Source organism: Rhinolophus ferrumequinum, chromosome 20 (genome assembly GCF_004115265.2).
Source record: "Rhinolophus ferrumequinum isolate MPI-CBG mRhiFer1 chromosome 20, mRhiFer1_v1.p, whole genome shotgun sequence".
NCBI classification, from domain to species: domain Eukaryota; kingdom Metazoa; phylum Chordata; class Mammalia; order Chiroptera; family Rhinolophidae; genus Rhinolophus; species Rhinolophus ferrumequinum.
The window spans coordinates 15,212,010-15,282,969 of record NC_046303.1 but is presented as its reverse complement, the minus strand read 5'-3'; the positions used below and the strand labels follow the sequence as shown (position 1 = coordinate 15,282,969).

The window sequence follows — 70,960 nt, the reverse complement described above, 5'->3', positions numbered from 1 at the left end:
CTTTCTTTTCTTTCTTTTCTTTTTCTTCTTTCCTTTCTTCTTCCTTTCTTCTTTCTTTCTCCTTCTTTCTTTTTTTTTCTTCTTTCTTCTTTCTTTCTTTCTTTTCTTTTTCTTGCTTCTTTCTTCTTTTGCTTTCTTTCTTTCTTTCTTCTTTCTCCCGTTCTTTTTTCTTCCTCTTCTCCTTTCCTTTCTTTTCTTCTTTCTTTCTTTCTTCTCTCTCTCTCTCTCTCTCTCTCTCTCTCTCTCTCTCCTCTCTCTCCTCCTCCTTCCTTCCTTCCTTCCTTCTTTTTCTTTCTTTTATTTTTCTCCCTCCCTCCCTTCCTTAGCCTTTATTATCTCTCAACAAATTATTTGTTTACTGTCTGTCTCCCCCAAATGGAATGCAAACTCCATTAGACCTGGGGCTTTGCTTTAGTCACAGAAAAATGTTCTCAGAACAATTTCTGACACATAATAGGTGTTCATTAGATCCTTATTGAATAAATGAATGAATGTAGTCCAGACCAAAAACCTTTTAGGTAAACATGCCGTTTTAGCCTAACTTTGGAGGCTAAAATATGTGTTTCCATGGGGGTCAAAACATTCCTGAATTAGCTAGATCTCATTAAGGTGGGCCAAGATGTCCATGGAGCAGCCACATGCCTTGCAATGAGAGAAGGGCTGCACTCCTAGTCCATTCCAATCTATGAAAGGGACAGCTGGAGGAGATGGAGAGGAGACAGCAGAGCCCCGTTGAGTCTGGGATGACTGTTCTTTTCCAGAGAAGAGCAAGGTTAGAGGATAGGGGTAGTGACATCTGTTGTAAGTAAATTTGGAAGAAATGACACAGCTGGATGGAGTGTTTTGGGGTCACAATAATGATGTGAGGTAAGACGCTACAGATGGTCAAATGAATTTGTTTTCAGGGGAGAGCTGGACAATACACAGATGGATTAGAAATTCTGACTGGCAAACATCCCACCGAGTAATACTCTATAGGAGAACTGGGCCCTGAAAGCTGCTAAATGTCTTTTAAACAATTTCACTCCTACCCAAGATGACCTCTTGGATTACTCTTCAGGTTGCTCTTCAAAGGAATCTGTGTTTTCTCCAAAGGAATTCAGGCACCTAAGCCCCTCCTTTGGAACTCAGGTTAGGCAACTGACCATATGTCAGAAGGTGGGCTGTGTGTCACACCTCCACCCTCACACTGCAACAGCACTGTTTCCTTATGTGGTGGAAGAAAGCAGTGTGCTTATTTGCTTAAGAAAGAGCATAGTTGAAATCATGGAAGTATAGGAGAGGAATCGTGTCTCATTCTATCAGTTACTCAGTTCCTAAAAGGCTGAGTGACAAAATAACTTGTTAGTGATCTGAATATTTAAATCAACTAGGTGATCCTGCTGATTAAAAGATTCCTGTGGGAAATACTTTGGAAAAGTAAACAATCCCTAGTCTAACAATTTCAAAAACAAAACACATTTCTATGCTTCTAGTTTTCACACGGCAAAGTATCTCTTTCCATCAGCCAGTTTCTGACCTATAAGCTACCTTGCTGAATTTCAGTGTCAGTCATGCCAAATGATCATCTCTTGGCTGTGGAAAGATTTTCTGGCAGGCTCTCAATGACAAGGACAGATGGCATCCCACTGGGGGTACTCCCGGCTCTTTGTTTTAGCAAATATTGACAGCTTTGTAGGAAACAGATCCAGATTCTGTCTGTTTCTTCCTAACTCATCTTGGCAATCCTGAAGGTTTAGAGAGATAGTTCCATAGAATTGGGAAAATGCACTTGCCACTGAATTAAAAAAACACATCAAGGAGAATAATGTTCATGGTTAATTGATGCTTGTAAAAGTCACAAAGCACTAAATAATGCACTGTGATCACAAAGCACTTTCAAACAGAAATGAGATAGGATAGAAAGGGAGAGAGGAGACAGCTGAAGAAAAGGGCTCTCCAAAAAAATTTAAATGACTGCATGAAACTTTTTTAAAGATCCTTTCTAATCTAGCTGTTAGTACCAGCAAGGTTACATGAATGTTACTCAGAAAAATCAGGGTCTATTTACTGAAATTCAAAATTAGGATATACTGGTAAAAAAAAAACAAAACACAAAAAACAAACACTGAATGTCACTATATACAGTCCTTGCTGGAGATCAATGGGCTGAATATATCTTACCCTCCCCCAAAGTTTATATTCTTTGACTCAGATTTGGGGGAATTATACTATGTAAATAATCAGTATGTACTGAAAAGTACGTATGCGTTTACCCCACAGATGCTTACAGTGGTGAAAATTGGACAACAACCTAAACATTTATCAGTAGCAAACTGTTTCACTAAATCAAGTTACATCCATATTATGGGATATTTTGCAGCCTATAAAGATGACGACGTGGAACTCTATTTGTTTATATGGAAGATGTCATCAGTATAAGTGGTTTTTAAAAAGCAGCTACAAAACCAATTTGTTACCAAACCAAATTATTTTTATAAAAATTATTAAATAATCTATGTGTCACATAGATTACTGTAAAATCATTTTTATAAACATAGTATATACATGTGTATTACGTTTTTAAAAGCAGTAATCTTTGGATGGTGGACTTATAGGTGACTCTAAGTTCTTGTTTGCTTCCTGTATTATCTGTTGGTGCTGTTTTGCAATGAGCATATGTTATTTCTATCTTTAGTACGAAAACCAAAAGTTATTTCCAGTTTGTAAAAGGAATTCACGATAACTTTTAATCCACTTCTCTTACAAAAGCCTGAGGCAGTGTTTTGTGGGGGAAAGAGAAGGGACAAAATAAGGGTGGCAGCAGCTGGAGCCGTGAAGGGAAGATCCAGGGATTAGGTCAGGGTTCAGGTGGCCTCCAAGCCAAGCCACCCGCCCACCTGCCACCCTTATCTGAACAGGCTTCGTGAGAATCAACATTAACTCCCCTCCGACCCCCTGGCGCTGAGGTTGCCCACAAGCTCAGAGTACCCAGTCTTTACTCAGGAAAGAAAGAATTCTTACATAATAACAATACAAAACCAAAATGGAAGGAAAATCTGTGTGAGTTTCCTTGGAACTCCAGAACAAATGATCACTGCAAAAACATGGTGGTGGCTTGAACAACAGAACTGTATCTCTCACACGTGGTTCCAGAGGCGAGAAGTCTGAAATCAAGGTGCGGGCAGGCCAAGCTCCCTCTGGAGGCTCTAGGGGGCACATCTTCCTGCCTTTTCCAGCTTCTGGAGGTTTCTTGTGTTCCTTGGCTCACAGTAGCGTCACTCCCATCTCTGCCTGTCTTCGCATCGCTTCCCTCCGCATGTCTGTGAGTTCTTTGCTGCCTCTCATAAGGACACTCCATTAGACGTAGGGTTTACCATAATCCAGTATGATCTCATCTCAATCCTTACCTTAGTTACCCCTGTAAAGACCCTGTTTCCAGTTAAAGTCACATTCTGAGGTTTGGGGTGGGTGTGAATTTTGGGAAGACACTATTTAAGCCACTACAATACTACAGACATTTGTTCAGCAAGCAATAACTCTGACTAGTGTTTACCTTTTTATAAGGTAAACAGGGGTTGGCAGGGGGCTCAGAAGTAGATCTATGTGGCCCTGGATTCCCTGCCTTCTGTCTTATACAAGTAGTTCGGCAATCAGAAAGCTGGCGCTGAGTTACGGTCAGATAGAGATTCTGGAGTGCAGGAAAATAAAACTAGGAATTAGAGAAAACCAGCAAGGACAAAAGAAACAGTTAAGCAGGAATTGGTTAATGATGTGAAGTTGTAAAGAGAACATTATAGCTGCTATCAAAAATACAAATATCCTTGAGGGAGATGATTAAACAAATGAGAGAATTCAGGTGCTAAACTAATCGTCAGTTTAGGTAATAAAAAACCCCATCAAATTTATTAAATAACGATCAGGGTCGTTGGCCTCGAAATGAGTTTTTTATAGCAGAGGAGCAATAAATCAGTCCTCTGCAAACTGTAGTCGTATTAATTCCCAATTATGGATGCTTGACTCTTCTATTTTGTGGACGATCAGTGACTTTCTCCACAACCTACTTAGGTGCTGTTTTCCTGTCATCAAATACTGTGAAGATGAAGAGTGAAGATCAATGTGAGTGTGTGAGTGTCAGACTTTCAAACTATCAAGCAGGTTCATGTGCTAACAAAAAAAAGATGCATCACAAGTTGGGGAGAGATGCCTTTTAGATTCTTTTTCCAGCTGGAGATTTCATCAAGGGTAGAAAGTATTTTTTGCTTTCTTTTCCGAAGCAAAGTGGTAGTGCTTTTAGGACTGACAGTCTCATAGTTAAGTGAGAAGACTGAAGCTTGGTAGTAATAGAACGTAATCCTCATTCGTGGCCAAGACTTGGAGACGATGAAAGCAAGAAGGGGAACACAGAAACCTGGCCAGTTCAAATTCTCACTGTGCAGATGAGAAACCTAAGGTCCAGAGATGCAGGTACCCTTTCCAAATGACTTGCTTGGGCCAAGCTAGGATTAGACCCAGGAATCCCAGGCTCTTTCTGTGATGGGCACCACCTGCTTGGGCAGCATCTTAAACTCCTACACTTGTCAAGTTTGAACAAGCTGCTCTGAGTTTGCATGAGTGTGTTAATTCACTATGAGTGGCTAACAATACATTTTTCATCGAAAGAGCTAGATATCCAGTAGGTGCTGAATAAGTGGATTCTGAATGAATGGAATGCAGAATAAGACCAAGGGACAGTGGCTCACCAGATGTGCCAGAGACAGATACACCTGCTCTCCTATTGGTCTTGGGAACATGGCTGGGCTCCACCTTCCAGCCTCCCTTGCAGTGAGGTGTGGCCGTGTGGCCGAGTTCTTGCCAACGGATTGTGGATGGAAGTCATGGGGGCCACTTCCAGGCCCAGCCCATAATCCTCCCATGCTTCGTTGTCACTCTTTTTCCCTATCACTAGCTGAATGAGAAGAAGCTGAGGCCCTAGAGGACGACAACGGACTATAAGGAAAGAGCCTATGTCCCCAAATGACCCCAAAGAGCAGACTCCCCTTATTCCAAACCTTCTTTTGAGCTGTGAAATGAGAAAAAAGTACGTTTTGGGGGGTAAGTCCCTGAGATTTGGGGGTTGTTTATTGTAGCGGTTAGCCACCCTGACTAGGTTTGCTTGGGTGGCTAGAGAGAACCAGGCTCAGGACAGGTTAGGGGTCCCTCGCTTTGGATCTGATGGACAGGACAAGGTTGGCAATGGTAGCTTCCCTTTGCTCCCAAGTGTGTATATGCCGCAAACGTGTTGTAGACTTCTCATTCCCTCCTGATCAGCCTCATTCTAATGTCCCCTCCACCTCTCCACCTTGCTTCCTAAATCCCTGTTTGTCCTTCGCAATCCCCTTGCACACACACACACACACACACACACACACCCCAACTGTACACTCTGGAACCTTACCCTAACCTGATTGTAAGAATTCCAATTCACACTACAGAGAGTAGGTGGGAGGTGGCAAAGCTACTTAGCTTGTGAGTTCCCTGGCAGAGGCCAGGCCTTAAACACACATATTTCTCACATGAGGAATCTTAGGCTCCCAAAGCCGTGGTGTGTGTTTCACCCTCTGCACACCCTGCTTCCCTACTAAGACGGCAAGCGCTTGTCGGGAAAGTCTTTCTATCCCAATGACTGCCACCAATCGGGTGCTTCCTATGTGTGGTTGATAGAAATGAGGCTGGCTAAAGGGGATCAAATATATGGTGATGGAAGGAGAACTGACTCTGGGTGCTGAACACACAATGGGATAGATAGATGATGTAATACAGAATTGTACACCTGAAATCTATGCAACTTTACTAACAATTGTCATCCCAATAAACTTTAATTAAACAAAAAAAGAAAAGAAATGAGGCTGGCATAGATCAATAGGAATCAAAACCACGCAAGAGTCACCAAAGAGTCAAACACGAGACGATGCCTTCAATACAGGGTTGGTTATTTTTGTGTAAAAGATCAAGAAGAAGGAGCAGCAGATGAAGGGGCAAAACCAATACTTCATTTCCCCCTGAAACTCTGCAGAGAAGATAAGATTTTAGCGGATTTTCACACTGTCAAAAGTCATGGGAAGAATGCATTGATTGAAAAAGGGCATTTTCCTCCCACAGGAAGAGGAGGATTAGTAATGAATAAACAAGCAAAACAGCACCGAGGAGGGCGGGACGACAGTGGAAAGTGGAGAGACTGTGCGTTTGAATTCTGACTGCCATTTACCAAAGGCGTCCGTGTCCTTGGGCACAGGGTGTCATGTCCCTGAGCTTCCGCGTCCTTATCTAGACAATATAAAATGGAAATAATACCTGCTTCTGAGAGCTGCTGCGAGGCGTAAATGAGATTATGCATGAAAAGGGCCCAGTACAGACCAGGGTGCATCAGAGTTCCCAGTGCAAATGCCATGTGTAAGGGGGGTATTATCACCTTAATGTCCAAAAAACAACTTTATAGTCAAACTTTCAGAAGATTACAGACTAACAGGAGAAGAAGGAGAAACTCTTCCTCTTCCTCAAGTATCAGCTGATCCACCACCACCAAGACTGGTACAAGATAGCAAATTAGGCCCTTCCTAAATCTATTTTGCAAAAAAAGCCTTTGGCAAAACATCTCAACAATCGCAGACATTTAATTCTAGTGACTATGCCTGTTTTGAAACTACCTATGCTTAATTCTTCCTCCTAGATAATATGACTTGTATCTTAATTTATATCTTGGACTTTGAATAGGCTATTTTGCTTAATCCTGGAATTTCTACCACAAATTTAAATTTCCTGTGGCTAATATTAGCAGAAACTTTCTAAAAGAGGGATGCCAAGCTTCACACCTGTTTTCTTTCTGAGTTTGGATACTTACAAGAAACTGCCATGGAAGAAAGCCCTTGCTGCTCCCGTTGCATCAGCCGACAGTGGCTGTATTTTAGTGGTAACTATCTTTCATGCCAAATTACAGTCTTACTCTTAAAAAGGTAAGTGCATCTAGGGACCAGAATGTACTACTTACTGGTACTTCATAGTTACAAAGTATGAGTTGACTATATCATTAACCAGATAGCACAACTGCGGTAGCATTTGTAGTTTTTCCTTTTGTCGGATATCCACTTCTGAAACAGAGTATGCTAGTTATCTAGTCTGCATAACAAATGACCCCAAAATTTAGTGGCTTGAAACATTTATTATCTTGGAGTTATTTCTGGGTCAGGAATCCATGTATGATGTAGATACATGCCTTGGTTTCCTCAGGGAGTTGGCTAGAGCTGCAGTCACCTCAAACCTCAACTGGGGAAGGATCTGCTTCTCAGCTCACTCAAATGGCTGTTGGCAGGCCTCAGATTCTCAGTGGCTACTGGCTGAAGACACTCGTACCTTGCCATATGAGCTTATATAGAGCTGCTCACAGTATGGCATCCTCTCCGAGAGATGGAAAGAGAAGTGCTATGGACTGACTATGTTCCGCCCCCCCCAAATTCATGGTATTAAAACTAACCCCTCCCCCATCAGGGGTCGGCCTGTTGGCTCAGGTTGTTGGAGCGCCAAGCTCCTAACGCGGAGGTCGCGGGTTTGATTCCCACATGGGGCAGTGAGCTGCACCCTCTACAGCCAAGATTGTAAACAACAGCTCTCCTGCCCTGAGCAACCGGTGAGCAGCCCGAGGTCGGTGTGAGCTGCCTTGTGCTGCCAGGAGCAGCCTGTGGCCAGTGGTCCCCAGATGATCCTATTAGGAGGTAGGGCCTTTGGGAAGTGAGAAGTTGATGGACGGAAACACCATGGATGCAATTAGGACTCTTGAAAGTCACTGAGAATGCTCCCTTGCTTTTTCTACCATATGAGGATAAAACAAGAAGTCAGCAGTCTGCAACCCAGAAGAGGCACCTCATTAGAACCTGACCATGCTGGCTCTCTGATCTTGGACTTCCAGCCTCCAGAACTGTGAGCAATAAATTTCTGTTGTTTTAAGCCACCCAGCACTACGGTATTTTTGTTAAAGCAGCCCGAACAGACTAAGACAATAAGCAAAACAGAAGCCACTCCTTTCATAACTTAATCTTGGAAATGACATCCCATCACTTTTATCCAATATTCTATTTGTTAGAAGCAAGTCACTAGATTTAGCCCACACTCCAGGAAAGGAGAGAACTGGAAGTCATCTCAGACCCTGCCTACCTCACAGGAGTTCCATTTTAATGGAATCCTTCTCAAACTAATCCTGGTGAAGGACCAGCTTCTTCTTCTTCTTCTTCTTCTTTTTTTTTTTTTCATTTCCAGTCTGTTGTGGGTCACTACTTTGGTAAAATAAAAATTAATTTCTAGAAAAATAAAATAACAAAGACACAAACACACACACAAAAACCACTGATAACGTGTTGGATGTGGCAACAATGTAAAGTTGTTATAAAAATTTCTAAACACTCTCAATTCCATTACTTAACCTCATCTGGACCAGATGCAAATGGTTTGTGGATTGACATCTTTTAAGTGGCACTGATTTAAGGATTTTAATAAACATAGATGACTTTTCAAGGCTTTTTATATGACAATGGTTTGTACTATTCACTTGGGTATTCCTGGATGGAGGGATTCTAGAAACAAAACAAAACAAAACAAAACAAAACAAAACCTTAAGTAGATGTCATTCCTTCTAATCTCACTCCAATCTTTTCTGTAGTCTTAAAAATGGGACCTTTTGTTACGATCAAAGTCAAGGGTATATGGGATTAATTATGAGTCTCCTGTTTAATATTTTATCTCAAAGTCCTTTGTGTGTCCTCCTTTTCACCAGTCTGGTCTGTAAGCCAGAATTAAGCCACACTTTTGAATGGAGCAGTCTGACAGATACTATGATTGTTGATTCATATTTTAAAAGGTAAGAGGTCAGCCTCCTTCCCAACTAATGTTAGCAGGAAGTTTGAATGCCCTTTCTAGGCTATTCAGATGCCTCAAAACACACCTCAAGTGTAAACTCCTCAATTCAATTGAAAAAAATGTTTTTTGAGCACCCACTCTATGCAAGATTCTGGAAGATACCGTTTTGAAGAAGGCACCATCTCTGTTTTCACCTGATTTACAGCACTTCCTTTATAGTCGTTTACATCTCCTCAACATTTTGACATCTGAGAACCTTCTTTCCCTTGTTTCTAGGGAAATCTCTTTAATGAAATAGTAAACTTATCCAGCAAACGTATCCATTTCATATCCTTCACAGCCTCCAACACAGCATCAGACAATTTAGTAGGGCCTCAGTAAAAAGCTGAATTCAGCTGACACTTACTGAGCCCAGAACCTGAATCCCCTATCCAGGAACTCAGTGGTGCAAACAGGGCTTCTGTCTAAAATCTTGCTGACCTGGCTAGCATCTCTCTTCATCCCTCTTCCAGCCTTTTCACCACCCGCTAACCCATCTACCAAGGCTTAAAGCAGAAGCAGACTCTGCTGCCCTGTCCAGGTTCTCACTGGACAAATTAAAATCTCATATGAAGTTATCACACTAGCCCCAAAAGAGAAGAGAAACTCAGGCAGAGGAAGGGGCCTTTAAAACAAGTCTTGCTCAACTCCTACACAACTGCCAGCCCTCAGTTGGGCACCCAAGGAAGGGAATGAGGTTTAGTAAAACCTACATTTGCAAGCCCAGGGCTAGGTACCATGCAGGCACAAAGGTGAGCCAAACAGGTTTCTTTGTGTTTTTTTTTTTTTTGGCTTTCAAGAATGTACAGTGGGCAAATCGCTCCAATCCTCAACTAGAATACAAAGTGGAAAGTGCCAAGTGTTGCACTGTTGGCATATGGAAAAAGCACTGTGAAAGAATAGATGGGGCAAGTGATTAGTTTCAAATGGTGAAAACTCACAGGTCGTATCTTTGGATTAAGCCTTGCAGGATGGGTAATACAAATAATGGGTAACACTCAGAGCACATCCTACCTACCAAGTGCTGTGGTTGGCGGTCGACACGCATCTCATTTGGGGCTCACAACAGGTCTGCTGGGGAGGTGCTATTTAGTTCCATTTTACAAGTGAGGAAACAGGCACACAGTGAGCAATTTGTCCAAGGTCCAGGTGGAGGGGGTATGTGAACTCATGCAAGGTAACTCTAGAGCTAGTGCGCTTTGCCCCTTATTAAGGAGCAAAGGAGACCATGAAGGAAGGGCTAGCATTGTCTGGGGCACAAACAGGGAAAGGTGATGAGTCTGTGAGGCTGGAACACATGACGGGGAGGGCGAACAGGGGTTTGGAAAAGTGCTCTTTGATCCTAATGGCAGCTGTGGAATCTGTCTGTCAAACTCTAGGCTTTACATATAATAGTTCATCTGACCTCACCACATCCCTATTGGACAGGCACTGTTATCCTCCTTTTACAGATAAGAGAACTGAGGCACAGAGAAGTAACTTACTCGAGGTCACACCACTGGCAGACAGTGGGGTTGGAATCGGATTCCAGGGATCAGATTCCTGAACCCAGTGCGGCAGCCCAGTGTTCTCACGTAGGTGGAAGCCCTTTGCAAGCTGCCAGTACCTCAACTTTCTCCCCCAATCTACACATGCGGTCCCTTCCCACCCATCCATATCCCTAATCCCTGGCCCCTTACTCCCACCCTCGCGTTCAGCTACGACAGCCCAGCCCACCCGCACAAGGCTGAGGGCCACTTCGCGCCCACAACTCCGGCTCCCAAAAAGCTTTGCGTTCCCCGGAATAAAGAGCCTTTGAGCTGGGGAGCCCCGCCCCTCCCGCGCGGCCCCTCCTACGGGCGCGGGCCTCGGGCGGCAGTGGGCGTGTCCCCGGCGGCTGCGCCCGCGGCCGGGGGCGGGGCCTGGCCGCCGCGCGGAGCTGCTAGGCGGCCGGGCAGGCTAGCTCTGCGCGCAGGTGGCTCCTCCTCCGCCTCTCCGGAGCTCCGGGCACGGTGCAGGCTGGCTTGGGATCGCCTTTGTGCCGGGCTCCGGAAACCCGGGACGGCTGCTGCGCTCCTGGATCCATTGTTTCGCTTTTCTGCCTCTTCCGGGCAGGTGCCGGCGGCGCGAGGGGCCCTCACGTGCCACAGCGGCCGCTGGAGCGCTGGAACCCTCGGGCGCCGGCAGGGGCGTCCCCGGGCGCGCGGCGTGAGATGAAGTACCTGAAGCCGTGGTGGTCCGACGGCGGCGGCCTCCTGCACCTCACTATCCTGCTGAGCTTGGCGGGGCTCCACCTGGATGTGGAACTGGACCTCTACCTGCTGCTCCCGACGCCAACCCTGCTCCAGGATGAACTGCTGGTCGCGGGCGGCCGGACGAATCCCGCATACGCGCTCAGCCCCTTCCCGGGCTCGGGAGGGTGGGGGCGCGCGGACCACCTTCACCCCAAAGGCCGGGAGCCGGACCCCGAGGCGGAGCCCGAGGGCCAGCTGCTCCGGGAAGTACGCGCGCTGGGGGTCCCATTCATCCCCCGTACACGCGTGGATGCGTGGCTGGTGCACAGCGTGGCGGCCGGGGACGCCGACGGGGCCCACGGGCTGCTCGGCGCCGCCGCTGCCTCGTCGGCCGAAGGAGTCGGCGCCAGTGCCGACGGCGGCGGCCAGGCTGCGCCGGAGAGTGGCGGGGACCCCCGAGCGGCTCCGAGTAGCCCTTTGGCCGCTGGGGAGGAGGAGAAGACACCGGCGGAACCGACGGCTCAAGTGCCGAACGCCAGCGGAGGCGCGAGCGAGGTAACGAAAGCGGGGACGCGAGCGCGATGCTGGGAGAGCTGGCCAGGAGCCCACTAGGGTGTGAGGGACCTGTGGAGGGAAGCACACCCTCTGTCCTTCCACCTTCGGTCCCTGGGTTGCTGTAGGTTCGCAGACGGCTCTGCGCCTTCCTTTTTGTGAGTCGGAACGAAGGCTGTTAGTGCTGGAGCTGTGGCTTTTAGGTTTTTGAGAAATCATCCGTTTGGTTGTAGGGGACACCTTTCTTGTGTAGGGGACACCTTTCTTGTGTTTGGTGGCTGTCCAGGATAATTCGGGGGTGGGAGGGGAAGGGAGAAGGGATGCTGGTAGTTTCCTTGCCCACGGCCTTCGTTCAGTGCCTCGTGCACGCTGATAACTTTCTGGAACCCGTGCCGGACCTGCAAGATCCGAAGGAGCCCTTGGCCTCGGTGAGGTCGCACGTTTCTCTTTAAGAACCACGTTTCGGGCCTAACGCGATGGCTCCCACCCGGATTTTAACCCAATTGCAGTTTTTGCGGCCTCCCTGGGTTAAGGAGCCATGGTCAGTGTTCTGTGTGAGGCCAGCTGGCAGACTGTCCCGCTGTGACCCAACCATCCCCGGCGCTAAAATGCGTAACCGCTTGGCATAAAAGAGGTATGCCGACAATCACCTAGGGACTAACAGGTTCCCTGTGACTCATAGGTTCAGACCCTTTGGTTTAACTTCCTTTTGAAACAGTTCACCAAGATCTGTTGATTGACGTGTCTGTTGCCCCTAATGGCCCCTTCCAGTCCAAGGACGCTTAATCCCAATTTCCCCAAAACCGCCTTACCCAAAGTTCCTTCAGAGGGACTTTTAAAATTCTTTCTTGGCCCAAACCTGAGTGTTATCCATTGATATCGATCAACAAGTGTTCCTCGGACGTTGTTTTTGTGGAGTGCAATCTTATGCAAAATGGAAATTGGGGCTAGACAGGTTTGTTTGCTGCTCTTCAGAATTGCCCTTTGTGTAGGCAGTTGTGAGACGTTTTTGTAGGCAGTTTGTGTAGGCAGTTGTCAGACGACTTCACCCTCTCCTGGAGGGGTCATTGTGCCAAAGTGCTTGGTGATTCACTGTTATGCAGATTTGATCCCTTCCTCTTCCTGGGGCCAGAACTAATGGGGTGGGGGTTTGCGAGAGTCTTGGTGGGCTCTTGTCTGCTCTCAACCAACTGGGAAGGTTCTTCCCACACATTCAATCTGGTCGCTCACCAGAATCCTCTGCCTCCTTAACGGAGGTGCGTGCTGCCCTGTACCTTTCCTGATTCTGTAACATACGGAATGAAACCCAATGCTGGATGCTGTACCAGATGGCACCCTGCCCCCCTCACAGCTGAATACCAACTGGTTTGCAAAGTATACAGAGACCGGGAGGGAGGCGAGGCTCATACTCTGCAAGGACTCCCCTCCTCCTCTCAGCATCACCTGGTTGGTACCTATTTAGACAAGCGAGACAGGCTCGGGGGGAGCTCCGGGGCCTAGACCAGCCAGACCTGGGTGGCTCTGAGGCCAGCTTTCCTAGGGCAGAGGGTGAAGTTCATAGGCCATTCTGGAGTTGCCTTTCCCGGCTAGCATGTGTGGACCTGCTGTACTGTGGTAGCTGGTTATGTGCATACTGGCGATGGTCAGCTGTAGAGCACCTTAAACAGTTTGCATGGCCAGTTCACCTTTATTGGTAATGCCATCAACCAACTAATACTGGTACCTCAACCTTGTGAGTGAGGTACACAGGCCGGGCAACCTTATATCCAATTTGTACTTGAAAATAGAAGCCCAGCGAGGTTAGAGGATTTGGCTAAAAGCACACAGTTAATTAGTGCCAGAAGTGGGGCTAGAACCTGTTTCCTGACTCCCAGACTGGCACATTAATTAAGCACCTGCAGTATACTCGGGTTCTCTGGACAGACATGCAGCTGGAATGGGGTAACACCCATCACTACTCATTCCTGGCCCACTGTCTTCAGTGCTGGATTGACTTTGAAAAGCATATTGTACCATCTGTAATGCTGAGGTTACGATATGAAACCATGACTCTGGGAGAAAATGGGCTGAGAAAACACCGGTTTTTGGAATTCACAAATCTGGGTTTGGAGGCATCACTTTACTAATGTGCCCTCTTATAGGTTACTTTAATCACCCCAAGCTTCAGTGGTTCATCAGTCAAGTGGGAGAATAATGCTTACCTCTGAAGTGTTGTGCCAATTAAGTGGGAAAAGCATATGAAGTGCCAGCCCAGAGCGTGGAATGCAATTTATGTTCTCTTCTTTCGCCTCCATCCTCAATCCACCCTCCTTAACCTGTTCCCACTCACTTTATTTTGTTTTGTCTTGTTTGCCTATTTGTCTGGGTTGGTTGTTAGTTAAGGGTGTGGGTGTGTGTTGTTGCCTGGTTTTGAATCCCAGCTCTACCATTTACAGCTCTGTGACCTTCGGCCAGTTTCTTAACCGATCTGTGCTGCCTTCTCACCTGCACAATGAGAATAATAAAGGTGCCTACCACGTAGGTTTATTGTGAGAAACAACTCATTCCACATAGCAGACTTAGAACTATGCCTGTTGTGTCTTAAGTGCTTAATAAATGTTAGTTATTGTTACTGTTACTTCAAAAAGGGGAGTGCTTTGCCTCACGGGAACATCACAGGTTTGTTCTGTTTTTAAACAGATCATTCTGGTGGCTTACATTTGAGTTGCAGGAGACTCCGGTTTTATAGTACAATTTTTCCATAATTTTTGTGCAAAAACATTTTGGCAGAGGGGATTTTTCCCAGTATCAAAAGAAGTACTGCTTTGGTTTCACTTCTGAGTGGGGCCAATCGCTATCTGAAAACAGAACCCGGAATTCCCCAGGGCAGACATGCTTCCCTGCGTGACCACAGCCATTCACTCACAACCGAGGAAGCACGTGTTCCTCAAAATAATGCTCGGGGGAAACAAAGAAGTGAACGGTTTTTGCAGAATTGAATGTGTGAGCATATTTGAAGATGGGGTGAAGGCGTACAGCCAGCATCAGTATTTCAGGGAGCTGTTGCCACTTCGAAACTGAGAGGGCTTGTGGTCGTCTTGATATGGTTTCATGACCTGGGACAGGCACCCTCTGCTGGCGGAGGGGTCCAAGAGGACCTCTTGATTTATTGCTGGTTGGACTGGGTGGGTTTCTTCAGGTCACAGGCAGAATCTGATACAGTCAATACTTGTTTCTAATAGGAAAGGGAAGAGAAAAGTCCTGGATTATTAAAGTAAAAAGTGTTTTTCCTTCAAAATCAAAGAATGTCCCTGATGCTTGGGCAATTGGAGATAGATGAAATTTCGAACACTTGCCTATTTTTAACTCACAGCTCGGATACAGAAGTAGTCCGATAATTACATACATTGCAGCACCACAAAGTTTCCCAGTAGGCTCTTCCTTTTGCTTACTTACTACAGGACAACGTAAACACGCCCCTGTGGTTGTGATGGGACAGGATGGCATAGGTCACTGTATTAGTGTCCAGAACAAAGTACTACAAACTGGGCGGTTTAAACAGGAGACATGCATTGTCTCACAGTTCTGGAGACGAAAAGTTGGAGACCAAGGTGTCGGCAGGGCTGGGAGAGAGAATCTGTTGCAGGCCCTCGTGTCTGGTAGTTTGCTGGAAGTCTTTGGCGACCCTTGGTTTTACTGCTCTGCCTCCATCTTCACATGGCATTCTCCTTGTGCGTATGTCTGTATCCAAATTTCCCTTTTTAAAAGGATACCAGTCAGACTGGATTGGAAGCCCACCTATTCATCTTAACTGATTACATCTCTGATGCTCCAATTTCCAAATAAGGTCACATTCTGAGGTACTGAGGCTTAGGACTTCAACATGAATTTTGAGGGATGCGATTCAATTTGTGACACAGTCACCGCCTCCCTTTTCCTGGCAACTCTTGGGGTGTTCAGCTTGCTTAGCAAATAGGAAGCTGTGTGAAACTAAGCTGTTTCTGGAAGAAGCTGGTTTGTGTGTGATCGTTTGCAGCAGGACTTGGTATATGCTCGTGAGCAAATCTGGGGTGTTTTGCTGGCTCGATATGCAGGAACCATGGGGAACCTATTTCCGACTTTTTGCAGTCACCTCAATTGGTAGCTTACGAAGACATCATCTTTGCAGTTACCTTGCATCGATCTCCTCTTCATTCCCCCTACTTCTCAGCTCAACTCAGAAATCAGAATGCAGAGCCCAGGCTCCCGTCCGAGGCAGGCGTGCCTGGTGGTCAGGCGCTCCGGCACTGGAGTCAGGCCAGCTGGGGGAGCCGTAGGTCTGGGCTCCACTGCTGGCTGACTGTATGATCTGGACACACTTCTTACCCTCTCTGTGCCTTGGTTCCCTGATCCTTAAAATGCGATGGTAAGAGTATCATGCACGTGCAGCAGGGTTGGTACATGGGAAGCCCTCGATGACGTCCGCTACGGCTATTAATTCAGCTGGGGCTCTGTAATGCCCCTTCCCCCATTTATTTCTGTTTGTCCTACTGCCAGTGCTCGTTTCCAGAGCACGCCTTGGTATTCTCCACTCTCCTTTGGGGAGCCTCCACTAGGTCATTACCTACCAATTTAATATTTTGTCATTCAAGGCTCCTTATTTGGCCAAATGTGACCCAATTCCCTAACTGCCTTAGCTGAACTCCTTTCCCATGATCCTCCGCTTGTAGCCTACTTTCCAGCCAAATTTTTCTCCCTTCTTTTCCCCAGACAGCCCCATGCTTTTCCTGCCTCGTACTTTGTTACCTTTGGCCAGAATACCTCCTTTCATTCCTCCCAAGTCTTTTCCTGTTAAATTCTCATTCATCTCAACTGTCACCTCATCTGCAAGCATTTCCTGTTCTTTTCCTTCAAGCCCTATTATAGAAATATCTGTAATATTTCTCTTGTGGGGCTTTGCATTCTCTGCTTTGAACCGCACTGTCTTGAGTGTGGAAAATGCCTCTTTAACCTGCAAGCAGCACCCTTGACAGGGTGAGACGTCGGCCAGTTCCACCAGCATCTGTTGAGCACTCATCCATTCCTTCATGTTGGCTTGATACCATGAGCTTGAATGTGTCTTGGGTCCTTCAAGGCCAGAGTCCAACTAGAAAGTAGGTCAGATCTGAAATCCTGATGGGGCATCTGACCATTTAATGCCAATTTGAGTGGATGGGGGCAGTGGAAAGCAGGCTTTCAGGTTGGCATTATAATTAATCAGGTGGTGAAACAGGATTACCTAAAGTTACATACGTAGCAAGTTAGCAACCTTGCCCGGAATAGAACAAGTCACTGTTCTTTGCAACCAGGTAAAGCATGCCTTCCACCCACTACAAGTCTACAGGTGTACAAACAAGCTTCTCCTATTCATATCGTGGCAGGCTTTCGATAAGAGTAGTGTATTCTCAAAATCTAGTTGCTAAGGATCTCTATTAATATACAGACACATTTCTGGGCAGTTGAGACTGGCGAGGCTTGGGTACACACCTGCTGGTTTTGGGTTAAGTTGCAGACAGTGGTTGGTGGAGTCTGGACAGTGGCATAGATGCCGGACCTGTGGTCATAGAGTCGCAACCTTTTGAGACAGGATACGACTCAGTATCAGTCAGGTTTCTCCAGAAAACAGAACACACGCACACACACACAACTTCTAAGAGATTTATTTCAAGGAACTGGCTGCCAATCGTGGAGGCTGGCAAACTCTAGCGTAGCTGGAAACTCAGCAGGAGCTGCTGCTGCAGGCTTGAGGCAGAATTTCTTCCTCGGGAAAACCTCAGTTTTGCTTTTGAGACTCTTCAGCTGATTGGATGATGTCTTAAAGTACCAGGTTGGTTGTAGCTGTTCGCCAGGTCTATCAAATACCTTCACAGCAACACCTGGGTTCGCGTGTAATTGAATAACCGAGTACGATAGGCTAGCCACATTGAGCCCTAAAAGGAGTCGTCACACCGTCCCAGATCGTCTCTTCCCAGGCAGTCTTTGCGAGAGGAGAATATTAACCTCTTTCTGGGAGAGTGCTGGTGAGGATTAAGTAACAAACACTGCATGTGAGTAGATGTTTGGCAGATGATTTGTTCTTATTGCACCAGAGCTGGGGGTCGAATCTCCAGGAAACTCCTGTCCCACTGGGTCATGCTGGGACCTGCCTTGGCGAGAAAGGAACCTTTCTCTCCGGCAAGGGAGAAATCATGCCGAAGTGGTTGAACAGCCTGGGGGTGTTCCCTGCTGAGAAGCTCAGACCAAGAAATAAACAAGATCGTCAACTCAAATATTGGAAGAACTGTTATGTGAAGGAGGCAGAACTATTTCAGTGTCTTTCCTTGAAATACAAGGCCTTTTGTGAACATAACCATCATGCCATTAGTACACCTAAAAAATCAATTCTTTGACATCATCAAATATCCAATCAGTATTCCAATTCCTGAATTATCTCACCAGCAGTTTTCCATGTTTGGTTTTTGGTGGGACCCACGAGCCAAACAAGAGTCAGACCTTGCATTGAGCCAGCTGTTTTGCATGATAAAGGGATATTAAGACAGGAGCTTCATTTTTGCAGGTGGAGTCAGCTCTTCCCACCACTGCTGTTCTCATCTTTGTGATACAGTGTGAAGCAAGTGGGAGCCGTGGGGGTAGTGGTGGTGCAGTCGGGCTTCCGGTGGGAAGTAGCATTCACCGCATATGGCTCGTATGAAGGGACTTAATGAATGACTTCTTACAGGAGCGGACAGGGCTGGGGGCACCCAGAGACCTGGGTGAAGAGTGTTCACAGGGCCAGGGAGGGTGAGCAGGAGCTGTTGTCACATGCAGATCAAGAGGGAGAAATGCCTTGGCCTCTCCTATGCTCGCCCTCCTGTCTCCTGCTCCTGCCTCCCACTGATAGACCCAGCCGGAAGCCAGCCAGCACGGGAGCCCCAGAGTTTGCAGGGGACAGCTTCTAGAGGACACACGTGCCTTTGCAGGGACAAACAAGTACCAGGACAGTGTCTAAGAGATGGCTGGTTCTGACGTTAAAAATGCCTGCAGCCAAGTCCAGGTTCTGTTACTTACTTGCTGTGTGACTTTAAGGCAAGTTGCTTAACCTCTCTGTGCCTCAGTTTCCTCCTGTAAGAGGGATGCTGAGCAACTGAAATGAGATCATGTATGTGGTGCCTGGCCCATAGCGAGTGCTCAATAAATGGGAGCTCTAATTATAAGAAACTGCTGTTACAAACCATGCGGGCCAAACAGGACACAGTCTCTCTTTATCTGGCTCCTTGTTTCTCTCTAGACCTGATGACTCCAGCTGGCCTCCAGCCTAGAGGTGGACTTCAGAATCCACTGGCTTTCCCCCCTCTCTCTCTGATGTCGTCCTTCTCATAGGTACCCCACTGTTCTTAGTCTCTGAAGATTCATCCAGTCCTCAAGGTTAGCGCAGGTCTGTCCTTCCTCCCACCGATGAATGAAGGAAAGGCCCCGCTAAGCCCGCTGGGACTGTTCACAAAGGTTTTTCAGGGTCACACTCTCCATCACATTTTCCAGGTCCCAATACAGGATGATGAGCAGGCTTAGAAGTCACGTTTCCAGTTATCAGAACTTCAGAGACTGGGCAAGAAGAGACAAGCCCAGGTTTGCTCATGTCTTCTTCCCATTGCACGGACTCAGAAAACCTTCAGTGGTGGCCAGGGTGAATTGACAGCTGAAGGACAGATATCATAAGTTTCCAGGCCAGTAGGAAAGATCCAAATAGTTGTAATTCTAGAGAGAATCGGATCAGTGTCATAAGAGAAAACCTGGAGGCCATGGGATTTTAGAGCCAGGAGAACCTGTGTTAGCTAAGGGGCCCACACTGAGAGGGTTCTGGATCCGGGCATCGTCTGAGAGGGGTTGCTTCCCAGAGGACTGTGGTGGGCGGGGGGGGGGGGGGGGCCTTTCTCGCAGGGGCCAGTTCAGTGTAAATCACTGGATTTGGGGTTGTAATTAGACACCCCAGCTCCCAGGTTTACGATGGCTTCCTATGTGGAGCGTGGAAACTTGCTTTTTTTTTTTTTTTTTATTGCGGCCCAGCCCCACAAGAGTAAAATACCACCTACACACAAATAAAAAGTCCCTTAATGATGGGGTTAGCTTACCCATTCTTTGACTTACGAGCATGGACCATGAATCTCCAGTATGTGCAGTAGTACTTGTAAAGCACACGTGCTCTGCACCTCAAATCCATGTCAGAGTTGAGAAAAACAGGAAAAGAGCAAAGAGTAATTACCGGCCACCAGGGGCTGGCACTGCTTTCTCTTCACATCCTGATTGAGTTGCCAGCGGTCGGTTGGTCGTTAATGGCAGCTCCTCCGAATCAAGAAGCAGTAGAAGGCAGTAGTAATTGATGTCTATATAGCCTCTTAAAAATGTATGAAATGCTTTTTCTCAACTAATTTCTTAACATGGAAATACAAAAATGTCTTTTCACAGACGAGGAAATGGGGGAGGGGTCAGAGTGGCCCACGGTCCCACAGCTGGTAGGACGATGGGCCTTGTTCCTCAGTAGTTTGGGGACCTGAGCCCTCTTGGCCCCAAAGCTTTTGTGGGGCCTCGTGGACTGTGCAAGGTACATTACACGTGCGAGAGGCCTTTTTCCCTTTGTCAATGGAAATATTATAATAACATTGAATCCTCCACCGCTCCCTGCCTTGCGACTCTGGTCTCTCCTCTCTCCCGTCAGGATAGAATTGTTAACTGTCACGAATTGGGTTCTCTGGGAAGGGGACTCCGAGGCTTGACTTGGTGTGCAGAATGTTTATGAGGGAGGACCCTGCCAGCTACAGCTGTGGAAGGGAGGACACGAAACCAGTATGACTGGCCAGAAGCAGGAGCCACGCTGTGGTGCAGGCCACGGGAGCTCTGGGGCTTACTTGGCGAAGGTGCATCACAGTGGTCCCACACTGGGCCGAGGTGCTCAGGCCTTCGTCCCCTCCCGGCTCAGTTGTGGGAGGCGGGTGCCCTGAGAAGGCTGTGACCTTGGCCAAAGTCGCTCTTAGCAGCTGAGGCGGTCTGTAAAGGCACAGCTGGATGCCGTCTGCCCACTGGTCCCCAGCAGCTGCCACAGCCCTTCCTGGAGGGGATTTGGGTTACACAGCTCCATGGGCAGTTGCACTAACCTGGGGACAATTCTCATTCATCCCTTCTTTTTTTTCCATTTTGTACCACTTTATTCCAGCCTGAGCACCACCCCAATATAAAACTAAACACTGGTGAACCGTTTTCCTTACTAATTCTGAATTACTGTAAATGTACAAGTTATACTAGCAGTTCAACGCTTAACTAGATTAAATCATCTTTGACACATTGTAGGTTTCATATAATGAAAATACCTAAAACAATTAGTGCAATATACTGAACTGATAGAAATAAAGTGAATTTTGGAAAACAGGGCTACAAGATTGTTACTAACATACTGTAGTACTTGTGTTAACAAATTATTGGTACGTTGTTTATTATGGTTCTAGCCATGTAGGAACAACAGAAGCCCCTTCCCTCCAAAGAGGGCAAAAAGGAAATAATCGGCTTTTTAAAAAAACAACTACATTTTGTTTATTTTTTAAGCAACTCTTAAAATATTACAGAAAAGTAATAAACATGGAGACTACAATGCAGTACCCTATTTACAGCTGAAGATCGAATTTAAAATAATCAAGTTTGAATGTACATAATTGTTAGTGCATTGACTGTATTATGTCCAAAAGGAACAAAAGCTCCCTCCTGCCCCCAAACAACAAAACCTGTGTAATGGCCAGCAGTGTCATTCATCACTTCTTACAACACACGTTTCTGTTAGCTTTACTCGTATAAGTGATAGTTGAATGACTAAGTGTCGGACTAGCTACTTAGTCGATAGTAGCTAGTAGTAGATAAAGACGATATTTATTGAATAGCTAAGGCTGTACAAGTTTAAGTATCTTTTTCCCCCAGGTCTGCGGAATTCAGTCAACACTTTGCAGTCTGCCATCAAGATTCTTGATTGTTATGCAGTCCTTTTTCCCTGTGGCCTTATAGATAGAGTGACCATTTGGGACAGTCTTGGGGTATGCCTGTTGTCCACCCTAATTGTTAATAGCACCCCCTTGCCCTCTCAAAAAATGGACTGTCTGAGGTGATAAATGATACAGCAGTTGTTCATAGACCGCTGGAGTGTCAAAACGGGAACGTGCCATCTCAGGAAACCAGATGTTCAACACTGAAATGACTTGCCCCAGGTCTCACCTTCTTCTTCTCCTGCCTCTCTCTGTGGCCAAAGAGGAAGAGGAAATACTACAGGCAGCAAAGCTCAGACTCCTGCTCTGACTCCTACTTTCCTCCCGGGCTCCTCTGGCTCCTCATGCCTCCTGTCTTTAAGATACTTAGGCATACTCTTCCCTTCAGCTCTGTCCCCAACTTTGGTCTAGAGCCCCGCCCCGCCGTCTTCATGGTCACCACTTGTTTCACATGGACGTTGATACCGCCAAAGATTATAGCCGCTAATGAGCTGCATTTGTAGCCTTCTAAGTAGCGAAATATTGAGAAACAAACCCAGAGTGGGTGGGGTGTGAGGAAATAGATGTGCTCGGACACCACCGATGACAGTGTAAATGAGAACTGCCCTTTTTGAGGGCTGTTTGGCAAACCCCAACAAAGAATTTGAAACCACCGTCAGTATAATTTCTTTACAAACAAACAAACAAACAAAAATTGGTGCTGGCAGAATTCAAGAATTCTTTCACACTTTCCAACAAGGAATTCCGTTATATAAAACTTCGCAATTCTTTTTCAAAACTGGCATGCCAGTGATACCAAGATCTTAAAAACAACAAAACAAAAGCACACATACATCAAAGACATTCAGGAATCACTCTTAGGCATATTCATGTGAAACAGTAAAATATTAGCAAGGCATACAAAAAAATACAGATGCGAAAAGCACTTTTTTCATGTTTATGTTCTCCATTGCCGCCTAAAAACATGTCCCAAAACATAATGGCTTAATACAACCAACATTTATTATCCCACAGTATCTGTGGGTCAGAAATTCTGCAGCAGCTTAGCTGGGTGGTTCTCGCTCAGAGTCTCATGAGGTTGTAATCAAGATGTTGGTTGGGTTACATTTATCTGAAGGCTTGATTGGGGCTGGAGGATCCACTTCCACGATGGATCACACCTGGCTGTTGGCCAGGAGGCCTCCATTCTTTGCCAAGTGGGCCTCTCCATAGAGAGCTTGGATGTCCTTACAATGTGAGCACTGGCTGTTGTTACAGAGAGGGCAAGGAGGAAGCCACCGTGCTGTGCACCATCGCTTCCGCCTTATTCTGTTTGTGAGAAGCAATTCACAAAGTCCAGCCCCCACTCAAGGGGGCCATAATAGTTTGTGGACGTAGTTTCAATATCCATTTCTCCTTTTCAAAAATACCCTTAAAAGTAAGAATAGATAGATCTTCCTACTACCAAATCCTTAAATATATTCTTGCATCCACTTTCTACTGCTTATGTTGAAATAAAAGCTGTATTTATTTTTCCTTTCAAAATCCATCCTGCCACTTGTGCTTCGGAGTCCATCCTCTGTTGCCTTCTGGCAGACCTTGCTGTGCCATTACTTTTTCTCCTAAGTCATGCCCTTACAAACATACTTTAGTGTCTCTCATCTTCCAAACAAAACAAAACACTGCTCTGACCCGTTTCTCCATTCCATAGCCAGAATTCTTGAGTGAATCATCTGTACACTGTTTCCAATTTGTCACCTCCCATTTACTCTTCCACATAGTGTGGCTTCCACACTAAATTGATTTTTCAAAGGCCACTAACAGCTTTCTTATTGTCAAATCCAGTGGATACTTTTCTGTCCCTGTGCAACCTCCAAGCAGCATGCAAAAACATAATCAACCACTCCATTCTTCTTGAAACCCTTGGATTCCTAGATGTTGCTGTCCCCTGCTTTTCCCCCAGCCCCACTCCACTTCCCTTCCTTAGTGTCTATGCTGGCTTCCCTGCCTGACCTCTGAATGGACGTTGCTGTACCAGTGTTCAGCCCCTTCTCTGCTTTGTACCCTCTCGCAAGAATCTCATTAGTTCCTGTGTTTTGTTTTTCTATGTTGATGTGTTCCCAATTTGTACCTCCAGTTCAAATCTTTGCTCAAAATTCCAGATTCTTGTCTCACCACCGTAATAAATATTTCAACTTGACTTTTCACATCTCAAATTTAACATCCAAAATGGAAGAACTCTCTGTTTCCCTTTTACACCGTTCTCTTCATAACCATCTACCAAATTATTCAAGCCAGAAATCTAGGAGTCATTGTTAACTCTTCTCTATCTTTTATCTCCCATTACTAGTGCATCCACAAGCCCTTTCCTTTCCCACAATATATCAGGGATTCTTCCAGTTCTCTATCGGTTACCAGCACCTTTTCCCAGACAGTCATCTACTCTCACATAGATGATTGCAATGGACTTGTAACTGGTCTCTCCACTTCCGCTCTTGCATTGCTGCAGAGACTGACTGGATGGGAGGGGGTGAGTAAAAATGATCTGATGCTACTACTGACCAATGAAAAAAGGACTAACAGAAAAAGGGGCAAAGTCCTCAGACAATTCACAGAAAAGGAAAGAAATGCTTTTGAAGTTGTGAAAGATGTTCAGCCTCACTCTAATAAGAGAAAGATAAATTAAAACTACAATGAGAAACCAGTTTTCATCTACAAATTGTTGACCGAAAAATAGTATCGACCAGGTGTTTCGTCACCAAAAAGGATTTATTTTGGACAAAGAAAGGATTGCAACCCAGTGCGTGCAGACACATGCACACTCCGGCCTGCTTGCCAAGGTGGAGGGAAAAGGAAGTTAAGGGAAGGGTAAGTTAGAACTGTAGTGCTTTATTATAAACAGAGTTATTCCTGTGGGATTCTCACGTGTAGAGTTCTAGCCATTAGTAGAGCCTGAGAACTTCTGTGAGCCCTAACTCTTCCCATAGACCCTCCCAGCTGGTTATGGTTGCTTAAAGTTCCAGTTCGTTTTTCCTGAAATTGACCCTTTTATCCATTGTTGGTAGGAATTTAAATCATAAACATCTTTGAAGGGCTACTGGGTAGAATCCATTAAACAAAAAATGCACACATCTGTTGACCCAGCATAAATCCTAGGAATTTGTCCTACTTCCACATGTGTGCAAAGAAGTATATATGAGAACGTTTTAAATGTTGTGTTTTAAGAAAAGATTGGAAATAACTAAACATACATCAGTAAGAAGCTAATTACATTCTGGAAACAGGCAGATGAGTAGTTTGGACATTATGCTTTTTTCACACAGCTCTTTCTATTTCTTTAGATCTCAGCGGAAATGTCACCTCCCTGAGAGGCCTTCCCTAAACACTCTTTTTAAAATAGGTCCCCTCTTTCTCCATTCACTTGCTGTAAAATTTGCAGTTACAGTGGGACCTCGGTTTTCAAACATAATCCACGAGTTCTGAAACGTTCGAAAACAGCCGACAGCTAGGCCGCAGGATCTTGCACTCAGCGGAAGCCGTGTGACATGTTCGACTTCTGAGTCGTGTTCGAAAACCGAAGCATTTATTTCCAGGTTTATGGCGTTCATAAACCAAAATGTTCGTCAACGGAGACGTTCGAAAACCGAGGTACTACTGTATTTTGTTAGTTCACTTGTATTTTTGGTTCCCTTTACTTTTAGAATGTGAGCTCTGAAGGGGCAGTCTAAACGTATTTTTTTCACTATTGTGTCCCCAGCATCTAGTGTGGTATTTGGCACTCAACGGATAGGTGCATTTTTTATTTGATGGATTATACCCAGTAGCCCTTCAAAGATGTTTGTGGTGATTTAAATTCCTACCAACTCAAAGCATTCCCATTAAATTTCATGAGCAAGAGAAGACTGTTAGGTGGGATGATGTGATTTAAATATATATTTGGTCTTCATCCTCCTTTCAGGCCCAGAGCTCTTCGAGCCCTTGGAATCGCCTAAAAGTTAAGAGCAATGAGAGCGTCTTTTGTTATAGTGTTTGGTCTTTTGTCCTCAGTTTCTGAATTAGAAACTGAGCCCTAAAGGTAAAAGGAGTGTCTTGTTATTCGTAACCAGCCCCTTTCAGCCACACCTGATTTACATTAATGTGATGACTTTTGGAAAGCCCCTGAGGATGGGTGCGGGTTGCCATGGGAACCAACTCTGATTTGGAGGTTGGAACTTCCAGCCCCAGACCTCTGGGGAAGTGAGAGCAACTGGAGATGGAGTTCAATCACCAAGGCCAATGGTTTAATCAATCGTGCCCTTGTAATAACAGGTTGGCTACCTATGGAAAAGGCCAGGGGTGGAGAGCTTCTGGGTTAGGGAATACGTCTGTGGAGGTGCTGGAAGAGTGACGCCCTGGAGAGGGCACATCTCTCTGTCCTTTCCCACATACCTTGCACCTGGCTGTTCCTGCGTTGTGAGGAACAGTTTCTTCCCTTCTAGGTTCTTTGGTCTGGTAATTAAATTCCAGTAAGACAGATTAACAGGAGAAAAAGTTTAGTAACATATATACCTCCTGTATACATGGGAGAGTCTCAGGAAAACAACTCACTCAGAAATGGCTGAAGTCATCAACTTAAATACCATCCTCAGCTGAAGACAGATGATGGGGGAGGTTACCAGGAAAAGCACAGTGAAGGAAGGTGAGGTGGTGGTTCATATTTCAGTCGTTACCCTCTCCATGGATTAGTTTCTGGAGATTGAGTCACCCCCTCTTCCTGGAATGCCCGTACAGATGGAGATTTCCCTTATACATATAAATGCCTCTGAAAAAAAAGGGTCACTTCTACTGTTTTCCGAGCGCCTCTCAAGTCCATTGTTTCTTAAAAGTAACCTGCCTAAAATCATCCTTACACCAAAAAGACATTTTGAGGTGGCCAATTCTGCTCTCCTGGTGTCACAGAATTGCGTGGTGTGTGGAAAACCGACACATCTGGTATCAAAAGTGAGGTCGTGTAGTACAATATTGAGAGGCGAGACAGTGCTTTCCTTTACATCGGGTATCAGCACCATTCTTGTTGAACATTATGCCAGCTGCATAACCAAAACAGTTACACAAGAAAATTAAATTTAAATGTTGGAAAGAAAGGTGAAAATAATTATTAAAGCAATTGATAAGACTAAGCACTTTGGCAGGGGGTGTAGATTAACTGAAATTTTAATGGAAGAATAGTTCTGGGGCAACCCTTTGCAATTGCCTTGGCCAAATTGATTTTGCTATGTAGGGATTTTTAGGATAACTTTTTAATTAAAGAAAAAAAACTTGCAAGAATAGTATATAGGTCCTTTATTCAGATTTACCAATTGTTAACATTTTGCCCCATTTGACTTACTATTTTTCTAATTATATCTTTCTCTGTATACACATACAGCACATAATTCTTTTTGTTCTGAAACATTTAAGAGTGAGTGAATCGAAGCCATTGGGTCCCTGACGACCCAGATACTTCCATGTATATTTCCTAAGAACAATGATTTTTCTCTGTAACCAATGATCAAAATTAGGAAATTTAGCATGAATCTAAGACTATTATCTAATCTGTTGATATTCCAATTTTATCTGTTGCTCCAGTAGTGTCATGTATAACTATTAATAAACCTTTTTCTCCTAGGTCAGTCAGCATCTAACCCAGGGTCACCCATTGCATTTAGCTGTCAAGTATCTTAGTCACCTTTAACCTGGAAATTTTTCTTCTGTCTTGGTATATCTTGACCTTTAAATTTTGGGAGATTATCAGTCAGTTACTTTGTAAAATGTCCCCAATTTTTACATGTCTGATGTTTCATCATGATTACATTAAGATGATGAATTTTTGGCAGGAATACACCAGAAGTGGTAATGTGTTCTCCATATCGTATCAGGAGGCACATGATATTTGTTGGTTTATCTCCATATTGTGGTGATAGATTTGACCATGTGGTTTATTTAGATGGTGTTTGTCAGGTTTCTCCTTTATCTGTGGAGTGATGCTTTGAGACTAAATATCTTGTTTCTCATCAAATGTGTACTCCCTAGTTTTAGCATCCATTGATGATTTTCTAACTCCATCATCCTTCTATATTTATTAGTTGCATTCCACTGTAAGGAAGAGATTTCCCTTTTTCCTAATTTACTTGTTTGTTTATATTCCAATGGGTTAATTGATTCTTTTTAACTCATTTAATGAGTTATATATGATCCATTATTATATGATAGGCCTTTTAACCTAATTTTTTATTCTTGCAATGTGAGTTGTGGTCATACAGAATTTCTCTACCTTCAGTTCTTCTCTCCCCAAGTTTTTAGGCAGGCCATCCTACATACTTATGTTACCAAACTCTCACACACGCTAAAATAAAGTTTCCTCCACAAAAACGTCTTCCCAGACTTAAGTGGACTTGATCAGTTTCCTTATGGGCTTTATCTAGTCCTGTATTAGTTCCCTCTGTTATTGTTTATTAATGTTTGCAAGTCCATGTGTGTGACCACATTTGTTGTATTAACTCACACGTTACAGATTAACCAAGGGTACCTTGCTTCATGGTTCCCAAATACATTGTGTGATGTAGAGATTAGACACTCCTATGCCCACCAACAGCAAAATTGTAAACAAAGCCAACTGCCTCAGGAATGCAGAATTTTGCATTTTACTATGTTCAGGCTTAACAAAAGAAACCTTGCCTTGGCAAAAGATAGAGGATAAAAGAGTGATGACTGTTTCCTCCCTTCCCCAAATGTAAATTAGAGTCAGCATTGTAATTGCATGAAAGAGCAAGACTGACATCTCACCCATCAGAAGTCGGATCCCTACCAGGCTCTTACTGCGTTGTGTCTAGGAGTTTGTCTGTTCATCACATACCTATTAAGGGTCTAGTGTGTGTCATAGAGCAGGAACGAGGCCGGTGGCGTCCCTGCCCTCAAGGCTGGCATTCTAGTGGGACAGATAGACACCAAACAAATGTGGTAACATATCAGATGGTGCTAAATGAATGCTATGGGAAAAGTAAAGCAAGGTAAGAGTTACATAGAAGGAAAAGTGAGCTGGTAATATCTGAATAGGGACCTAAAGGGGAAGCCATGGGGTGGAGGGGGAAGCAAGCAGAGCTGGAGCCCTACAGGCCATCGCCTTGTGCAGAGATAGTAAATAAAGATGAAATATCAACAAAGTAGTTGGTGAGGTAGGAGAATAAAGAGAGAAGGTACTTGGACGTGGTGAAGAGCCTGTTTCCAGGAGGGAGTAACTAAGTGAAGGTTGCCGATGGGCCAGGTAAGCTGAGGATGGAGAACTAGCTGACTAAGAGGCTCTGATGAGCTGATTCAGTAGAGTGGTGGGGGCGCCGTTCTCCTTGGAATAGATTCCAGAGAGAATGCACGGAGTCCGGTCTTGCTTCTAGGATTTTGCTCTAAAAGGGAGCAGAGAAACGGGATGGCATCTAAAGAGTAATGTAAGACCAAGGGGTAGGGGGCTTTAATGATGGGAGGTGGGGTTGTAAGTCAATAGGCTGATGGGACTTATCCAATAGACAGGAAACGATTGTGGGGGCAGAAAAGAGGGCAGAGGAGCAGAAAGATGTTCCTGATCCCAAGAGCTCCTTGCAAACAGGTGTCAAACGCGCGCCAAGGGACAGGTTGATTGAGGTAGAGGTGGGAACAAGGCGGATGTCTTGTGTCCAGAGCGGGCTGAGTGTGTCATGGAGTTAGGGACAGTGAACAGAGAAGCAAGTAAAAACCAAGTGGGCCACCAGCACACTCGCTTCTACTTTCTGCTCTTGCTTTGATTTCTCTCCTTGCTCCTGGCATCTGGATTTCCATTTCTTTGACTTTCACACATTCGTTTTTTAAGATAATTATTTCTGTGGTTGGGGCGGGCAGTGGTGGTGTCCTTTGCGGTAGTTCAGTGTGCTACGTTGTTGGAAAAGATAAATTAAAAACAGATCCTTTGAATGACTTTGGGAAACCTTGGTGGTATGTTAGAGGGGAAGAACTATACAGAGAGCTTTTAATATCATAATTGGAAGTATCAGTATATACAGTATGCTAAATGGTAACTATTTGACTGTTTAGATAGAAGAACTCTCTAGCCTTTTAGTATTTACATCTCCCCGGTTAAAATAAATTAAAAGGTGGAATGACTCATCTGGGTAAATAAGCATAGTTGATAATATCTATGGAGATGTTAGTTTAAGCTTTGTTACCTTTATTTTCTCAAAAGAAAAATACATTTCCCTTTTTCCTGATTGTAAAAGAAATACCTGTTTGTTGCAAAATATTCGAACAGTACAGCAATGTATAAAGCGAACTCTTTCTAACCACCGTGCCCCAACCCATCCCACTTTGCAGACAGACCCACAATACCTTCTAGTAAAACTTTCCAGATTTTTCTATGTATATTGGATCAGTGCTTGCCTCTAACATAGCTGTTTGATCTATTTTCAACAGAAAACTGAATAAAAACTGCCTGCTGGCAACAGTGCTTTCCAAATCTAATAAAATTTGCAAATATGTTAAAGTCAGGGGCTTGCTAGTCACACATAATTTACATTACGCAGATTAGAAGAGCCTGTCTCACCCTGAGATCTTAAGGACAGACTTCAAAACTGAGGTTTGTTTCAGAATTACATGTTTCTTTGATACTGAAATAATGAAATGCCAGTCTTAGCTTTTGACTTGTGGTTTTTCATGATCACTGAGCAGTAAGTATGATGCAGTTGTAAAGATTGTTTGACCTATTTGATGAAAGATGGATTTCTACTTAGCCCATTTTGGGGTACTTTTATAGGAGAATGAGGTACTAAGAGCTATGGGGCACAGTTCCCAGCATGAGGAAAATGAGCAAAGAGTGTCAGCCCCGAAGGAAAAATCATTACAGAAGAACGAAGATGAAAATAAAATAGCAGATAAACCTGAGTGGGAGGCAGAAAAGACCACTGAATCTAGAAATGAGGTAAGCATGTGAGAATATCGCAGCCTTACCATTTGGGTTTTAAAGTAGATTTTATAAGGCTTTGATAATTTGTGTTGAGAATGAACTTTGTATGTAGGTGTGAGTTACTGTGAGCAAATCTGATGTCTGAAAATACGTATTTTTTAATTATGGGAGTGGTTATTTGATTTACAAAGGAATCAGCCCATAGAATTATCCATGGTTAAACTCAAGATACTGTGTGACTCTGTGTGTGTGTGTGTGTGTTGTAACGTACCCCCCTCCAGGAACTTGCTAGCAGCAGGTTTTATGAGTTGTTTGCCATGGCAAGGGATAAAAAGATGGCTGGCATCCAGAATCCAGGAATCCTCACCAGCCACTGGCTGAGGCAAGGCAGCCAGGCTGGCCAGGTCTGGGACAGCAAACCAGAGGACCCTGCAAGCACAACAAGGGCACCCTGGTAGGACTTGTCCTGATGGGACTCTGAACCATGACTCACCCCAGGTGGAGTTTTGGGCTTGTGCCTTGAGCACCCTTGGAGGATGGAGAAGGTACGTGACTTAGCCCTTCTCAGCCCGTCCATCATCACTGCCGCCTTGACTGTGGAACAGCGCATCGAACATTACATGATTAACGGAGTAAAATCAGAAAACAGCTTTGCTCTTTTTGCTCACCTACCATTACCGCCCCTCCAGCCTCTTCTGCCTATCCTAGGCGACTTAGGTCTTTCCTTCACCTTGGGTGAAATCCAGGGCAGTCACCATGACTTCTAAATAATTAGATCAAAATCTCTCCAGTCATTTCAGTGCACCTGATCAATATAATCCAGTGAGTCTCAAAAACTGCACTGAAATTCAGCTTCTCCACTGCCCGACTCATCTGCTGCAGCCCCACAGGCTCGCCTGTGTGCGGCCTGTTTGTTTCCCCAGTTCCGCGCTCTTGCTCACTAGGCTGTCTTCTCTGGGGTGTGGTGGGTAGTAAGGGCTCAGGAAAGGTGTTGCTTGACTGGCATCATCCTGACACTGGTTTCTCTTCACCAGAGGCTAGATTTAACAGTTTTTGTTGTTTGGGCACTTTCATTCCGTAGGTTCGAGACCCCTCCCCCCACACCTGCCCTTCTGTTGCCAAGGACAACAGCATCGTGTCCACCTCCAGATGACCTTTGGGAGTCCTTCCTGCATTTTCAGTGGCATTCACCTCCTCTCCAGGTGGCCCTCAACCACAGGCTGCTGCCCGGCAGCTGGTGCAGTCACCTCCCTTGCCTGTTTCTCAGGCATGCTCTGAGCACTCCTATACTGTGTTCCCCAAACTGCAGGGAACACAGGACGTTTCTCAGTGGTCTCCTGGAGTCCCTTTTTGCTTGTCTTCAGGTGAGAGGGCAGAGGAGCTCACCCCAGGGAACAGTCCCATTTTCACTCCCTAACCTCTTAGGCTTCATACAACCCTTTTTAGAACCTTCAATGAGGGAGGGTCCCACTGCAGCCTTCCTTGCATTTCTCTTTGAAATGCGGGCCTTCTATTTCCTCCCAGTTCAGATACCCTTGGTGTGGTTTTACACACACATCCCCACACAGCATTATTGTCACATCGATGCCAGTGAACTTGAACAAAATACTGAACAGTTCCTTATAAGGAGACATTTCAGCCCCCTTTCCTGAGTGCCTCACGGTCTTTTTTGAGGGATATTTCTGTCACAGGCTGTCACTTCATTGTATATAGATACAAGCTGTCAGTTCATTTTTCTCCTGGGTATGCCACTGCCTTTACTTACTACCTTGAAAAAGCCAGAACTGTGCTTTCTACTTCTTTGAATTACCTGAAGTAACTCACTGCTAGGTAGGTCCATAGTCGGCATTCACTAAGTCCTAATGAAGAGACACGTGAAGTGGGGAGCCTCCTTAGAGAATTTAAAATATAATTTGAATTGCAGCAAATACCAATTTGGATAAAACTGTCCAGTAACACATTAACCACTCAAAACAAGGCATCTGTGCCTTACTCCTCATTAAGTAGCAGGCTTGCCTCCTCGGTTTGTACCTCCGTGCTCCTGGCCTGTACGTCTTGGGGCGTTAGCATTTACACCACACCTTTTGTACTGTGACTCACACATTTCTCGTAGGAGCTCCTGACAATACCTGCGTCTCCTCTTTTACTGAGATGTTCCTTACTAGGTGCTCTTAGTTTGTTGAAATAAAACGGTAGTGAGTTGTCTGATCAAGTAAATCACTGGCATTTATTTATTTCCATTCTTTCAGGTGACGAACCTGGGTGGTAACTAGGATTGACTGACGTAATTTGCTACTTCATAGTGACTTCTTTCTTGCCCCATTGCAGGTCCAGACTTAGCTGGCTATTAAATGAGAAGTAGGTTAACTGGTCTGAAGAGATTTTCTTCTCACTAAAGACAAGTTGTTTATATTAATGTTTCATCTTTTAAAAGATATGTCTTATAAAGTTAAATGTGTGTCCTCCATATTCTCTGAATACTCCTGGTGATCTCAGTCAAAATGCAGTGGATTCTTCACCCAAACTAGAACTGTGTATTGGTATTTCATGTTGAGATTTTGGAAGGAGAATTATGAGTCCGACTTAAGGAAAAAACATTGACCATTTCCTCACCATCTAAATTGAACTTACTGTAAGAATGTATTGGTTAATTTTTGTGCAAGATCTGTACCCAGCTGAACAGAAAAAAAATTAAGCAATTAGATTTAGAAAGATTAACCAAGATCTATGAAACCAAATGTCTCAAAGATTGTTCTGTATAATTTCTTAACTGTGAGAGACATTAGAACTCAGTTGCATAGTGATTTCAAACAGAACACTGTTCAGTTAAGGCCCTCAAACAGAAGGCACGTGTCAATGAGGTTCTGACGTAAACGAGGGTAAACAGCGGTGAGAGCAGTAAGGCAAACCCCCAGGAACACGGGGGCTCCCAGGGGCTAGCAATTACCGTCAGGAAAGAAGGTGCGGTACCTGGGGAAGCGAGGCTCAGTGAGCGCGGGGACTGACGCTGCCTGGAAGTTCTGACTAGCCTGAAGGGATCACAGTCCATAATTCATTTTAAGCAGAATGATCCTCATACTGTTACTTCTATATTCTAAACATTAAGCGTTTATTTTCTGCAAATAACGTTTTTTACCTCTCATTAAGGATTGTTTTTGCAGGAAATCCTTAAACATCCTTAAACAATCCTTAAACATCAGATTTGTGCTGATGTTAATCCACGGTCACACACTTGTGACCATGAGCAATTTTTGGTCAGTGGTTGGCTAGGACTAAATAATCAGTCAAGTTTTGGGTCATTAACAGAATAGAATACTTCTGAAATTTCTTCAGAAATTACGAATCATCTTAAGTAACAATCCAACTGGCGAAGAAGTCTGCCATCCACTAAAAATGCGTAATTTGCCAATTAAAAGAGCACGGAATCCTATTCACCGATTTAGCATACATAGTCGTATAGCATCCATAGAAATAGACTCAGAAAGCCTCATATTCCTTGTATTACGATGCAATATCTTGAAAAAATGGCTTCACAGAACCCAAGGTATTTTGGTGGAAAAGGAAACCAAGTATTTGTACACGACACCTCAGTCCAGCTGGTAAGCAATCTTCAAAAAACAAAACCCTGAATAAAGTTAGGGGTGGGACTGACGCACAGCACAAGTCAGGAATGTGCACTTGCTAACATGTAAAGATAACCCCCATGACATGACACCAAAAACAGTAATCCTGGATGAAATAGAATGGATAGTATGTTTCAGTGCATAGCAGAACACAAAAGAAAGGGAAACTACAGATAAACAAGAACTCAAATCCACAATTTAAGGTAATTAGGCAGCAAAGCTGAAAGCCCCAAGGAGCAATTGTATCCAGATGCCATGATGGAGACTGGGGTTGAATGGATAGGAACGAGGTCTCAAGCCCAAACCTGTTTAACGGCTCTTCGGTTCAGGAAATGGGAACTAGAACAGGTCTAGCCACCAGACTGGAGACAAAGCAAGGAAGCTAGCTGTCTATCCTTTAGGAAACAGAACCCCAAATGGGCCCCCAAACCAGACATAAACTCAATCCACACTACCATTACCATAAGAAGTCCTGAGCCAAGATGTAGAAAATGATACAAAAACTGGTCCTTGCAGAGAAAAACACAAAATTATCTTAGTAGGTAACTCTTGGTTTGTGGGATACCTACACTGATAGCTCTCAACAAAGACGATTTCACCTTTAAATATAAATGAAACATTGACTGAGAAAATTTAAATTATTTCTAATAGTCCCAGGAGAGACTAGAAAGTATGAAGCGGTATTCAAAAGGTTTGTGTCAAAATTATTTCCAAAATTAGAATGATCTTGTGACTCAAATGAAAGGAACATAGATTCCCAGCCTGACTAAATACAAAGTCCCAAATATATCAAAGTGACATGGTAAGACAACAAAGATTAAGAAAAAAATCTTTTAAAATTACTTGAGGAAAAAAAGATTGGCTATAAAACGACTGCAAACACATCAACAGTAATAAATGCCATAGGACAAAGTACTGAGGGGAAACGAAACATTAAACCTGATCATCTTACCAGATAAACTATCATTTAAACGTGAAGGCAAAATAATTCTAGGCTATTAAAAACTAAGAGTTTACTACTTGAATTATCAAAGGAGTTATTTCAAGAAAGGGACTAATCCCTAAGGCAGATGAAGCGCCATGAGTAAAAAAATTGATAACACATTTCGGTAAATCTAAATACGATTTCGAACTGTAAAATTACATCATTTTGTATGAAGTTTGGGGGGGTTGGCTGTGGAGGGACAAAATAAGGTGGAACTAACAATACTAGCCAAAATTCATATGAAGAGCAGGATATCAGTAAGATCTAGGCAACCACGTCAGTGTTAAATTGTTATTTTTCTTTAAGAGACATCTAAATGGGACCGACACATCTTTCTCTCTGGAAGACGTTTTTCACCTGCTTTCATCACAGCCTGAAAATTCACTGGAGGTAACTGGAACCTTGGCTTCTATTCTTGCAGGAAAATATCTGCACTGACCTCTGTAAATAATCTTTCTACCTGGATGACATACCGTGTTTTCCCCAAAATAAAACCTAACTGGAGAATAAGCCATAGCATGGCTTTTCAGGATGCTCCTAAGCCCTAATGCGTCTTTTGGAGCAAATACAAGACCCATTCTTATTTTCGGGGTAATATGGTAGGGCTTATTTTATATTACGAGCATTGTGAAAAATCATGCTACGGTTTATTCTCCGGTTAGGTCTTATTTTCGGGGAAACACAGTATTTAAATAATTAACATCTACATTATTTAAATACACACTTAGGATTACTCTCTACAGATGCACTTCAACTTTCGACAATTAAGCAAATGTGTACAGTTCCTCCCAGTAATAACCAGAAAGATATAATCTATGTAATTCATAGACTCTAAATGGCAGTAAATATTTGACAAACTAGGGCATAACTTTCTGGTATAACTTGCGTTTTCATCCTATTTGGTCTGATTTACTTTAGAATCCCGCTCCCGCCCAACACTACTTCACTATACTGTTTCCCTGAAAGTAAGACCTCGAGGGAAAACAAGCCCTAGTATTTTCAGGATTACATCCCCTGAATGTAAGTCCTAATGTGTCTTTTGGAGCAAAAATTAATATAAGACCCGTTCTTATTTTCTGGGGAACACGGTAGTAAAATACAGTAAAACATTAGAATGATTAACAAGACCAGCTTTTTACTAAATCAAGTTTCCTAAATCGCCTATTAGAACAAATCTTCAAGTATAGCATACTCTGACTTGGGCTTACCACATATTGTGTTGCCTGTATTTAACTGAGGAAAGCTATTCATAGCTAACGTATCATTGTTTAAAAGAATTCACAAAAGCAAATGCTGTATTAGGTGTTAGAATTGCTGTTGAGACTGGGTTGTGTATTAAAGTGTTTTTTCCCCTTCCTTTTTCAGGGCATCTCACTGGGAGATCTTCCTTTTCCAGGAAGTATCAATGATGGCATGAATTCTTCACATTATAATGTAAATTTTAGCCAGGCTATCAGTCATGATGTCAATCTCCATGAGGCCATGTTGCTGTGTCCTGACAATACATTTAGAAGAGATTCAGTAGCAAGGACTTTGCAGCCTCAAGAACCGTTTCTGCAGTTCAGTTCTCAGACCACCAATCTTGAACAGACCCTTCCTGGAACTAATCTGACAGGATTTCTTCCACTTCCTGACCATCAGATGAGGAATCTAACAAGCCAAGACCTGTATGACCTTGATATAAATATATTTGACGAGATTAACTTAATGTCTTTAGCTACAGAAGAAGGTTTTGATCCAATGGAGGTTTCTCGCTTTTTTGAAGAACCAGATTCTGATTCTGGACTTTCCTTGAATTCAAGCCATGATAGCAGCTCTATCACCAAGTCTAATTCTGTGTGTGCAGGTGCTATAGGTTCCAGTAGTCATCTTGAATCGCTTTCCCACCATGTCTTAGAAGGCGCTGTAGGCGGCTACTGCCCAGAGACCAGTATACTTTGTCACGTGGACCACAGGAGTGCTTCTGGTTTCCATGGCGACCTTGCATTTCAACACCTACTCCATAACCACACTTACCACTTACAACCAAGTACACCAGAATCCACTCCTGAATCTTTTTCATGGCCTGGGAAATCACAAAAAGTAAAAAGTAGGTACCTGAATGACACAGACAGAAACTTAAGCCGTGATGAACGCCGTGCTCAAGCTCTGCACATCCCTTTTTCTGTAAATGAAATTGTCTGCATGCCTGTTGATTCTTTCAACAGTATGCTAAGCAGGTACTACCTAACAGATTTACAGGTGTCACTCATCCGTGACATCCGACGAAGAGGGAAAAATAAAGTTGCTGCTCAGAACTGTCGTAAGCGCAAACTGGACATCATTTTGAATCTGGAAGATGAGGTATGTAACTTGCAAGCAAAGAAGGAAACCCTCAAGAGAGAGCGAGCCCAGTGTAACAAAGCTATTAACGTAATGAAACAGAAATTGCATGACCTTTATCATGATATTTTTAGTAGGTTAAGAGATGAGGACGGTAGGCCAGTCAATCCAAACCAATATGCTCTTCAGTGCAGCCACGATGGAAGTGTTTGGGTTGTACCTAAGGAACTGGTCACCTCAGGCCACAAAAAGGAAAACCAAAAGGGAAAGAGAAAAGGTGAGAGAAGAAACTGAAGATGGGACCCATTAGTATGTATAAAGTGATGTTCAGAAGATAATATGATCAGTTTCATAGTTCAAGTGTTACCAAGTAACTGCAAAATCAGACTTGTGGGAAATCTGGGGAAAGCCACTTTTCATGAAGTCCTACATTATATACACAATTCATCAATTATGTACAAATAGAGTGACATGAAAATTTGGTATGGTAACTTCAAAGAGCAAACAATGTATTTTAAAATGTATTTCAGTTGACTTTAAATGCAAAATAACTAACATTCATTTAGTACTGAAGTATATATTGAGCTTTTCAAAAGCTATTTTAATTTTTATGAATAAATTATACCTTTTTCTGTGAAAATAAATTTTGTATTCAATTTATAAAAATTCTAAGCTTATTTACCTTGGATGTTTTTCCTCCAAAATACCCATTCAGGAATATAGGCTATCTAGCAAATAGGGCAGCATGTTAGACCCAAGCCAAATTGAACTTAATGTGTTAAAAAAGTGATACAGGAGCTGAGAGAAAATACTGAGACTAAAATATTACATAAACTATACATGGCCAAGCTCTAAACCAATATTCAGCTTTAATGGCTGAGGACATCAGGTTTTAGAGACAGGACAGAGCTAGCCTGTGTATAGTAGCAAAGTAGAACTCCCTGGCAGGTAAAGCCAGCCTATATGTCTCACAAAATGTCACATGGCTTAATGTAGTAACATTACAAGCCATACAAAAACCAACAAGGGAAGTGCCAGTAGATAAGTATAGACTCTACATAACCAAAGAACTGGAAATGCTGAAACTCTAACGAATAGTATTGAAATGAAAATGTTAACATGAATATATTAACTTCAAAACAAGGAAAATCAAGATTGTCAGACATTTCTACACTAGAATCATTTGCCTGACAATGTAGAAATCAGAGAACTGCAGTGTATTGAGTGGATTTTTATAATACACTTGCCATTTTAAATTGAGCCTACGCATTTCTTTCAAGCCCTAGATTTTGCCACCAAATGCTTCTAGATACAATCACTCTTCTGACCAGTTTTGTACAATGATCACTTAAGATAGGCTTTTTACAAGTGCATACCCCATATGCCTTCACCTTTGGTAGATTACAGCTTTACGGCACATTACCAAAAATTATTTCAAGTCTACATATGTAAACTTACACAGCACAACTTACTTGGTTTCCAAACTACTGGAAGCCTTACTCGTCAATTTTCCCAAGACCACAATGAAATAGGTCAACATCATGTCAAGAAAACGGAAGTTTAACGTTTGAGTTTGAAAGGTGTTTGGTGTTGTAACCAAGTCGGTCGCCTAATCAAACTTCATTTCCTGACACCGGCCCACAATCACAATGGATTCAGGGCGGGTAAACTGAAGCTGCGTACTCTCCCATCATTCCATCATTGATAATCCAGTTTGGCAGTGGAAACCTTCAAGTACTTTAGACAGACTCCCTATTTAAGAAACTGGTACACAAAGGTTGACTAAACTGTTTTGCTAGTTTTATCCTGGAATTCAGGAACAGACGGGTGTGATGAGAAAAAGTAATCTATTCTGTTTGGTTCCTAACCAAACTCTAATAGAAGCTGTTGAACTGAAAAACAATTCTGGGCAAGTAACCACAATGCCCCAAAACGTATTCCCAAATATTTGCTATGAGGTTAAAAAAACAAACCTCAAGGCGACTATCAAGAACTGTTAGAATTAGTAGTTGACTTGTGTACATCTTGTAGTTAGTGCTTGGCCTCCCTGAAGTACATCTTCTACAGAAAATTTGTTCCTGAAATCATTCCTCCAGTATCATCAAATGTGTTAAAAAAACTAAGTGAAATCTGAATAGCCATATGCTATCTCCTTTGTCCTTTTTCCCACTGATCTTAAGAGTACAGAAACATCAGCGTATGGTGCCTATATTAGGTGCATTTATAAATGGCTGGATCAGCCTTGCACAGCACTCCCACCCATATTCCAATGGAATTTGCTTTTCTTGGCTAATCTAATCAACTGCGTTCATTCAACTATTTCACGAAAAAAACCCATTACAGCTAAGCTTTAGTTGCAGTACTAGTGGTATGCCATTCAATTTTTAAGGGGTTTGTCAACCACCTGGGAGCATGATAAATCAATGATCTTTAAAGGCATGCATCAAAACATTTTAGGGTATTACAAGATAAAGCTTTTTTCCACCTCCTGCGAAGATACCCACTTTTTAACTATTAGTAACTAACATCCTTTTAAAGAACCCCTCAATTACTGGATTTGCTCAGTAATTGAAGTATTTAGTACAAGTAGCAATTGTTAAATCACTTACAGGCCAACCACCTTAACTTGTATTCCTACACCAAACAGGGTTTGAAATATTTTCATAAGCCAATACTCCCAAGTGGCAGCCAGCCGAATAATGCTTGCCTCTTGGTAATTATGAGATTAAAACCCTCTATGTGAGCATCAAAATATGCAAGTTCCAAACACTGGTCATATTTTGAAGATTCTCTCTTGGATAGATCATTATGGGGGAAACAGCCAAAAACTTGCCACCCATCTTGAGCTTCAGACAGAATCACACAGCTAAACTGCTTTCTAACTGTTGACCCACATACTGTGAGAGCACAATTTTATTGTTGGTTGAAACTGCTCTTAAATACAGAGGTGATGTGTTATGCAGCAATTAAGGGTTAAGCCTGAGGTGAAATGTTCAACAGCATTCTGTTATTTCCTTTTACAATAGTGTAGGGTCATACAAAAACTACCTTAAGTCAAAACGAAAATGAACAGCTCAATACACACGTAAAATGCCTCAACATTACCTACTGCAAACTTGCAGTTCATTTCGTTTTATTACGTGTCGTCAAAAGTTTCCACATTTGTGCTGGTTAAGGGTCGGGGATTTTAAGATAATACCAACTTGATTTTACCTTCTTCAAAGTTCAACTTCTTTGTAGAGCTGAATACTTAAAATCTTCAATTACTTTCCTAATTTGAAGCCAAGTATTTCGTGAGTTGATGAATACAGCTAGGATATTAACCGCTCATCTTGTTAGTCTTCATTTATGTGACTTACCTCATTATGAAAACCTAAAGAAACTGTAGTTAAGTCAACCTTATTGTTTTTGTTATTTTTTTTCCATTTCAGGTAAATGTCCAAGTAAGAAAATCATTGTTAAATTTTATCCACCATGCTTATTAACCCTTAAAAGACAGCCAGCTGCTGATACTGGGTGTAAAATGCAACATAACTGACATTTGAGCAACTAGAATGGCAGATTGTATGTCTTACGCTTTCGCATATAGCCACTTAATTTGGAACCCCTTTCACTGGTTAAAATCTGTAATATATTTAAAAACGTCACCAGCAATGTTCAACATAGAAAAGCCAGAAAACTACAGCAGTATAGCAGTATTCAAACGCTGAATATAGTGTATCAAGGATGGCATTTTTATTAGGGACAGCCAATCATGTCCACAATGCTTTCCTCACGTCTGAATATTGAAATGGCAATATGCACAGCTTTGTGAAACTGCTTTAAAAATCTAGGGGATGGCAACCCTTTAGACAACGGAATGTTTATAGAACAAGATTCACACATCTTATGTGTAAACATTACACCAAGTATTTCAATACAAAAGTATTTATTTTATAAACTTTGTATTTAAAATAGAATTTTCATCTGTCTACTCACAAAACCTAATTTAAAACATGACACATTTCTCTCTAGCCATAGCCGATTTGATGTTACTTTTACAAACAATACTCAACTTGTAATTGTTTATATTAAGAACCTGTACTAAATGAAGTTTGTATTTTATCAGAAAACATTTCCCTTTAATCTTAAAGTGCTTTTTAAATGAAGGCACCAACAAGAACTACTTTCAGATGGTACAGAATTTCTTATTTCTTGAAGACTCTGTGGTTGACCACTTCTTCATTAGTTACCTGCAGCAAGACACCTTCCTGCCAAAGGAAAAAAAAAGTATCTGAAGAAGTTTATCATGTTTGTCCGAAGAACCTAAATAACTTCAGTGGTGGTCTTAGGATCAAAGAGGACTCACTGGTGCATACAGTAGAATATGCCCTGATTATCACATTCTTGAAAAGGCAATAAAGCCAGGCAATCAAACTGATGACATTTAAGAAATGAATTTCAGCAGCCAACCTAAAGCTCACCTATAAGATAGGGAAATTGGGAAAGAATTACATTTATACACAAGTATTTAGTACTGGATTCATACAGGATTTATAATGTAGACAGACACTTTATTCATAAGCATAAACTATTATATGGAAATATTCAACCGTTTTGCCCTACCTTAGCCTGATCCTGATAAGCCATGTAAACCTACAACAACCGTATCAAATAAAACAAAATGTCTTTATTTTTAATAAAAACCCCCAGTTCACTCAAAATGCTTGATCCAAGAAATGTGAATACACAAGGATGTAACGATGGGAAATTTCATGATTGAACTTGCAGCCTAACTTTTACCTACCATTTTACTACCAACACCACTGAAGGAACCAAGAAAAGCTTTATTAATGATCACTTGGCTTGCCTCAGCTGTTGAAATGAAGCACTTTAGTCTTTGTGGCAGCAGAATATACTTGTCCATGGTTCATATCAATGCTAAAATTCCAGCAGGGAAAAAAATGATATGTTAAGCACCTGAATCTTCGTGGGAAGGGGGGGAGGGGATGGGAAAGGAGGAAAAAGGGGAAGGGGAAAACAACCGAAATAATTTAAATAAATGACAGATTGGAAAATAGGGTTGATAAAATTATTCTCTTGAGTTTATGAATTGTTAAACTCAATTTATAGCTATGTTAAACTACGTAAGAACCACTATACTGAAAGACCATTGAAGAGTATTATTAGTTTATCTTTTGGGGAGGGAAATTAAGAAAGGAAAAGTAAATAAGATCTTACCTAAGAAGTTTAACTGAAGCTTAGAACTATTTTGCTCTACACCCTCAGCTTTCGTTGGCATCCTTATAAACTACTGTAGTTAAAGCTTTGTAGAAACAGCAGTTTTTTAAGACTGGCTGAACTTAGTAGCCGTCAAGAGTTTTCTTGTACTAGACCTGCATCCCTGAAGAGTACCTCGCTGGGGTTATTTCCTTTCCTTGCATTGAAGAAGCAGCATCTAAAAGATCTAAAAAGGTGTTTCTCCTTGCAGAGATATCCCTTAAGTTATCTATATAATTTAATCCTGAGGAATTGCAGACAACACACTTATATCTGACCAGCATTTATCTTACACAAATATTAACAACAGCTTTGCAATGGACCTTAATTATACTACCCACTCCTTAACTTATTTAAAATAAAAAGTCTATAATTACACAATTTCCTTTAGAATTATTTTATTAAATCATAAATGTACAACAGCTTCTTAACTCTACACACGCACTTAAATTTTTTAAAGGAAAAACGTTATGTCTTATTACACCATGATCCTGGCTAATAGCTTTTCAAAACTTTGAGAAAAATCTTAAAAAAGGTTTCACATGTCACCTGAAACTTACAAATTTAACATTATCAAAGAAGGAATGCTTCTACACTCTTACAAAGACCACTAGAAAGAAACAACAATTAAAAAGCTAAGAAACTGTCTCAAAGGCATTTTTTTTTTACAATCCTTCCTCCACAGTAAGGTAATGTTATTAAATAATCCAATCCATTCACAAAATGGCTCTCTGCATCTGCTCTGGTGTCTTCTGCCATATCACTGCATACTTATGCATGACTGAGATAAGAGTTTCCTTAACATTGTTATTTCGATAACCTGAAGCTGTTCTGTTACCTCTGGGCTCTCATCCTCTCCTATTTATACAGTGAAGCCTGTTTCAACAGAAGTAAAGAGTAAAAAAAAAAATAGGTTATGAAATTATCCATCTACCCAGACTTTTAGGAAAGATAACATGATCCTAAAAAGCTTTTACTCCTGGCAGCTAGGTCTCCCCAAGAAATAATAATGTAAACTCAAAAGCTACTTACCCATGGCAAATAGGAAGAAGCTCAATATCGGCTTCTCCCTCCATAACCCCCACTTCCTCCACTTCCTCCAGGACCATAGTTTCCTACAATTGATAGAACAAAAAGAGAGCAAACTTATATCAACCTCCATTGATTAGCCCAATACTATGGTTTATCATACTTTATAACTACTCACTAAAACAAGCAGATCATAACCCAATGTTTCAAATTATCCTAAGTACTTGGGAGGTAAATTATCCAGATTCATACATCATTTTTCCTTCTTTATTTGGAAACATTTTACTGATGCTCTTCTTTGGTTGTCAACCATGATCATTAAGTCACAGTTAAGGGCTTTAAAATAAGTATACCTAGAGGAATAAGGAATCTATTTTGGTCCTATCAACTTTCTCAAGAACAAATAATGGTTTGAGTCAAGATATGTTATTTTTTACTAAATTTAACTTTCAGAGAGATGACTCATACTAATTTATACCACTTTGCAATGTACTTAGCCCTTTATTTGGCTGAGAAATAATCAAGGGCGGAAAAAAAAGAATCCCTATACGAAATATCTAACCTGTTTTCCTGACTCAAATATTTTCTACCACTGAACATCCCACATCCATCACACCAAACCTTCAAGATAATGTTACAATTGTTTTAAGTTATTTGTGCAAAGGTTATTTCAGTAACCCTATATATAATGAAAGTGTTACCCAAATTAGCATGCAATTTGAAAAATTTAAAAATTACCTCCACCATATGGTCCCCCCATGTTCCTGCTACCACCAAAATTTCCACTCTTCATTGGACCATAGTTAGAAGGTTGCTGGTTATAATTTCCAAAATCATTGTAATTTCCACTTCCATAATTTCCTGTAAAAAATTGAAATAGAAGTTTTGCATGATGAACCTCAGAATACATTAAACCAGTGATACATTCTAAATATTTAGAACAAATCTCCCACAAAAACAAATCACCAGAATAAATGCAAACACCTATCTAAAATTCTACAATTTTTAAGGCAACTATTGACATTAAAATGAAAGACTTATTGTGTTAAGTCATGAATTCCAGTCCAAATTCCCCCAGAAAGGTTGCAGGTAAATGTTACCTCCTCCATAGTTGTCATAACCACCTCCGTAGCCCCCACCCTGGTTGCCATAACCAGGTCCTCCACCACCATAGCCTCCTCTTCCTCCTCCATAACCAGGGCTACCTCCAAAATTGCCACCTATTATAAAATAAGCCTTTAAGTAATTACTTAGTATTTTCAATGCCATTTGAACTGTCTTATCACACCCACTTGCAGCTTTCCAAAACACATTTTTACAAACTTCTATGAAATTTCTTCTAGAAGAGCAGCCTCAAGGGCAGAACAGAATCTCCCTGGTAAACATTTGGGGGTGGGGAACACCTAACCACAAGCAACTGGATAAAACATTTATAGACACGAATACCCATGCCCTAGGTCTTCCCTAAAGCTAAAGACATTAAGGGTTTTCTTGAAGATTATCTTGAAATATCATTTACATTTTGTGTTAAGGGTTGTGAGAGTTGATGAGGTGTAGGCTATTGGGACAAAGTAGAACCACCACATCCCCCTAACTGGTCAAAAAGATTAAATTCCCAACTGAATTATCATGCCTCTTAATATGGGGGAGGGGAAAGGGAGAACAAGAATTAACTTAGGGGTAATTAAAAAACAAATTGGTGTAATAAATCTCATATTACTTGAAGTATAAGAACTCATCTTTCTCAAACAAAATAAATATTTGGATTTCAAAGCAAAGCTGGAAAGTGAGATGTAGGAATTAACTTAGTTGTATCTAATGAACAGCAAAAATCAAGTCTATTACTAGCTCAGTTTTACTGTCTTACTACATTTGTCAGCAGGTATCAATCTTTTCTGTATTCTAACAAAACATCTAATATATCACTTGATTCGTAACAGTGGCTCCAACCTTAGCTGAACCTAGGAGCACCTTTGTGTATTTTGAAAAAGTTCCTTTGGTGACTTTTGGGAAGTTTTCCTGGGGCATTCATCTTAAGGGGTAAAAGAACACAATTGTTATACGTATGTCCCTTATATGTTGGTCACATCCAGTTCTCTACTTTTCAAAAAAAACCCCACAGCATAGGAAGTATCATTATCTTATTCTTTCGCTTGATAAACAGGATAGCATGATGGCATCTTTACATTTTCATTTAAAATCCACCCGAAGAGTTTACATTTACAACCTGTATCAAATACATACAAATGGACTCTCTTTCCTTAAACTACACAAAAGCTAAGACGTAAATTATAATCCAAATAACTGAACCTCTATTACCTAAACTCTTTATGAAAAGTAAAATGTAAAACATTAAGAGAAATTTCACTGCATTAAACTGAATAGTGTGATTAAATCTGAAATCATATAAACCAAAAAGAAAAAGAAACTGACCTCCAGGTCCTCCTCCATACCCATTATAGCCATCCCCAAATCCACGACCACTTCCATAGCCATCTGTTAGGGGCAGAAAAAAATGATTCATTATTCACTGTTACCCTATTTCAATTTCCTATCTTCCTTTCCTCCACGTTCTCTATTTATTAGTTATGTATTGGTGATTCTTAGAACCATCGCCTTTTACGCTGAACACCATGGTTATTACTTTTTTCTTAAAAATAAACACAACGCGTAAATCTCACTATCAAGGTAACTGCCTAATTTGAGGAGTTGGACTTGGCAAGCCTCCATTTACACACAGAAATAACATTAAATGGAGATAAAGTTTTTGGTTTGGCACCTCAGTATTTTATTAATTCAGATAAATTATCTGAAGCCTAAAACAATATTTAACAGATAGAGATCTTTTGAAGCCTACAGGCAAAATGTCTATGGTATTTTCAGTCACTATTCAGGAATACCTTGTAAGGTGGATGTAACGTGATATTTTTTAAAAAAATTAAAGACTATAAAATAATCTCTGTAATTGACTGTTCTTGATTACAGTTGTCAGATTATGCTTGTAACTATTACCTTTTGCCTGGCAAATCAGAATATCACACCCAGATACAAAGTCTTAAGAATAAAGTGAATCAGTTTTTAATCAAACATTCACCCTTCTAACATTTACAACTTGAACTTACCTGATCCTCCTCTAAAGTTACTTCCTGGTCCTGGCCCAAAATTTCCACCGCCACCACGAGAATCTCCAAAACCAAAGTTGCCTACAATAAATACCTTAGTTAGTAACAAGCATTTATACAAATAAATTTTAAAAAGAAAAGCTGAATTCAAGTTACCTCCTCTTCCACTTCTAGAACTTTGAACCTCCTGCATTTCTTGTCTAGACAAAGCCTTCCTTACTTCTGCATTGTGACCATTGATGGTATGGTATTTCTGCACTGCAAAAAAAAGTTCAGACTCCGTTCAACCAGCCTTCTATAAGCCGTAACTTACAAAAATTAAAGTTCACCTTTGAAAAAAGTGTATAGGTGTTGATATATCCAAAATCTAATCTGTGCAACATCCACACACCCAATATTTATAGACACTTACACACAATCTTATCCACAGGATCATGGTCATCAAAAGTAACAAATCCAAAGCCTCTTTTCTTTCCAGACTGCCTATCAGTAATTATCTCAATGGTATCAATTTTCCCGTATTCCTCAAAATAATCTCTAAGATGATGTTCCTCAGTATCTTCTTTAATCCCACCAACAAACAGTTTCTTCACAGTTACATGAGCCCCTGGCTTCCCAGATTCCTGTAGTAGTGGGAAAAAGAAAAAAGAAAAAGTCAGCCTGATAGAAGAAAACCACAAACATGACTAATAAACACACCATCTCTGGGTACCATAAATGGCTTCTATGCTTTGATAACATACTAGGTAAAGCAATAGCTTATGAAAAATAAGCTGGTCTAGGAAACCAAAGTACAGAAACCCACCATAGCTTTAATAAGGAAAAAACCTTTGAGCTAGATACAAAAAAAGTTCTTTAAAAAATTACATTCTAACCTTCAGTGGGACAGAATTTTCTTCACATTTATTGCACCAAGTTACACTGTGCTCACCTCTCTTGCAACCGCACGTTTTGGCTCAACCACTCTCCCATCAATTGAATGAGGTCTCGCAGCCATGGCAGCATCAACCTCAGCCATGGATGAAAAAGTTACAAAACCAAATCCTCTGGATCTTTTGCTTGCAGGATCTCTCATTACCTTTAAAACCAAAGAGGAAACCTTAGCACCTGATCTAATAACTACTGGTGCTATGAACTAGCAGCACAAATAGCATCTTTAATGATAAACACAGATTTAAATGTGATTTTCTCCAGGATTCCACTTAACATTTCAAACACAGAAGCCCAACAATTCAAAAACTAGTATCCGTAAGCACTTTTTAATTTAACATACCACACAGTCTGTAAGTTTTCCCCATTGCTCGTAGTAATTCCTCAAACTTTCTTCTGTGGTTTCGAAGCTCAAGCCACCAATAAAGAGTTTACGGAACTGTTCCTTTTCTCTCTGCAAAGGAAAACACCATTTCAATTTTTATTTACATTTTCTCTTCGTATGCAGGAAATTAAATTCTTAAATGTAAGGTGACCTGCTGGCAGAGTACCTTTTTCCTCTCCAAAGGAACAGTTTCTAAAGTTTTCTGGAGGGAAAAAAAAAACTTACATCAAATTTAAACCATATGTTAAACTGCATATTAGTGTTACACCAAAAAAAAAAAAACTGCTTCATCTGAACTACACACGTTTCAGTCATTAATGCTTGATCTAAATTTACTTGACATTTCAAATCAATTTAATATCACTTAATTTAAAAAGCTTTCTTAAGAGAAAGGAGCAAATCTCTTCTCTGGTCATTGAAGGGTTAAGTAGTCATCAGAAGTTGCATTCAATCCTATATCCTAGAACAGAAAAGTTAACTTTTAAATGCCCAGTTTGAATATTTTTTAATATAAAAATTGCTGGTTCCTTACATCCCATAATTTACCATTTCAGAATTTAGTTTCTGAAAAGTGACAGATTTACGTTCCCTTCATTGCTCCCTCTGGTGGAGATTCTAATACATCGCAATCAAAAACCTAGCAAGAATCATTCTTTTCCCATATACCAACTATTCACCACCACTTGGGGCAAAAACTTAAAATTAAAATGTTCAATACATGTAGCAAAATATACGTCATTTTTACCATTCTTCTGACCAAGACCAGTTTTTATGACCAACTAAAGCTTATCTATACCATACCTCCATTTACATTTCACTCACTCATTTGAAAAAAAACCAAGGGCCATGTGAATTGAACTTAGTGGCCACCCCGCAAACTACACAGAATGTCTCTAATTTTACAAGGAAAAAGAAAATATGCCTGAGCTGAAATCTTTTAATCCCCATAAACCAGCAAATAAGCTGCATTAACAGTCCTATGTTTCCGAGCTATCAGTTAAGGTAGTTTTCAGGTGACTAGATTAAAAAAAATTTTAAATATTCAGAAACCAGAATAAATGCAATGTTGAGGACCAACTGCTACGAATACATAATATAAACTGAAACATAAAGTGTAATTTCCACTACAACAGTAAGTATTTTATTACTAGCAAAGAGCATCACAGCTCTCAACCCAGTTCTATGAACGTTTCTCCCTCCAAGCATATTGTCCCAACTCAAAAAAATACAGTGATAAGCAATTCAGAGTTTTTTCTGCATGTTTACTGTGTTCAGGAACCTAAAAATTTTAAAAGATTATCAAACCAGCTCCTGATAGAGTTAAATAACAATCTATTAAAATCGTTATTTGGCATATTGGTATTTTGGATTCTTAACCTTATTCTAAATACTGTATTGTTAATAAATAGGTCTTTCAAAACCCAACTAGTTTAAAAAAGTACATCTGCGACAGTTTCTACCAATCACTAAAAGGCAAAAAACTCATTTACTTACCTCATTTTTTTCCCAAACTTACCCGATGTCCACTATCGATTACAAAGTTATTTTATAAGCATGCTTAGGGTCAAAGAAAATACCCTGGTAGACCCCCTTTGCTTGGGCCCTTATGTTTGCCAATGTAATGAACCGTAATTGCCAACACGAGAATATCAAGTGACAAAGTTCAAATACATAGTGGCCCCAACCTAAAGTCTTGTATAGCAAGCAATACACGCACCGAAAGACTGAGTCGGGTTTTAAACAGAACCTAAGAATAAAATCATTTTTATTTCACTTTCCTCATAATTCCTCGCTAATCATTTATAAGGACCCGTGGTCTTAACCAATAAAAACTATATTTTCTAGTTAAAGTATTATTTTAATACGAAAAAGTCCCGTAAATTAGAGGGAATCCTTCAGGAAAATACAGGATTCTGAAACGAATCATTCCCTTCCCCATTGCCGCCCACATACTCAGTACTAGTCTGATAGGTCCGATTTTCATTTATTTCTCGTTTTCTGCGAGACAACTGCCTTTGAGCCACGGCTGACCCAGATTAAAACCGTTACTCAAGGAAATAAGGGCTGTAAAACAAAATGTTTTGTGTACTCTGGAGCTCGCCTTAAAACGGGGCCCCAAACCACAGAGGTCGCTTTACCTTCTCTTAAGCGGTGCGAACCAACCCTGAAGTCGCCCCCCCCACCCCCCAGCCCGCGCGCGCGCGCTCTTCGCTGTGGCTTCTGAACGCAATGGCGCCATTTCATCGAGGGGAAAGGAGAGCCTCTAATGAGGTGCGCAGAGCTTTAAAGATCCAAGCTCACAAAGCACTCGGAATCCACCTCAAAACGGCGTGAAATCAGGCCGGGAAGAAATAAAAACGGTTAACCACTTCTATTCTTTGATAAAAGAATCAAACTAGGAGACTTCAAACAGTTTAAAGAAAAACGCGGCGAGGAAGGAGAGAAATGAAAATGGCGGCCGCCAAATCCGGTTCCCAGGAGAGGGGGAGGGGAAGCTCCGCAGCCTCGCTCCCGAGGACCCAAAGCCCGCCGAAACGCTCGCACTCGAGGACGTGGGGACCCCCAAATAAGCCCGCTTTAAAAAGTAAATAAGAATCCCTGCCTCCGCGCCCCACATTCACTAAAATGAGGCTGCATCCGCCATGTGGAAGATCCCCATCCCCCACCCCCAGCAAAGGGAAATGGCGCCGGGCGGCTGAGGGTGGGGAAAGTGCTGAACAGGCCTACGCCAAAATTACCTCTTCAAAAATATCCCCAGAACAACCGCTTGTGAAGTGGCCCAATTTCACTGCCGCTCTCCCACGAGGCGGGTGGCCGACTTCCACTGAGGCTCCAACGGCCTCGCCATGCCCTTTCCAATTAACTCATTGATTTCAAACCCGTTACCTCCATCGCGGACTCAGTCGCTTCAGCTCGATTTCCCGCAGCCGAGCGAGATGAGAGAGATCTCCGCGGTCGAACACGAACCGGACTCGTCCTGGCGCTGTAGTGAAAACTGCCGCGGCTGGAGAAACAACACCGCTAGGAGCACCTCCGCACGGCAAGCCGGCGCTGCTGCTACTGGCGCTAGAGCCCCTGCCGCCGCTTTTCTAGAACCTTCCCCCCAACTAACGCGCCTTTACGTCAGGCCGTTGCGTAAACGTCCTAACCGCCGCCAATAGCGAGAAAGCTCTAGGCCCCTTTTACGCCAATTACGTACACCTCCCTCCCTTACGGCAAACGGTAGTGCTTGACGTCACTTGCGTAAATGTGATCTGTGAATTGCGGAAGGCTCGAGTCCTGCGTATTTTCCTCTCTCGGAATTGGGTCCAGCCCCTGCCTTAGCGCAGGGCAGGTGAGAAACGGTCACGCAATTTGAAATTAACGATGTCGGGTGGAGCGTAATCCACAGCCAAGAGGTCCAGCCTCCTCAACCCGGGAAGTGCTCCCTGTAATACTGATTTTGATAATCTCCCCCACCTCGCAATCTCCCTCCATAAAAATCTTTGTAGCCTCCCCCTGCGATTTTCCTCCCCTACCCCTCCCCCTGCGCTGAGGCCTGACTCGGCCCCTTCCGGGAACACGCAAAGCGACTTCTAGTCCACAAATTACACTTGACGCTCCATCAACATAACCCTGGCTAACATTTTTTGGTGTCCAGCACTCGGGTTTAGGAGAGGTTTTCAGAGAGGGTGGGCCGAAATGGGCACTCATTAGTTCCCGATTGTCCCCCAGCTATGTTTTTCTTCACCCCTTCGCATCGTTTGGAGGCACCCACCCCGAAAAGCGAGGAAGTAGGCGGAGCCTGGTTTTGGCGCCAGCGCTGCTGCTGCGAAGGTGAAACGCCTCCGCCGATAAAACTCTGGCCACCACCCTCGCCCCTCCTTTCCTCTCCCTCCCCTCCGGGGACCACCAAGCGCCACCCGGCGAAAGGTAAATGCCACTATCGCCGCCCCCCTCCCCACTGGTCTGTGCTCGGGCTCCCGGCGGGCACAGCGCGACCTCCAGCCCCTCCCCCACGCCGGGCGCGCTCCCGCCCGCTCCGCCCCTCGTGCCCGCCCGGCGTGGGCGGTGCCAACCCCCCCACTCCCGCGGCCGCGGCCCCGCGCGCAGCTTCCCGGCCCCCCTCCCCCTCGGATGTGGCTCGAGCTGAAGGCGCGCAGGGCCGGAGACGCTGCAGACGCGAGACCCGGAGCACCTCCGAGGCGGTGAAGTCGGTGTTTTTCTTTCTCTCTAGCGTTCACTCGGAGGTGGTGCTTAAAATGCGCCACAGAGACCCTCCCCCACCCCGTTTCCCGCTCTCACCCTTCCCCACCCGACCCCCGAGGCGTGAGCTGGGGGGAAAGAAACAGGCGAGCGAAGACCCCGCCGCGGGCCTGGCGTTGGCCCGGCGCCTGTAGTTTGTTGGGGGAGATGAGACTGTCTTTGACAGGGTAAAGAGCTGTGGCGACAGCCGCCTTATTTCTAGACAAAGCGTATTTCCTCCCCTCCCCCATCCCCGATCTAGATGAGAGGCCCTTCTCCCCCCTCCCGGCCTGGTTGGAGGCGGGGGCCTCCCGGGAGGGCTGTGCATTTTCCCGCATCTGCGTGGCCCGACTGCCTGCGCGCGGCCCGCAGTCCGGAGGCTGCGGCGGGCGCTCCGTTACGTGGCCGCCGCGGGGCGGGAGTAGGCGCGGGCCCCGTGGCGCAGTGCCCTTGAACCCCCGCGCCGCGGCCTTTGTTTCTCCCCGCGGATGCGCTGACCACGAGGCCTTAGCTCCCGTGTGGGGGGCGGGGTCTGGGGCTAGCGGGAACAGATGGACGGACAGAAGAGGTGATTTGTTTTTCAAAGTGGCACAAAATGGGACTGAAGCATCTTGCTGTGTTTTTTCCTTTAGTTTTTTAAGTACTGACTGGAAAGAGGGAGGGTTTCCAAGAAGAGACCAAGTTGGGATTACCTAGTCGATTCTTAAGACTGTTAAGAGGTCTAGAGGAAAAATTCACGGTAGTTTACCATTTTCATGGAGTAATTGTGTCTGATTTTGAACCAAGATATTTGGCCATTTTTAAAGAAATGCTGAATATGGTAGAAATGGGATGTGGACTGGAAGAATACCTGTCTACTAATTTTTGCCCTGTAAGGGTGTCTCAGAGTCCAGTGTTCCTAGTAAGGTTTTCAAGGCCCACTTGGTTAGAACACTGATATACTCTCAGGCATATATCACTAATAACTTAGGTAGGAACTCAAATCTTACTTGGATTTGTACAGTATAAGTTTGATAATATGGGCTACATAGGTGGGGGTTGGAATCCAAACAAAACTTTAGTTACCTTTTTGTATCATGCAAACTTTCTTTTAATTGTCATGCATTTTTTTAGCAGTAGCTCTTCAAGTCTGCAATAAAAAATGGCCTCCAATAAAACTACATTGGTAAGTTAACAAAAACCTCAAATGTGTAAGGGTCTAACTCAAATTTTTTCCCCAAAAATTATAACTTTGCATGTCGGTGATTGAGAAATTTACATCCATTTATATATTCTGCAGTCCATTCTCTCCTCAATGTTATGGGGAAAACTAGGGACAAAAATGAAATCATTACATTGAGATACTTATTGGCTTGGCTTAATAGTGTCTTAATTCAATTAAAGGAACCTAGTGTTGGAAGAAGAGCACAGTATGAGCGTCACCAAGTATATCTTGAAGTAAAAATGCACAAATTTATATAACATAAAAAATATGTTGCAAGCATAGACAAAGCAGCAAAGCCCTTGTTGATTGGCATAATTATCTGCCTCACCATACTGAATTCTAGGGAAATAAAGTATTTTCAGTATTGGCCAATTTAATTGAGCATGTACCTTGTACACTTAAATGGGGCAAAGTCACTGAATCAAATTACTTTGGTCACTTTATCATATTTCAAACTTGCTCATTCTAAAAATACAAAAGGGCCTTAAATTTAAATCATTGCAGTGTTTTTTTGATACACAAAATGAACAAAATTGCACATATGTCCAGGAAGGAGAGTAGATCTATTGAAACTTCTGAGCAGTTAACATTTTTTCTCTCTAGTTTCTTAAACCCAAAGTTTGCATTCTTAGACTTCATTGAAAGTTCTGTAAATGTGTAAAGACATACGTATATTCAGCCACATCAAGTTAAAAGTTTTTTAAAAGTCACTGGAGTGTTTATATAAAAATCACGAAATTCAAAGGCATGGTTCCCACAGTATTTACTTCTAACACATTGTGTTGTTAATAATTGCAATTATATGAAGGTGAGTGTTAACATCTAAATCAAGCAAAACATTTGATTTTGGTTTGTGTATATTCTCCCCTTGTATTTCACACCAAAAAGGACAACTTGGTGATTTTTAATTTGTGCTATCAATAGATTGCACATCTAAATGAAATATCCTGGGAAACATCGAAATGAAATATAAAGCCTTGCTGGTGAGTCTCTATGGCACAAATGATTCCCATCAAAACCATCAATAGAAAAAGCACAAAGCATCTTCTATGCCCCTTCAGGTTTGAACTGTCCTTCGAATTTCCATAATCAGTAAACCAAAGTGTACATAATTGAATTGGCTTTCTGATCAACTGTGCCCAAATATTGGACGGGAAGGGAATATGCTCTTTTTAATGCTTTGAGAATGAATGTAGATACAGAAAGTAAATAGGTGCTTCTGTTAAAATTAAATTCTTTTTGCACACAAGTATTTTAATCTTCATTTTAAAGTTATTAATGTTATGAGATAAAGTGTGCTATAACTTAAAGGGGAAAGTGGGTGAATTTTCCTTTAAAAAGAAAAAAAGTGCTTGAAACTAGTTTGTGAGTACCATCATAGTACTTCATTTTTTAATGCCAATTTTTTATCAGGGTTTATCCTTTTCATTTTCTGTGTTTTTATCATCCTCTTTATTCTGTTAATCTCTTACTTTCATGGACATAGCTATTTTGTTTTATTATTTAGGATCAGTATCCAGTAAGCACTTGTCCACACCAGTATTTCTTCATTCACTCTTCCCACTATTCTTACCTTCCTGTACTGTAGAGAAGCAGAAAGCTCTCGGACTGGTTGCAGTACCCAAGTATCTTGACTAATGAAAATTGTAAGGCCTGACTTAAAGATAGTATCCAACAAAATAAAATGTTTGCGTTTTTTTAAATTCCAGAGGATTTTCAGTTCTTATATGTGTGTGTACCTCTAAATGACTACATAGTTTTAATGTCCTTTTGCAATATTTTGTAATTGCCGTTACATTTTTCTACTTGCATACTATATTGAGGGATGACTTTAGTGACTAGGCAATTAAGATTTAATAGCACCTGTTTTAAATGATTATAAAATGAGCGTAACATTTGGGATTCCCTCCCACCTTTGTCTCTTCTAATTGACCAGTTTGTTTGTTGTTTTAATTTATCCATTTTCAGTCTTCTGGTAACAAATCTGTTTGTGTTATTGGAAAATAGCAGGTTGAGCTTGGTGTCCTGCTTCTCTCAAATGGTGTTACACTTAAAAAAAATTGAAAAAGCTAAAACTTTTTTAAAGTGAATTTTGTTGGCTATCAGTTTAGACTTCTTGAGAAACCAAGAAAGGTTGTTTTTTTTTTCCTACAGAGTTAAACTGATGTAGCATTTTTGGCCTCTTGAAATGACAGCATTATAGCTTTGTACTAAGTGGTCAGTAATGTTATCAACAGAAATTATGGAAAAATAACCTATTCATGGTCTCTCTGGTTGGCCCTGCTATATAGGATTCTGAACTATGTTTTTCAATTATTGGCGGTTACCTATTTTTCTGTATTGTGGCTTTTAACATTAGTGTTTGAATTGCCAAAGTGGGTCTTAGTGTTTGGGAGCTATAGTTTTGACACGTCTAAGATTCACTTAGTAAGACCTGTCACTGCTACTTAATCTTTTCTCTACCGTTTTTCCCCGAAAATAAGACCTAGCCGGACAATCAGCTCTAATGCGTCTTTTGGAGCAAAAATTAATACAAGATCTGGTATTATATTATACACGGTCTTATAGTAAAATAAGACTGGGTCTTATATTAATTGTTGCTCCAAAAGATGCATTAGAGCTGATTGTCTGGCTAGGTCTTATTTTCGGGGAAACGGTATATCCTCTAATACTTCCTAGTCTGTGGCTATGTTGTTAAAACAAGTGAAAACACTGGTAAACTGGTCTTATACATTAAGTAGAAATAAGACATCAGTATTTCCATATAGTGTTTTTGATTGTACTATTTCAGTGAAGGGTGGTGAGTGATGGATTTAAGCTAAATCAACAGATTTAAGCATTCCTTTCTTTTATTGATTATCTGTTGGCTTATCTTTTTAGAAGGTATCTATCCTGAAATGAAGTGAAAATTTAGGTGTCAAATGCAACAATAATACAAGCAATTTAGCCTTTAAATGTACTCAAAAATAAAAAAAAAAGATGTTTCTTAATTCTCTTTTGTTTTAGCAAAAGATGGGAAAGAAACAGAATGGGAAAAGTAAAAAAGTTGAAGAGGCAGAGCCTGAAGAATTTGTGGTGGAAAAAGTACTGGACCGACGTGTGGTGAATGGGAAGGTGGAGTATTTCCTGAAGTGGAAGGGATTCACAGAGTAAGAATCCTCAGTGCTTTTATTATATGTTTAACTGCACTTAAGTCGTATTTAAGATTTGTTTTTAGCCGGAGATCTTCTATCAGTTTTCCCATAGGTTTCTTTAAATTTAGAGACACCTTTAACCCACGGTAGCTTGTTTAAGATCTTTTCAAAAAGAACCAAGTCTTTAGTCTACAGAGTTGCAACCAAGCAGAGTTGAGACTAATTGATTACGTTGGAGTGTCAGATTTTAGAATGAGAGGCTCTAGTTTACTGTATGATACATTGGAACGTAGTTAGATATTGTACTAATTAGAATAACATCTACATTGTTTTCCTACATACAGAGGGCACTAAAAAGCATGGAAGCTATATAACACAGACAAGTAGGTCTTAAAGTGCACGTTACGACCTGGGTCTTTCACCAAGTTTACTATATCCTAATGTCTTAGAAGTAGAGTCTGGGCACTTTTTAATTTTTAAGCTCCCTGTTTCCTCCTGTTCCTTGTTACTAATTGCTGTCATCACCACTCTGTAATGTTAGCTGTCTTGTGAATAACTTACCTGCAGAAATTATACTCTTATACTTACATATATTGTGTGCTAATCTGCTTAGATTCTTCTGCCCTACGCTCCAAAAAACAGCAAGGCTCCATGGGCGGCAACTATTGAAGAGGGATAGGTAGAGATCAACAAAAATTTTCTGAGCATGGTGGAGATGGGGAATATGATGGTTAAATAATTAAGCTTCGTATATCTGTTATCTACTGCTTCCCCCCACCAGTCATATTTTAAAGCCACCTGCATTACAATTTGGAAATTCTGACTTGACAGGAAGATTGAGGTTTCCCTGTTTTATCTTTCCAGTACCCTTAGTTGAGCTTAAGGGTATATTATAAGTTCATAATTTATGAACTATATATTTCATATATGCTAGAAAAATTTCCTACAGATAGCTAAACCAAGCAAAAATGAGTTCAAACTGTTTTTAAATTAGATTTAACCAGTTGGCCAAAGAAGTGATAATCTACATATAGTTTGTTTTTTATCTCATGAGACGCTAAAAGCTGTTTGTTCTGCCCATCAAAACGTCAGGAAACTGACTTCTTTTCTCCCTCTTTCTCCCCAAACTTAATGATTGAGAAGCTGCTGTGTGCGGTATAATGTATCAGGTAATGTGGAAGGCTCTAATGGAAACAACACTGCAGAAATGGGGCTCCACTTCAGCTCTTTTCTTCTCCTTCAGCCTCTAATTTAGGAATCTCAGAATATTCACAGAGCAAGTTGTAACCAGGACTGTTGTAACCTTTTGCAGCATCTCTTGAATGATTAATTTCATTCTATCTTGTGTAAAGGTTTTTTGGGTCAGAGCACACAAAGTTAGCAAGCCTATGACTAATGAAGGATGATCTTTCACATTTGGTAATTGATACTTATTTTCTTTCCTGCCCTTCTGAAGAAATACATGGAAATGATCATCTCAGCCTTATTACATCAGGGATTGGCAAATTTTTTTCCCTAAAGAATCATATAGTAAATAAATACTTTAGGTTTTATGGTTCATAGGTCTCTGTCACGACTACTCAACTCTGCAAAGGTAGTACAAAGCAGCAATTGACAATATGTTAAATGAGCATGACTATATTCTAATAACACTTTATTTATGGGCCCTGAAATTCGAATTTTATAATTTTCATTTTGAAATTTTTCTCCCAACCATTTAAAAATGTAAAAAACATTATTAGTTTGCCAGCCATACAAAAGACTAGATTCAACTAGTTGGTTGCCGGCCTCTGCTTTATGTCATTTCCCAATTTGAGCACTCAGCAGAAATTGAAAAAAAATGTCTCACATTTGAAAAAGCCTCAGAATTACATTTTAAAACAGTATTGGAGGCCCCATCCCTATGCATATTCTAGTTAATCTGGTAAAGTAATTGGGATGGGAATTGGGAATCCATTTTTAAAAAGCCCTTCCAAACACGTTCTGAAGTGGTTTGTCTCCACAATTTGGAAAAATACCGTGTTTCCCCGAAAATAAAACCTAGCTGGGCCATCAGCTCTAATGCATGTTCTGGAGCAAAAAAATGTAAGTCCTAGTCTTTTATTAAAATAAGACCTGGTATATTATGTTATATTTATTGTACTCGGTTTTATGTTAATTTTTGCTCCAAAAGATGCATTAGAGCTGATGGTCCGGTTAGGTCTTATTTTCGGGGAAACACAGTACTAGCTCTAATTACTCTGCTAGAGTCAGGTTCAGTTAACTTAAGAGGTGATATAGCACATTGCCCTCTTAGGTAGGGCTGTGAAAGAAGACAAAAGGGAAGTATGATCAGCTAGATTGTTTCAAAAGAATGTGAGGGGTAGGGAGGAAATGGTTAGCATCTGGAGTACAGAGGACTTTTTTAAGATTTATTAAATGGATCTGGGTGATGGTGATAAACCATGTTTAATTGAGCTTTTTTTTTAACTGAACACAGTGCTGATAATACTTGGGAACCTGAAGAAAATTTAGATTGTCCAGAGTTAATTGAAGCATTTCTTAATTCTCAAAAAGCTGGTAAAGAAAAAGATGGTACAAAAAGAAAGTCTTTATCTGACAGTGAGTCTGAAGACAGCAAATCAAAGAAGAAAAGAGATGCTGTAAGTATAAAATATTACCCATCAAACTGGCTTTTTGTGAAAGGTTGATGGCTTGACTTAAAATATTTTTAGTATACTTTTAAAAACTCAAATACTTTTAAAATGTCATTTAAAAGCCTTTTCCTTTTAATGCTTGATATATAAGACAAAAAGGATAGGTGTGGTTTTAGCCTGCATTGTATAAATGTGCAATAACTGCTTACACCATTTAAATTGTTGTGGTAGTGTTATTTTAGGTAGATTGGTGAATATGGTCCCTTGATCACACAATTTCCAGTGATCCAAGTCTAACAGTCCTAAATACAAAGAGCACTAACCTTAAATCATGGAAATCCCTTACAGTACTATGAAAACAATCCACATTGCACATCCTGATTGCAGACCATGAATGGCACTGACCCCACCAGAAAGTACTTTGGCATATGATCTTCGTGTTATCAAAGTATTGCCAAACAATACTTTGATTTTGAAGTATATAATTTTGATAATTTTTTTATGTTTTATTGGCATGAATTGAGACAGTTGGTTTATTCACTGCATGTATATTTTCATCCAGTCGTGGCTTCACTAGTGTCTGTGGCTTTGGGCAAAATATAACTCCTTGCTTCTACCCTTAACTTCAAAACATTATACTTGCCCTGCTTACTGGACTAGCATGGCAATTTGGAAAAAGGGTTTGGTTCTGAATTAGTATCTAGGTTTGGGGACCAAACATACAATACAGATTTATTGATAATGTCTTTGGACATAAAATTTGATCATCTGAACTAGATGGCAAGTATTTTACAGATAGTTCATTAAATCTTCATGACATTTCTTAAGATTATAGGTGTTATCCCCATTTTACAGATGAGAAACAGGTTGGCTTCAAATTTGGTTCTGAATTCTTTAGCAGCCAAAGCAAAGAAAGTAACAGTGTTAAGAATTAGTGTACAGTAGTCCCCTCATATCCGTGGTTTCAGTTACCTGTGCCCAAGTGGGGTCTGAAAATACTAAATTTTCCCAACCACCAACATGGTCCTGGCTCAGTGATCCAGGCTCACCTGAAGCAGGTGATCCTCCTGACTTATCAGCAGGTCACTAGTAGCCTAATGCTACAACACCAACACCTGGCCTCCATCATTCCTCTCATCAGGTGGGCTTTGTACCAGCTCATAGCATCACAAGAAGGGTGTGAGGACAGTACAATAAGGTATTTTGAGAGAGACAGAGACCACATTCATCTAACTACAGTGTATTGTATCTTATTTAATCTTACTGTGCTTAATTTATAAATTAAACTTTATTAGGTGTGTATGTATGTATGTATAGGGAAAAACTGTATTTAGAGTTTAGTACTATATGCGGTTTCAGGCATCCAGTGGGGGTCTTAGAATATATTCCCTGCAGATAACGGGACTACTGTACACAATTTAAAAGTCAACCACATGGTCAACAAGAGTTAGTTAACCTGTATTAAGTAAGCCTTTTCATTGTGCCAAAGCGTTCCAAATAATAATTTGTATTTCACATACTATGAAACGTCTATGAGACATAGTATAATTATTCCTATTTTATAGGTAACCTGAACCACAAAGAGGTCAACTTACCCAAAGCCACACAGCTAGTAAAGATTAGAACCATCATTCTAACTAACCCAGGTAACCTTACTCTAGAACCTGGGACGTCGGTGTAAAAATCTGACAGGGAGAAAAGATTTGTTCATCTAATCAATTTTTAAACTTTTTTGGAGTCTAGAATATTATTGAGGATTCCAAAGAACATTTGTGTATATAAGTTATACCTATCAATAACTAGTAAAAATTAAAACAAATTTCTAAAATATTTCTGTATTCAGTTAAGAATGACAAAACCTAACTTTTAAGTATGAAGAGTGGCATTTTACAGTTTTGCAAATCTTTTCAATGTCTGGTTTAATAGAAGACACTTCTACTTCTGTATTTCATTTGCTGTGTTATGTTTGGTGGAGGTATATGAAGGCAGTCTAGAGTCACATATATGAATAAAGAGAGGGGACCTTACAGATAGATCCTCCCAAAAGGTATCAGGGATTCCCAGGAGTCCTCAGACCACATTTTGAAAATCACTGGATTATACTAAGTGTTTTGTAAGATTTCCTGTAATTCAAATTGATTATAATACTGGTTAGTCTAAGTTTTAAAGCTTTTACTATTTTACTATTTGTATTTTTGCATGTGCTTTAAACATGTGAGTAATTTAGATTAATTACTGGAAGTGATTTGAAATGTTAATGTTCAAAGATTTATAATTATTAATTGATTAGAGTTACTAGAAATAAAGAGATTAGTTTGTCTCTTTTCTTAATTCAGAATACCTTTAGACATTCAGATTTTTTTTTCTTCCTTGGAAGGTTAATGGAAATTACGATGTGTTTTAGTACTAAATACAGGCTCTGCTCTAATTATTTCTGTTTCACTATTGGAAGGTTTTTATTTAAAAGCTGTATATCATGAAAACAAATTGGAAGTTAATATTATTCATTTGCTGCTTGGAAAAATGATTAGAAACATTTATGTAAATAATCATTTAACCTCTCTTGAACAGGCTGATAAACCAAGAGGCTTTGCCAGAGGTCTTGATCCTGAACGAATAATTGGTGCCACAGATAGCAGTGGAGAATTAATGTTTCTCATGAAATGGTAAGTGTGTGGGTGATTGCTGTTAAATTATAAAGTACAAATAGATGGGCATGTTTTTTAAAAATCTGCTGAAAGGATGATTCTAGTTTCTTTTGCTAATGATGTTTCAAAGCAAAGATTGGCAAACTAGCCTGTTTAATAAAATGAACTTTTATTGTAACACCGGCACAAGTACTGTATAACCCTCCTGAAGCACTTAAATAAACTTTGATTAAGTTACGATTTCTTGAATGAATGATTCTCAGTTGTAAAAAAGTGTTTAGACTTTTAACTGAGTTTTTTTTTTTTTCTCACAACAGGAAAGATTCAGATGAGGCAGATTTGGTGCTGGCAAAAGAGGCAAATATGAAGTGTCCTCAAATTGTAATTGCTTTTTATGAAGAGAGACTAACTTGGCATTCTTGTCCAGAAGACGAAGCCCAATAATTATTTGCATTGCTTTTTATATATATTTATATATATATATAAAATCTCAGTCTTGGTTTTTTTGATTTATTAGCGTGAAGAAATAACATTCTAATGAAAATCAAGTTTGATATGTTTGTTTTGAAGTAGTATTGGGGGACTCGTTGGGGGGGTCGTTTTGCATCTATAGCACTGGTTACTTTGAACAGAAGCTTTCTGTAGTTGCTTCGTTTATCAGAAAAGAACATTTGATGCCATGGTATATTTTTTCCTCTGCGTTAAATAACAGCTTTTCTAAATGTTGGGGGAAATCTCCACTGTCATTACTCAGTCAGAATTTGTGTTTAACTCATACATGCCTAAGGATCATTCTGGGGTTTTTTGTTTATTTAGGGGGTTGGGGATGTGTATACATAGAAATGGTTTTCTTTCTTTTTTTAACATTTACTACAATAAAAAGCATTTCACGACCATGGATGAGCCCAAGTTTCTGGGACGCCATCGTTTACAGCAACCTTAGAAACACTTCAAGTGAAATTGAAATTTTTCCTGAAGCTTTAACCTTTGAAATTACATAGATAATTTGTAACTAATTGGGCAATTCAAATGAAATGTAAGCAGTTAAAATTAGATGATTTAAAAGAAGCCATATCAGACTTCATATCTACAGTCATATAAACGCAAGTTTATTTGCAAAATCCCTTAAAGGAAAATTTTATCACTACCAACAACCATCCCATCCAAATGAGAAAACTAGGCAAATCCTGGTGTGTTTTAAGTAGGCGAGCAAGACTTCCTCCTTTACAAGAAGTTGAAATCCTTTTGCTGTATTGACTAAAGGGTCAGTATTCATGGAATGTGTAAGACTTCGTTCATGGAACGAAGGTTAGAGACTTGGCAGTTTAGGACCTGCTGGAATAAATGGGTGAACCAATTTTTATGATCCAAGCTCTTTTTGACCTGCATGTTTTTTCTTAATCCCAGCTCATTCCTTACTTGTAGGCTTAATCTAAGTATTTGGATTACTGGTGCAGCAGAAGCCAGGAAAAACAATAACTGTAGTAATCAGAATGGTATTCAGCTGTATATTGTTTACTTTATTGTAAATACTGGTAAACAGTGGTCAATAAATAGTTTTATATTCCTTTATGTGATTAGACTTTTTCTTTATCTGATTGCCTTTACAGTAGGAGTGTAAACATCCACACACAGGTATTTCCACAAAAATGTTTTCTTGGGGGAGATAAAAATTAGTTTTGTGTGATGCCTAAGAGGCATTTGCTCCTTTAAAGTGGTATTTTGTTATTTAGAATCTAGTTTGTGACAACTGCCATCTGAAAAACAGGTATTCTGATAGGACTAATCCTTCTGTGCTGGGCACATTTATGCTAATTTCCAAAATCCACACAGTAAAGGAAGGCATTTTACAATATATACAAACACTGAATTACTATGTTGTATACCTGAAACTAACATAATGTCTATATGTCAATTATACCTCAATTTAAAAATGAAAAGAAATTATGCTAAGCTGGTTATTTTAGACCAAGCACTGCTGTCAACGGGGTTCATAGATGATAAGACCTGTTCATATCAGATATTAATGCCCCTACATTGAACTTTAGTAAGAGCATTTCTGGAAACAATTTTATTATGCCTTATTATGTTGTATTTCTTGGTACTGTAAAACTTGCCAAAAACTGAATTGCTTAAAACAACACAAATTTATTAACAGATCTGGAGGACAGAAGCCTAAGGTCGGTCTCACTGGTCTAAAGTCAAGGTAACAGATGGTCCCTTCCCAAGGCTCTAACGGCAAAATCTGTTTCATTGTCTTTTTTCTATTTCTAGACGCCGTCTACATTCCTTGGATCTGGCCCCTTCCAAGTTCTATCAGTGTAGCATAGTCGCAACAAGTTCACCTCTGCCTCAGTTTCTCATCTGTAAAATAGATAAGTCATAGGTTTTATAAAGAAATGTATACATGTGAGTCACATAGAACAGTGCCTTGTATTAAGTAATAAAAATGTTTTAGGCATAGTAGGCTGTTGCATGGAGTTTCCCCAACTTAACCAATTGCTGGTATGAATACTTGGGTTGTGTATAAGATTAATGTAGTGAACATTCTTGTACAGAATGTATAGTGACACTTAAGTAGATGTAGGTGGAGTCAGTGAAGTCAAACTTGTACTGATTTATTCTTCCATCAGTAGCCATTGCCTCACGTCCTCACTTGTACTTCAGATTGATAATACTGATCTTATTTTTAGCCTTTTCAATGGCATCTTGTTTTAATTTGCATGTCTGCAATGTTTTTGTTGAGCATTCTTTTCATGCTAAATGACTTTGCATTTCCTCATCTATAAATTGCCAGTTTCATAAATTTTTTTAATTGGTAGATGTAATACTGGTGATTTATATTAGGGCTAACCATTTCTGGCTTAGCTCCTAAAACCTTTGGAAGTTACTGAATGTTTAGTGATGCAGCAGGTCTTTTATGTTGATGAGGTGCCTTTTGGAAAGCACCTAGGGATGGGGGCTGGTTGCCAATAGGAGCCAACCAGTGTCATTATGGAGGATTGGAACTTTCAATCCCATCCCCTGATTTCTAGGGAGGCGAGAGGGGCTTACTGAATCAATTGCCAACGTGTTAGTCAGTCATGACTACCTAATGAAACCTCCACAAAAACCCCAAAAAGATCAGCTCATAGGCCCTTTTTCAGAGAACTTCCAAGTTAGGGGACCAGAACACTTTCCTGTGTCCCCAAGATCCACAAGGACAGAAGCTCCTTCCATACCTCTCCCTGGGGATCTCTTCATCTGGCTGTTGATATGTATCCTTTAATACCCTCTATAGTAAATTGGTAATCTAGTGAGTAAAATGGCTTTTCTTGAGTTCTGTGAACTGGTGTAGCAAATAAATTGAGCCCAAGGAGGAGGGAGTCACGGGGCCTCTGATTTGTGCCCACACAGGGAACAACCTGGACTTGATTGGCATCCTGAGTTGGAGGGGTCGCTGGAACATCCGGTTTGTAGCAGATCAGAAGCACAGGTAATAATAACCTGCGCTTGTGACTAGCATCTGAGGTGGGGGGCAGTATTGTGGTCTTGTGGAACCTAAGCTCTTCACCTATGGACTCTGATTCTAATCCTGGGAAGATAATGCCAGAATTGAGTTGAATTTTCAGACACCCTGCTGGCATCCAGGAGTTGCTTGTTGGTGTGGGGAGTCTCCAAAGACATTGGAATTGGGTCTGGGAACCAAACTTTCAGTAAGGAGTTCCTTACGTAGTAAGAATATTAACACTTAAGTTTTTTTGTCTTATAAATATTTTCTCTTACTGTTTGTATTTTGACATGATTTATGATATCTTAGTTGTACCAAATTTTTTTATTTTTATGTGGTCAACTCTTGTCAGCCTTTGTCTTCAAGATTTCCTGTCCTGTTATGAAGGCTTCTGATTTTTGTTTTGCAATATGAACATACATATCTGTGAAGAAGACTGGTGTGTAAGTAGCAGTTTCCCTAATCCTGTGGATCAAAGAAAATAATCATACACCACTACAAAAACATTGGCCAGCAGATAAAACTGAAGCTTTTCTTTTTTTTCTAAAGGGTCTGGAACCTGTTCAAATACCTGGATAAATACTGGTTTGCCAAGATTCCTGAGTTTAATCCATTGAGGGCACTGACTTGGAGTTTATCATCAATAAGCTACTTTTAAAACCTGAAGTTTTAATGTTGTGATCCCTCACTACTTTTTATTCCCCCTCCCTGTGCTTTCCTTTTGTAATTGAAAACATTTGACTGTCCCTTGTTTATAAACCAGAAATCCAGTTGTTGGTGACTGACAGGACCTGCTAGTACTGCACAGGGTGTTTGTGTAGTAAATACGGGGACAGCGGTGGAAAGGTATGATAATCAGGGGAAGTAGTCCTTTAGGGCAACTGTTAAGACATTTAAAAGTATTGTCTCCCTGTCCTTTGAAGTTCTTGAACCTTATGTAGGCAATGAAGATGTATGTTGGAAAGGAAAATGTGAGGAAATGAGTTTGAGCTTGATCATTATTATATTTTCCTTTTGTATTTGTTACTCAAAGAACAACTCAGGTTTGCTTTGTCCCATCAGGCTCCTAGTAGCTGGGCTCATGTATTCGTTACCTTCCCCTGTAAGGCTAACAAGTAGTGCTTAATTTTACTTCAAAATTTCTGTGTGTGTGCTTTAATGGGTAATGCTGAATGGCTGTCTTACATTATATTTGATTTTTACAATACACATTTTTGTTTTATTAAAGCAATATGAAAATTGGGTTTCAAGCAAAATGTAAGCATCTAATGTTAAGTGGAATATGAATAGTATGTGTGTTCACATGTAACCTGTATAATACTTAGAGACCCTTTTATCTTTTGTTGAATAAATGAGTTTGTACCTTTGAATCTTCACTGAACAACTTAAAGCGCCAGGAGTTGATTTAGTATAATCAAGGAAGTTGTAGTAGCTGCCAATGTATCTTGTTAATGCTTTATAGCTTGATCCCTCTTCTGAATGCTGTGCTGTTCAGATCCATGAAGACCATTAACATATCAATTAATAGAAAAATTAAGGAGGGGGGACTGAGGGTTGTTGGGGTTTTGGGTGGGATTTTGTGTGTATGTGGTAAGAATTTATATTACATTGAAAGATTTCTGCAGGCAATCAGGTCACCTGGAGAAACACAAAAGTATGAAATCCTATTCATTTGGAGTCTTTATTTCTCCATTACAGCTTGTTTTTGCTAAGAAAGCAAACGTAATAAAAACCTGCATGAGCACACATAAGAATTGTTTAGTTCCTAGAAGAAATACCTACCAGTTGTTGACTACTGTGCTAAGTGTTTTTCATAACTTATTTAATCCTCAAAATAGTCCTCTGGGATAGGTATGATTGACCTGATTTTACAAGTGAGGAAACTAGGGCACAGAAAGGTTAAAGAAGGTCAAGCCCATTTGCATGAATTAGGTCATTAGCTGTGGGAATAAAGAGAAGGACTGGTCTGAAGACAGGGTTTTGTCCATAGTAACTGCCCAATATGTATTTGTAGAATGAAGTGATTTGGGTTATACAATGAGGTGGTGTGGAGGTTAGGAAGAAAGACTCCAAAAATGACTCCAAGATTTCATTTCATCATGAATGGATGAAAATGTCATTTAAGTGAGAAAGGGAAGAGAAGCTTGAGGGGAAAGATACTAAAGGCTTTGGAGATGCTTAGACTGAGATATATTCCTTTGATTCCTTTGATTAGTTTACTACAGTTGACTCCCGAACAACAGTTTGAACTTCATGGGACCACTTTTTTTCCAGTAAATACCTATACTATTTTCGGCCTGCAGTTGGGGGTCCACAGATGTGGGGGGCCCACTGTATGCATTGATCTACACCATTTTATATAGGAGACTTGATTTGGCACTCTCGGGTCCTTGAACCAATCCCCTGTGGATACTGAGAAACAAGTTTGGGGGGAGTCAAAAGTTACATGCTGCTTCTTGACTGTGCAAGGGTGGGGGTGTTGGTGCCCTGCGTTGTTCAAGGGTCAACTGTACTTTGTAAACCTACAATACATATTACATAATTTGGCTGAAAGTGGGAGATACCCAATTCAAATTTGCTTTGCTAATGGAAATTACTCACTGGCCTGGAGACAATAACTGGTTCAGGGCACTGGCTCTGGAGTTTGACCCCAAGGGTTTGAATCCCAGCTCAGCTATTTATTGCAGTTACCTCACCTCCCTATGCCTCAATATTCTCATCTATAAAACTGGGAGGGTGATAATGATGGTATTTGAATCGTGGGATTTTCAGGTTTAACTGAGAAACATGAAAAATATCTAGAGCTGAATGTCTAATAATAAGGACGAGATAAATATTATTACCAATCTCAATATAAGCCTCGGGATGACTGGAACCCTGGACTGGCACAAGCCCAGGACTTACCATCTGGCTGTTGGCTCTCTTCTCCGGAGATGATCTCCACAAAACAAAATAGAAGTGCTGGCCGTGCCCTAATCCCCAAGTCCACTGTCCAATTCAAAAATCTTTTAAGAGATCTCTGATTGTCCTGGCTTAGGTGAGATGCCCTTCCTCAAACTATCAACTGTAACCAGATGTGTGCAGAAGTATGATTGCATCAATCACTTGGAAAGTGCTTTCCAGAAAAAAGGTGGATGTTTTATATAAAAATGTTTAGTGCCAAGAATTTCAGGCAATTCGAAAATGCCTTCTGAAAATAACCTTTGTCCTCGCATTTTAGAAGAATTCTAATGTGAATAATTTCAGTGTCCTGGAACATCCTAGAACTTCCTACTAACTACTTCTTTTTAAATGAAGATTGAAACCTGCCCTTTTCCTTAAATTTAAGTATTGGGGGGAAAAAATTGACGTGGGAGAACATGACAAAGACATTGATACTTAAAGCTACTCTCGTAGTTCCATGAAAGCATAATTTTCACTTCTTAAAAATAAAACCATAGACTTGCCCTTTCATCCTTATTCAGAAATTCTGCATTCTAGCCTCTCTCTGTTTTTTTTTTAATTGGGGAATACTGGGGAACAGTGTTTTTCCAGGACCCATCAGTTCCATGTCAAGCTGTTTTTCAATCTAGTTATGGAGGGCGCAGCTCACTGGTCCATGTGGGAATCGAACCAGCGACCTTGGTGTTATGAGCACTGCGCTCTAATCACTGGGCCAACCGGCAGCCCTGCATTTTAGCCTCTTTAGGAAGAAAATAATGACACTGAAACTAAAGTGACCTTTCATGGCAATTTTTTTTTTTAAAGGAGTGTGGAGTTCACAGGGGCCCATGTGGGGATCGAACCGGCAACTTTGGTGTTAACCAGCACCATGCTCTAACCAACTGAGCTAACTGGCCACCCTTGTAGCAATTTTTTAAAATCATATTTCAATTGCATACTATAAGGCTCAAGCTCAGTGGTATCCACCAACTCCTACCTATTCCCCTGGTGCATTAATTGGATACTGATAACACTCATTTAATATCCTGAATCGATCATTACAGTATATTACACTAATATTTTTAGAGCTCCCAAGCCACTTTTAATGTCTCAAAGCTCTAAGCCACTTCGATGAGCAGTAGGAGAAAATCAAGTGGGAAAAGAAATGAGGGGCAGATATCCAGAGGGAAATTCTACATGAGAATGGCCATTGGAAAATTCGAGAATGAGATTAGTTAGCCAAAGAAGATAGATACTACATTCAGGATCCAGGCCACCACTTCACAGGACCTTTTCAGTAGTTCAGTAACTGAACCTTCAGATAGATCCCAAGATGGACTGACTTTAAAGTGAATTCAGCTCTAGCAAATCGTGTCTCAATGAGGTTTCTGTTACACCTTCTCATTCCTCTAATCTCTTCGTTTAGCTTTCATGGATGTCTGAGTCCTCTGCACCAGGGAAACTTATCTCTGATGTGCTGAAAAAGATAAGTTTGGATATTCTGCAGAGAGAATGCTATTGCTTTCTTGCAGTTTTTTAGCCAGAGGGGTAACACAATGAAAAACTCAGTTTTACTCTGAAATCCCCATTGTTCACAGAAAGCCACGCTCAGCACCTTTCTAGCACTAGAACATCTGAGGATCCTTAAATTACACTTCTTATCATAAATAGGACCCTGATCTCTGTACAGGTGGTTGTTAAGCAAATGAAGTCAGATGAGGAATTCGAAGATGCTGCTGTCTCCCTTTCCTAGAATGGAAGTGTCAGAGGAGCAAGTATTTGACTTTCACTGCTGGATCCACACGTAGCACCTAGGAGAGGACCTGGTATCAGTTAGAGGAAGGGAGTGATGGAAGGAGGGAGGGCCTCAAAATATTTTTACCCATTCAAAAACTTAAAAAGGATCTGCCAAGGAAGAGTGAAACCCCTAAAATAAAATAAGCTCAGTATATGGATCACATTAAGGCTGGGAAAGCTGAAATTACATACTTTCAAATTTCAAGTGCTGTAGTTTGGGAGAGTTAAGTGCCTGAATTAATAAAATAGATCTGGGAATGTACACTTTCTTTTTTCTAAAATCCTGAAGGCTTTTAATTAACCCCACACAATTTGCAATAGCTTCACTTGTGCTTATCATTTTCTAAACTTGCTAATTCCTCCGATTATTTCTCAGTTGTCTAACTGAAAACATAAGTATTTGTCCTGAGTAGCAAATATGCATTCCTCACTTAGCATATATCCAAGAAAAGTGGACTAGAATGCGCCTATTTTGCTATTTTGACCTGAAAGAAGTGGGAGGAAGGAGAAGTGAGAAGAACTCAGAGATTGTGAGTACTGGTTTATTTTCAGGCATGAATTAAGTCCATGATGGAAATTACTGCTATCATTCCTCTGACAAATAGATTCAAATTTAAAATGGTACAATTATTATGAATTAAATGTTGACTGTTCTGTTCT

The 70,960-nt window shown here is 41.2% G+C and overlaps 3 protein-coding genes across 14 annotated transcripts; 2 read left to right on the top strand and 1 right to left on the bottom strand.

Annotated features, from left to right (window-relative positions):
* The first annotated feature begins 10,956 nt into the window (after positions 1-10,956).
* NFE2L3 (NFE2 like bZIP transcription factor 3) lies at positions 10,957-38,996 on the top strand. 2 transcript variants are annotated; one of them, XM_033088477.1, is made up of 4 exons: positions 10,957-11,672; positions 30,441-30,605; positions 35,505-35,588; positions 36,564-38,996. In XM_033088477.1, the coding sequence occupies exons 1-4, from the start codon at positions 11,097-11,099 to the stop codon at positions 37,812-37,814; spliced, it is 2,076 nt and encodes a 691-aa protein (XP_032944368.1). In that variant the 5' UTR covers positions 10,957-11,096; the 3' UTR covers positions 37,815-38,996. The 2 variants fall into 2 exon arrangements, with proteins under 2 accessions (XP_032944368.1, XP_032944370.1); XM_033088479.1 differs by lacking the exon at positions 30,441-30,605 and having other exon boundaries at positions 36,564-38,994.
* A 2,242-nt stretch (positions 38,997-41,238) lies between these two features.
* On the bottom strand, positions 41,239-51,350 carry HNRNPA2B1 (heterogeneous nuclear ribonucleoprotein A2/B1). 7 transcript variants are annotated; one of them, XR_004421117.1, is made up of 13 exons: positions 51,132-51,350; positions 48,412-48,447; positions 48,204-48,314; positions 47,862-48,008; positions 47,343-47,553; positions 47,087-47,188; positions 46,931-47,011; positions 46,242-46,304; positions 44,909-45,028; positions 44,547-44,669; positions 43,812-43,894; positions 42,370-42,440; positions 41,432-41,770 (listed from the first exon to the last, which is right to left on the bottom strand). XR_004421117.1 is itself a non-coding variant. In XM_033087976.1 (12 exons), exons 1-11 carry the CDS (start codon positions 51,135-51,137, stop codon positions 43,833-43,835), a joined length of 1,062 nt encoding a protein of 353 aa, XP_032943867.1. In that variant the 5' UTR covers positions 51,138-51,349; the 3' UTR covers positions 41,239-43,655; positions 43,812-43,832. The 7 variants fall into 7 exon arrangements, 4 of the variants coding, with proteins under 4 accessions (XP_032943867.1, XP_032943869.1, XP_032943870.1 ...); XR_004421119.1 differs by adding an exon at positions 42,741-43,655 and having other exon boundaries at positions 41,432-42,440; positions 51,132-51,264; XM_033087976.1 differs by having other exon boundaries at positions 41,239-43,655; positions 51,132-51,349.
* A 671-nt stretch (positions 51,351-52,021) lies between these two features.
* Positions 52,022-63,663, top strand: CBX3 (chromobox 3). 5 transcript variants are annotated; one of them, XM_033087984.1, is made up of 7 exons: positions 52,344-52,437; positions 53,586-53,634; positions 54,598-54,656; positions 56,680-56,822; positions 59,287-59,449; positions 62,015-62,109; positions 62,409-63,663. In XM_033087984.1, the coding sequence occupies exons 3-7, from the start codon at positions 54,636-54,638 to the stop codon at positions 62,533-62,535; spliced, it is 549 nt and encodes a 182-aa protein (XP_032943875.1). In that variant the 5' UTR covers positions 52,344-52,437; positions 53,586-53,634; positions 54,598-54,635; the 3' UTR covers positions 62,536-63,663. The 5 variants fall into 5 exon arrangements, with proteins under 5 accessions (XP_032943873.1, XP_032943874.1, XP_032943871.1 ...); XM_033087982.1 differs by lacking the exons at positions 52,344-52,437; positions 54,598-54,656 and adding an exon at positions 52,022-52,157 and having other exon boundaries at positions 53,583-53,634; XM_033087983.1 differs by lacking the exons at positions 52,344-52,437; positions 54,598-54,656 and adding an exon at positions 52,054-52,157.
* The last annotated feature ends 7,297 nt before the right edge of the window (positions 63,664-70,960 follow it).

Excerpts from the sequence above, each read along its gene's own strand:
- CBX3 (XM_033087982.1), top strand. The coding sequence starts at position 53,611 with ATGGCCTCCAATAAAACTACATTG. Across the intron at positions 53,635-56,679 it reads CCTCCAATAAAACTACATTG|CAAAAGATGGGAAAGAAACA; the intron begins GTAAGTTAACAA and ends CTTTTGTTTTAG. Across the intron at positions 62,110-62,408 it reads TTAATGTTTCTCATGAAATG|GAAAGATTCAGATGAGGCAG; the intron begins GTAAGTGTGTGG and ends TTCTCACAACAG.
- HNRNPA2B1 (XM_033087977.1), bottom strand. Across the intron at positions 47,554-47,861 it reads AACGTGCGGTTGCAAGAGAG|GAATCTGGGAAGCCAGGGGC; the intron begins GTGAGCACAGTG and ends CCACTACTACAG. Across the intron at positions 45,029-46,241 it reads GTATGGAGGAGGACCTGGAG|GTGGCAATTTTGGAGGTAGC; the intron begins GTCAGTTTCTTT and ends ATTTTATAATAG.
- NFE2L3 (XM_033088477.1), top strand. The coding sequence starts at position 11,097 with ATGAAGTACCTGAAGCCGTGGTGGTCCGACGGCGGCGGCCTCCTGCAC. Across the intron at positions 11,673-30,440 it reads CCAGCGGAGGCGCGAGCGAG|GAGAATGAGGTACTAAGAGC; the intron begins GTAACGAAAGCG and ends GTACTTTTATAG. Across the intron at positions 35,589-36,563 it reads AGCCTGAAAATTCACTGGAG|GGCATCTCACTGGGAGATCT; the intron begins GTAACTGGAACC and ends TTCCTTTTTCAG.